The 72,089-nt window shown below is 34.6% G+C and overlaps 2 long non-coding RNA genes across 2 annotated transcripts; one reads left to right on the forward strand and one right to left on the reverse strand.

The window, feature by feature from the left end:
- Positions 1-19,819: 19,819 nt before the first annotated feature.
- LOC149150386 (uncharacterized) lies at positions 19,820-40,907 on the reverse strand. The gene is made up of 3 exons (XR_016262297.1): positions 40,708-40,907; positions 20,163-20,320; positions 19,820-20,042 (listed from the first exon to the last, which is right to left on the reverse strand). It is a non-coding gene; the product is annotated as an uncharacterized LOC149150386 (long non-coding RNA).
- Positions 30,088-30,830, forward strand: LOC149150387 (uncharacterized). Its single transcript, XR_016263645.1, has 3 exons — positions 30,088-30,292; positions 30,510-30,632; positions 30,777-30,830. It is a non-coding gene; the product is annotated as an uncharacterized LOC149150387 (long non-coding RNA).
- Positions 40,908-72,089: the final 31,182 nt, after the last annotated feature.

The raw sequence follows: 72,089 nt of genomic DNA on the forward strand, positions 1-72,089 counted from the left end.
AGACATTGCATTGTTGTGTGATTTGCTTGTTCATGAGGTGAAGAGGGCTTCTAAACTGGGATGATGATGTTGGATTGGACAGTTGGGTTGTAATCCTCTCTTACATTACTATTAATAAAGTTCTTTGAGTTTTCCTCCATATAATCGTGTATTTGTGAATCTTATTGTTTATGAATGAAATTGTATGGTCAATGTGTTTCTGATTCCGAATCGTTTATGATGTTTTAGATGGATATGCTTTGATGGTTTGCTGTTACTTTGACTCTACAGATATTCTTTGAAGCGAGACAAGTAGGAGAGGAGTGGCAAATGCTATCAAGGAAAGGAGAAATCAAGCTAGGATCAAAGTGGAAGATCCAGGTTGGTCCTCTTTTCTTCGCTTTAATCTATCAAATTTAAAGGAACTCTTGAAAAGCTTTCATTGTTTGTTTCTAAGATAGCTCCTGATCTTAGTGGGACTAGCAGTTCGAATCGACACTAGTTTTCCTTGAAACACAATCTCGATTCAGTTTTCTGATGTCGGGAATGGTTTAGGTGAGATCACAGTAGTGTGAGGCTAGATGTGGTTTAACCTATAGATTCTTTATGGATTGGTTTATCCCATCAGATCCCACATTCATGAACATGGGTGATTGGCTAAAAGAAAGATTTGGTTCAACCCAACCTATGCTCAAGTGGTACGTGGAATTCCCTGACTTGGTTGACTTTTGCATATGGTTAATAAGAGCTAAGGTCCTCTAGCCTTTATGAGTAAATTTACTTTTTACTATGTTGATTTAATGGTTTTTCTATCATTGTTAATTATCTGGTTATATGTTAGTTATAAGCATAGTTTTAAGACAGATTTAAGTATGGCTCTTATCACCTTTTAATTGATGAATGACTGTTTAATGAGTGTGTTGTAGCTTTTTTATCACCTAGAACACGAGTTCATCAGAAGATATAGAAGCCTCCTAGAGACAACCTCTAGGTTGATTGGAGACCAGTGCCTAGGGAATCTTATAGAGAGGAGTGCTTTTGAACATTATATGAGGGATTATTGCTGCACTACATAGTGTCATGTAATTGGAAAAATATAATTCAGGGGGCTTGGTTCAATATTCCTTCACCAAGGTAAACTCAAGAAAATACATGGATATAAATACACAAGGGGTAAATTAGGCTAATCTCAAAGAGAAACGTATGTTCCTGGTGGCGGACACACAACAATAAGCATCCTTATATTGGAGTTGTAGTAAAAATGAAGAGGATAAAAGAAAGGATGGAATTTGATCCATAGGGTTGGATATAATACAAAATCCTCAGAATCAATGTTCTGGCAGAAGTATGGAAGACTAAATAGGTGAAAAAGTAGAAAGAGTGGAGCACTAATTAAGGTCCCAAGCTCTATACATCATGAATGCATGTGTCACCAAATAACATTAAGTAAATCTGTGCACATTACAGGTACATAAGTAAATATGTAGTTAACACAGGTACTGTTACTAATTAGCAACAAATATATGACCATGAATAAGAGTGAAACCGACAGCTTCACTACATAATTTCATAAGAGGGAAAACATACATGAAGTGAGATATATAGAGGGGGAACATAATTTGCATTTCTCTGATTGGAATCACCAAAGAGTTTCATTAATCCTTCAAAATGAGTCCAATTCATCAGTCCATTTACATTCAACAATGTATCACTTAAGTCCCTCATGAACAGGAAAACAAAACCAAAATGGAACCCTAGAATTTGGACCTCTCAAGTGCTAAATTTCGGAACCTCTATTAAGTGCTTCTTCCCTCTATTTATAAGGAGAGGGGAAGGTTTGTAAAATAGTTACAAAAATATCTTACCCTGAGCTCCAACTGTTTTATTTACTAGATGTCTTGGTGTGCGAAGGCCTACTTCCTAAATCATTACAAAGGATTTGATTCCTTATTTAAAATACAAAAATTACAGAAATAAAGACAAAAGGAAAACTAAATAATGGTGAGGAAAATATCTCCCTGCCACTTCTTATGATGGCCTCTAGTCAGGCCATGTCTCTGCCATAAGGTGCCTCCTCCGTTACTTGGTTGGCTCCCTTGTCGCTTTCCACCTTAACCATTCAAAATTCCCAGTTTCTAGAGCTGAGGGTGATTAACTGTGGTGGTCGTGGTTGTGTCATGGAATCATAGATGCTGACTCATCCATCACATAACTTCTCTATATTACATTATCGGAGCCTGATATGCCCAGTAACATTGCCATAATTCATTATCAGAGTTTTGCCTCATTGGAACTTTTACTCTTTAAAATGTTACAAAAGAGCGAGTTACGATATCCTTTGGCTCCTTTTGTTTAGCCCCCTTTCTGAATTTCTCATCATATGACTGAGGGTTGTGACCATGTGCTTAGCCTTAAGGTGTTAGGGCCTTTTGTTTCTATCCTAGGGCTATCCTTTATTTGTCAAATGCTTTGCACCCTTGGCTCTATAAATTCCTCTTGACCATGCACCAGCTCGATATTGGAGCCCCTCTCATCATCAATTTCCAATCAAGGACATAGCAGGGGAGTTGCGACATGCTCATCCTCTGATCATCGATATGTGATTATCACATCATCATCTGCCACATGGCACCTCATGAGTGGTGACACGTGTCACCCTGATTTTCCCCATAGGTCCCCTCAAAACACCATAACTAACTGCCATCTTTCCTCTCGTACTGTCCCATAATGCTGACATTAGATGCCATGTGTCCTTATCGGAGCCAATCCTATGCTATCACGTGTCCTTATCAGATTCAATCTTATGCTGCCACAGGTCATTATCAAAGACAATATTGTGTTGCCACATGTAGCTTATCGGGACCAACCAGATGCTGCCACACGTCCTGCTAGAGGAGAGAGAAAAGGGCTCATCCACCCTTGGTTTTGCAGGGAAATCCTTTGTAAATTCATTTTTGAGTCCCCTGGTGATTTTACACTATCGGCACATTTTAAAGGTTCACGCATTCAAGAGTTGTGACCCTTTGATTGCCTATGTGCCAATCTATTTGATGTTGTGATGTGTTGACCGCCAATCTCTAATACTACTGGCTCTATTTGTGATCACCGATATCAAACCTCACTAATTTGCTTCTCCTCTATTATCCGGACCTCTGATGTTGCGACCGCTGATATATCATACTTTTGATATACAATACATCGATCTTCTTGCAGTTCTGATGTGCGATCGTCGATATGACAGACTATTGGGACCTCCGATTTCTGATCTCTGATATCACTAGATCTCTAATAAGTGATCTCTAGTACCAGACCTCTGATATTCCCTCTTTCCTAAGGTTTGAATCCATGAAACTTTAGAAGGCTATATTGTTTGATCTAGGAGTCTGTTTTTGGACTTCCACATACCGTTGGGAAGATTGTTCAAATAACTTTCCAATGGAGAGGGTCTAATTTAGACTTTGAATCCTTTTGAGCCTTGGAAGATGCCTGCAAAAATCTCTATTATTTTTCACTCTTTTGACAGCTGAAAACACATTTTGCAGTAGGTGACAACATTGGCTTCAACTGGGGTTAGTGCCTTGTTAGCAAGGTGCTGAGAACCTGTAGACCAGTAGCCTTCACCATTGGGAATGGAGTCAAAAATATAATGAATCTATACAAACTAGAAACCTCCATGGAACTTTATTTTTTGGGAGTCCTTTCTTCACAATATTGAAATGCGGAAATAGGAACTCTAACACTAGAAATTAAATGCTCAGCTAGTGAGATTATTTATATACAACTCCTACTTATGGATAAGGCTCAATTCACCCAAGTGAGGTTAACCTTCCAATGGTACCAAGTTAGCATTTGGGTGCTGGACCTGATGCCTCCATGCTATTGCGATTTAAAGACATGCACCATGTAAAATATTCAAACAATAATTTTGATATTTGCCCCCAACTTGATTGTTGATGCTCAACTCTTTTAATCTCCTCCACGAACCTTCTAATGAGGTTTTGTTCTTGAAAATCAGTGACTAAAATAGGCATGCACTCCATAAGAAAATTCCATGTAGTCATCTATTGGATCATGGAACTGATGATAAAAATTTATAGTTGTATCCCTTTCTTGGACAGTTTCCAGGGAGGAATCTTTCTGCAACACGCAACCACAAACATTGCTTGGCTCCTCAACTTTTGGCTCCTCTTGAAGGAGCTATTGTTGGTAGTCTTCTCCCCACTTGTTTGTAAGTACCCTTTGATTATATACAACAGTCTCATCCTCCTCCAAATCATCTAAATCATAGATTGGAGAATCTTTATTAACTTGAATACTAGTTTCTTGGACTGGTTCACCATTAGAAGGATGTGAGTCACAAAATGGAGCCTCTTTGTTAACCTCCTAGTGGGCCTCCTCTTTTGTGAAATTTTCCATGACTGAGACTATTTTGGTTATGCATCGCTCGACTCCCCATTGGAGTCATACACATCTTAAGAAGGAGAATCATAAAATTTGGTAGAATAAGATATTTGAGGGTTTGTTTGTAGCTCGATGATGTCTCCTTATTCTCTTTCTTGATCACTAGGTGATGCTTCTTGATGCAAGTATATATTTTCTTGGATTTGAGCTCCACAAACATCTTCAGCATGATCATTAACTTCATAAATATTTTCGACATTAAAATATGCACAACAATCCTCAAACAAAGCATCTGATGGATATTATCTTTTGTAATAATTATTAAATGCTAAGTGAAATCTCTTTAAGGAAGATGTGTTTCCATGAGGTAGAATTTTGTACCAAACTCTAAAATATTTTTCTAAAGAATACATGAACAATTTCATTTTCACATCTTCAAAAAAAATGCCATGTTGTTCCATGCATTCATGAAAATCCTTGAGGTGGTGGTCTAACTTTCTATCTGTGTTTCCACTGAATGTAGGCAAATAGGTATACCATTCATGAAATGAAGGGACATGATTGCGATAACCAACAATAGAAGAGAAATCCAGTGGGGAAAATTTTTTGGCCAAGGATGCAGGAACAACCATTTTAAAAACCCATTTAGGTGAGTGATATCAAGTTCAGATGTAGGGAAAATTTTCTGCTATTTAGCATCAGAGAAAGTATGAGGCCTCTTGAAAGAAAGGATGATCAAATAAAGATATAGATAGTGGAGTCGTCAGGATGCTTATAATAATATTGAAATAATGGAGTCGCCAAGGTGAGAGATTTTCAACCCACACTTCCCTTGCTCACCTAATAGAGGGAATGTAAAAAATTGTTGTACCAAGGGGAAAATATTCTGATTCATTCCATGGAAATGACGCCAAAAATATGTTGTATATTTTTCTATCACCTGGAACATGAGTGCTTTAGAAGATATAGAAGCCTCCTAGAGACAACCTCTGGGTTGATTGGAGACTAGTGCCTAGGGCATCTTATAGAGAGGAGTGGTTTTGAACATTATCTGAGAGATTATTTCTGCATTCCATATTGTCACATAATTGGAAAAAGATAATTCATGGGGCTTCGTTCAATAGTCCTTCATCAAGGTAAACTTAAGAAAATACATGGATCTAAATACACAAGGGGTAAATCGGGCTAATCTTAAAGAGAAATGTCTATTTCTGGTCGCTGATACACAATAATAGGTAGCCTTATATTGGCATTGTACTAAAAATGAAGAGGATGAAAGAAAGGAGGGAATTTGATGCATAGGGATGGATATAATATAGAATCCTAAGCAAAAATGTTTCGACATAAGTATAGAATATTGAAGAGGTGAAAATGCAGAAATAATGGAGCGCTGATTAAGGTCCAAAGCTCTATACATCATGAATACATATGTCACCAAATAACATTAAGTAAATATGTGCACATTACAGGTACATAAATAAATCTGTAGTTAACATAGGTACTGTTACTACTTAGCAAAAAATATACAACCATTAATAAGAGTGAAACAAGCATCTTTACTACACAAATTCAAAAGAGGGAAAACATACATGAAGTGAGATATACAAAGGGGGAAACATACTGCACATTGATCTAATTAGAATCACCAAAAAATTTCATTAACCCTTCAAATTGAGTCCAATTCACTAGTCCATTTACATTCAGCAATGTATCGCTCAAGTCCTTCATGAACAGACAAATAGAACCAAAGTGGAACCACTGAATTTGGACCTCTAAAGTGTAGAATTTTAGAACCTTTATTAAATGTTTCTTCCCTCTATTTATAAGGAGAGGGGAAGATTTGTAAAACAGTTACAAAAATATTTTAGCTTGAGCTCTAGTTGCCTAATCGACTAGTTGTCTCGGCGTGCAAAGGCTTGTTGCACAAATCATTACAAAGCATTTTATTCCTTCGTTAAAATACAAAAATTACATAAATAAAGACAAAAGGAAAACTGAATGATGGTGAGGAAAGTATCTCCCTGCCACTTCCTATGATGGCCTCTAGTCAGGCCATGTCTCTGCCACAAGATGCCTCTTTCATTACTCAATTGACTCCCTTATTTATTTTCACTTGAACCGTTCAAACTTCCCACTCCTGGGGCGATTAACTATGGTTGCCATGGTGGTGTCATGGAATCACAACTTCCGACTCATCCATCACATAACTTCTCTATATTACACTATCAGAGCTTGATATGTGTAGTAACATTGCCATAATTCATTATCAGAGTTTTTCCTCAATGGAACTTTTACTCTTTAAAACATTACAAAATAGTGAGTCTCGATATCCTTTGGCCCCTTTCATTTAGACCCCTTTCTTCATTTCTCCTCATATGACCAGGGGTTGTGACTAGGTGCTTAGCCTTAAGGCGTTAGGGCCTTTTGTTCATGTCCGAGGGCTATCCTTCCTTTGTAAAATTCTTTGCACCCTTGGCTCTATAACTTCCTCTTGACCATGCGCTAGCCCGATATTAGAGCCCATCTCATTGGCGGTTTCCAATCAGGGACATAACATGTGAGTTGCGACATGCTCATCCTCTGATCGCCAATCTGTGATTATGACATGATCATCTGCCACATGACACCTCATGAGTGGTAACACATGTCACCCTGATTTTCCCCATAGGCCCCCTCAAAATGCCATAATTGACTGCCATGTGTCCTGCTATACCATCACATCATGTTGATGTAACATGCCACATGTCCTTATCAGAGCCAATCATGTGCCGTCACGTGTCCTTATTGGAGCCAATCCTGTGTTGCCAGCATCCTTATCGGATCCAATCCTGTGCCACCACACGTCATTATCAGAGCCATTCATGTGCTGCCACATGTAGCTTATCAGGACCAACCAGATGTTGCCACGCATCCTGTCGGAGGAGAGAGAAATGGGCTCGTTCGCCCTTGGTTTTGCAGGGAAATCCTTTGTAAACTCATTTTTGAGTCCCCTGACGATTTTACACTATCGACAAATTTTAAAGATTCACACGTTCAAGAGTTATGATCCTCTGATTCCCGATGTGCCAATTTTCATGATGTTGTGATGTGTCGACTGAAGATCTCTGATACTGCCTGCTCCATTTACGATTGCTAATATTGGACCCCACTGATCTACTTGTCCTCTGTTATCCAGACCTCTGATACTGTGACTGCCAATATATCAGACTTATGATATGTGATACATCGATGTACTTCCAGTTCTGATGTGGGATCGTCAATTTTTGAGATGCCTGATTGCTGGGACCTCTTATTTCTGATCTTCAATATCACTAGATCTCTGATAAGTGATCTTCGATATCAGACCTCCAATATTCCCTCTTTCCTAAGGCTTGAATCCATGAAACTTCAAAAGGCTGCATCTTTTGATCCAGGAGTATGTTTTTGGATTTCCAAATACCATTGGAAAGCTTGTTTAGAGCGATTTCCATTAGAGAGGGTTAGATTTAGACTTTGAGTCCTTTTGAGGCTTGGAATATGCCCGAAACATCTCTTCTCTTTTGCACTCTTTTGACAGTTGAAAACACATTTTATAGAAGGTGACAATAGATTGCATGACCTAATTGGTATCATGGAATATATTATGAGAGGGCATTAGTCCTTCTTGTTAAACCTCAGATAAGTTTCATATCTCTGTGTTGAGATATGCATTCATGACATATAGGTTGCATGTCCATCATGTGTTTTATGGAATGACTATCATGGTTAGACCGGGTAAGGTCAAGTCCTTGAGTAAGTTTTGTGCTAGAGGCTTTGTCTCTAGGTTATTTATCATTTTTGAAAGTTTCATTAAGTTCTAGGTAGAGGTCTAGATCCTAGCCCTGAAAAAGTGGCTTAGATTTGACATTCATTGGCACAAAACTGCCTGAAAGAGACTGTAATCGCTGGGAAGAAAGCCTATGGGAGTGATTGGAGCGTTACAGTCACTTGGAGGCCTTGTCATGGGAGCGATTTGGGGTCTAGTTCATTGAAAGATAAAGTTATCTAAGGGGTTAGACATTTGGTATGGTTGGTTAATTTATGGGGGTCCTGTAGCACCCGAGGGAAGTCAGTAAGGTCTTGTTATGTCGACTCCATTTTCTTAAGTTCATTTAAGAGGTTGAGTCATGCCATAGTATCCCCTTAGATCATGTTTACCCTGGACAAGCTGATGAAAGTGGGTAGATATGAGAGGAGGCGTGTTACAGAGTGGTATTATAGGCAGGTTCAAAGACTTGGACTTGATGGGTTAGATGCACGTGGTTATACATGCATTTTCATACATGAGGTCATGGTATGCAGTTGATATTGTCATGCATGATGTTGATATATTGATTTGATTATGACTATGTATATATTGGAACGATACATGCTAATGTGGATTTATTTTGCAGGTGAAATAAGCCTCCCCTGAAGGTCATCGAGGTATGATTTTAGTTATGGTATCTATTTGGTTTACCTAAAATGGTATACTTGTAGGAAGAAGAGAATAAAAGATGACGAGAAAAATGGTATACTACAATTCACGTGACTCTTCCTACAGATCAGTTGGGTAGGAAGGAGATGAGTACTCTCCTAATATAGCAGACGCATTAAGGCATTTGAGGGTAGAGATTAGAAGTTGCAGAGAAGACAATGACAGGTTGGTTGATGCATAGGAAAGACTTGTGAGGGCTTAGGAAAAGTAGGCAGAGATCAATACAGTCATCCTTCAGAGCTTTTTAGGCTTGTAGAGACAGGGATAGTTGAGGATTAGTCAAGAGAAGGAAAATAATAATAATGCAGCCTATGGTAGTAGGTCTTAGTCAGGATACAAGTTGGATACAGAGGACATAGTCAGAGGTGACAGATCATTGGACACACCTAATAAGAGGACTAGTATGTATGGGTATCATTCTAGTTCCTCATCTAAGAGACATATTTATCATCACCATCATCATCCTTATAGGAGGAGTGAGTAATTTCCTAAGGAGTTCAAGAAAGTCAAGCCACCTACATTTGATGGAGAGACGAAGAAGTTAGAAGATGCAGAGGCATGGTTGCTTGGGTGAAGAAATTCTTTAGATTGCACAACTAATTAGAGAACATGAAAGCCAAAATAGCCACCTTCAGTCTTAAAGGGGAAGTGAGTATTTGGTGGGAATATGTGAAGAATGTCAAGGGAATTCAAGAAGAAGTGTTTATTTGGGATGAGTTCAAGAGACTCTTCATGAAGAAGTACCTTTATGAAAGATATCATGATGACATATCTAAGGAGTTTTATGAGCTATAGATGGGTTCTATGATGGATGATGAGTACACTAGCAGGTTTCTAGATCTGTTGAGGTATGTGCCTTACCTCAAGGATGAGAAAGTGAAGATGAAAAGTTTCATCAATGGGTTTCTAACAACATATAGAGATTGGATTGAGTTTGATGAGCCACGATTGTTGGGGGAAGCCATAAGGAAACTGAAGCATTATTATGAGCAGTCAAAGCATAAAGTTGATCCTAAGCATGAATTAAAGGGGAATGATAAAGTTAAATGGAAATGGCCACCAAAGTGGGGAAGACCTAAGGATGTAGGTGAGAAAGAGAACGCTTTTCCTTATAAGAAGTTTAATGTAGTTGAGAAGGGACATGGGTCACATTCTAGACAGGAGCAGAATAGAGGTGATGGTAGATGACCATTGTAGTGTTGGATATGTGGCAAAGATCATCGCAAGAAGGATTTTCCATTGTACTAGCATGGTAGGCCTTAGATATATAGTGCTCAAGCGGCACATATAGTTGGGGATGTTGGTCATATTATTCCTCAAATTTATGCATTGTGGATAACAAGAAGATAGATCACCGGGCATCCATTATTGAGATGGAAGGTAAGATTTGCGGTCAAGAAATTTCTATTTTTATTGACCCTAGATATAATTATAGTTATGTTAATCTTGACCTGGTGAATAAGTATGGATTGAGAAAAGAAGTGCATGAAGAGTCTTCGTTGGCTACAGGTACTAAGAAGAGAGTTCATCACTAGGTAAGAGCTTGTGCATTTGAGCTAAATGGTATGCCTACTTGATCAACACATCTGAATGTGCTTCCATTGGGATCATATAATATGCTTTTGGTATGGATTGGTTGTACCTCCATAGAACCAAAGTGGATTGCTATGGTAAGGCTATTGAGTGCATATATGATAATGGAGAAAAGAGAATCTTGTAGGGAAAGAAGAAGCCTACATTAGTGAGGATGATTACAACTATGCAAGCTAAGCGCAGTCACAGAAAGGGGTGTGTACTATTTGTAGTCCATATTTCCAGTGACAAGGGTAAGGATGTTGAGGTAAATTGTATTGCAACAGTTTCAGGATGTGTTCCCAATAGGGATTTCAGAGTTTCCTCCTCACGGGGAAGTGGAATTTTCTATTGAGTTGGTACCAGGGGCAACACCAGCATCAAAGACACCATACAGGATGAGCACTCTAGAGTTAGTGGAATTGAAATTGTAGCTAAAGGAAACACTTGTTAAGGAATACATTAGGCTAATTGTATCACCTTGGGGTGCACTAGTGTTGTTTGTAAATAAGAAGGATGGTACTCTTAGATTGTGCATTGATTACAGGCATCTGAATAAGGTGACCATTAAGAACATGTGTCCATTGCCAAAAATTGGTCACTTGTTTGGCCAGTTGAAGGGAGCAGTGGTGTTCTCAAAGATTGACTTGAGATCAAGATACCATCAGTTATGCATTACAGAAGAGGACATCTACAAGACTACTTTTCGGACCAAGTATGGACATTATAAGTTTGTTGTAGTTCCTTTTGGTCTAACTAATTATCCAACTACTTTCATGTGCTTAATGAATAGTGTGTTGCATGCTTATCTAGACAAGTTTGTGATTGTATTCATTGATGATATATTGATATATTATAAAAATCAAGAAGAGCATGCCAAACACTTAGTGACAATGTTGAGATTGCTAAGAGAACATCAATTGTATGCCAAGCTTAGTAAATGATGTTTCTTTCATACAAAGGTACATTGATTGGGACATGTTGTTTCCAAGGAAGGCATAACAGTGGAGTTGGAAATAATAAGGGCTATCATGGAGTGGGAAGCTCCTAAGATTGTGTATGAGGTTATATCATTCATGGGGCTATCAGGTTACTATAGAAGTTTCATTAGGAAATTATCATGGATTTCATATCCTATTACATCATTGTGGAGGAAAGGAAAGAAATTTGAATGAATAGAAGAATGTGCAACAAGTTTTGAGCAGTTGAAGCAATTTTTGACAAATGCTCCAGTGTTAAAGATTGCATATCCAGATAAAGAATTCGTGGTGTGCACAGATGCTTGCAAGAGAGGACTTGGTGGATTCTAGATGTAGGAGGGACATGTGGTGTGCTATGAGTCATGGAAACTAAATGAGGATAAGTAGAACTGTGTGATGCATGACCTTGAGTTGGCATCGATAATTCATGCATTGAAGTTGTGGAGACACTATCTTCTCAGCGGGAGGTTTGTATTGATGAGTGATCACAACATGCTAAGGTACTTGTTTGACCAACTGAATCAGAATGCCAGGAAAGCTAGATGGTTGACTACCATTAGTGATTTTTACATCGAGACCAGATACATTAAAGGGAAGGAGAATACATTTTCAGATGCTCTCAGTAGGAGAGTGCAGGTAAATCACATAGCAATTGTGAGATCTTATGGGACAAATTTATAGGATTAGATCCTATAGGCAGGACAATAGGATGATAAGTATTAGCAACTTAGACACAGGTTATAGGAGGGTACAAGTGATTAGGATGTGGAATATCTTCTCACAACAGATGACTTGGTGACATTTAGGGACATGATCTATGTGTTAGATGAGACCAAGCTCAAGAAGCTTATCTTGAGGGAGTTTCATGTCAAGCCATATTCAGGCCAACTAGGATATTAGAAGACATTTAAAATTGTGAAGAAGTTCTACTATTGGCTGAATATGAATAAGGAAGTGGCAGAGTTTGTTTCTAGATTCTTGGACAATCAGTAGGTGAAAGCTGAGTGTAAGCACGCAGCTGGTCTGTTACAGCCTATTTTGATTCTAGAGTGGAAATGGGAGGTCATTTCCATGGATTTCATTACAATTTTGTTGAGGACATTAAAGCAGCATGATTCCATCATGGTTTTGCTTGATAGGTTGAGCAAGATATCTCATTTCATTCTAGTGAAGTTTACTTATTTAGGTAGTGAGGTGGCACAGGTCTTCATCAGGGAGAAAATGAGGTTGCATGGTGTTCCAAAGAAGATTGTGTCGGACAAAGATGCCAAGTTCACTTCCAAGTTTTGGAAGGTGTTACTTGCAGGTTTGGGTACAAAGTTGGCCTTCAATACAACTTATCATCCACAGACAGATGGATAGAAAGAGAGGGTCAATATGATACTGAATTATATGCTTAGGATGTATGTCATGCATCAACAATATAAGTGGGAGGAGTATCTTCCAATGGTTGAGTTTTCTTAGAACAATGGCTATCAATACTCATTGAGGATGAGTCTGTTTGAGGTACTCTATGGGCAACGTTGTAATACTTCGATAAGCTGGAGTTATCTAGTGAATAGGGTACTTATTAGACTATACCTGGAACAAGAAATGTAGGTTATAAAGAAGAATATAAGGGCAACACAAGATAGGAAAAAAAATTATGCATACTAGCACAGGGAATTTAAGGAGTTTTAGATTGGCGAGCATGTGTATTTGCGCATCAACCCTAAGAAGAGCTCCTTGAGGATTAGGTCATGTGCCAAGTTGGAACCTCGATATTGTGGGCCTTTCAAGATATTTGAGAGGATTAGACCCATGGCCTACAGACTTGCACTACCTCTGACAGTGAAATTCTATGATTTTTTCCATGTTTCATTACTTAAAAGATATGTAAAGGATGTTGATCATGTTATTGATTGGTTTGTATTGAAAGTGGAACTGGAATGATAATTCCATCCAAAACTTCAATGCATATTGTAGCCAAAACAACTCATGCTCCAGATCATATCAATCGAGCAAGTTAAAGTGTAGCGGAAGCACTTTGGGCCCGATGAAGCTACATGGGATATGGCTAATTAGATGTGGGATATGTATCCTTCACTGTTTATCAGTTGAGGTAAAGAAGCTTTGGTATATCATAAATTTATCATAAATCCATCAACGACTTAACTTTAACAATTGCATTATTGATTCATTAACCATCCAGTATGAAGTAAAGAAAAGATAAATCACAACACATAAGAAACACACATAGAACACTAGGATTTTAGGTGGATACCCAATGTGGGAGAAAAACATCATTGTCATTGTCTTTGTCTTCTTATTTTATTATAAAGAAAAGCTTCATTAAATCTTGTACTAGTGCAAATACTTACCAGTTTGTAGGCACCCACCTTCAGGAGGGTACAACCTCCACTCATTCTCCAGCACTCACTGGAAGGGAGCTACAACCCCCTGATATCATTTATCAGCCCCTACCAAAAGGGACCACCTACCCCCTAAACAAATTTACTATCTACCACTGGAAGGAAGCTCTGAATCACTCAATGAAGGATCCAACCCTTAGCACCTCTCATGGAACATGTTTCACAATATTTTAAACTAGATCCACCTGACTTAAAACATCAAAACCTATAGGCCACCTTTGATCATATTTTCACACTGGGCCCACATTAACAATAAGCCCAAACCAAATTGAATACTGAATCTGAAAGACAATCACTAAACCAACTGAATCACGGTAACATCATCTCAATTAATACCGAATTAATCACTGTAACTAGATTGGATCAATGCACATTGTAACTAGATTAGATCAATGCACAACCAAACCATAGCAGACATAAACCATCCAGATCAAGACATCATAGACATACAACAACAAATATAACAAAACTCATCAATTGTCATCATCAAGCAACACTATTAACCCTAACCATATATAAATCATAATATATACACAATTGTTATTCATTGGACCCGTGTATATATACCCTTATAATGTGTAACTCCCTCGTACAGATCTCAACATACCGAAAAACAATTCTTTGAATATATAGTGACTCAACAAAAATAGATCCACGTATGTACGCAACTATATAAAAGCAAACAAACGTAAATATCTTGAATTTCTGAAACATATCTTCTCTAAAAACACAACTTACGTTCCACAAACTTCACTATCAAAACTACAAATTTCTGAAAACTCATTCATATCAAGCATATATATCAACATATCTTCATATCTTTCATATTTTAGTCTTCTCCTTACTTCCTGGTGCACACTTATTCTAGATCATATCACACATAAATAATTCATTACTTCCACACCCAACACCTTGTTCTCCATCTTCTTATATAGTTTTTTCCTTAGCTAATACCTCAGGTAAATCCTTTGGTAATGTCATTAGTATTATATGACAAGATCAAATAAATGTTTTTGCCCCAATTACTATGCAAAAATACCATGGTAATGACCTCTGGTATCCATATTTCGATGGTTCAAATTATGCATGCAACTTTTACTCACGAAACCTGTGTATGTACGTGACCCTTCTTCACAAGATCTGCGTATACTTTCTCAAATTTCACTTATCTCATCCATCTGTAACCGAACTATGATTTCTTCATCCATATCTTATGTACCATCTGTACTAATATTCCTGTTATCTACTTTAGTTCCACAATCATCATATTATCACTATGTTGACATCAAGTACATATTTTTCAAGGAGGTTGTTATCAAGGAAAACAAATTAGCCATAATGCCAACATCTTTGTCATTAGAATAACATTCACTATCTTCATGTGTATAAAATGTCCTTTTTAGTGAAATTCCTTTTAACATTCTTACTAGAAATGTTCTTTCCTTTTGAAAAATTGTCCTTATCTAGACATTTAGCAGCATAGTGTCCCACCCTTCCACAAGAAAAAACATTTAAATTGGAGCATACCTTTGAATTTTCTGGTTCCCATTTGCAACTTCCTAACTAATTTGTCCTCTTATTCATATGAGATCTAACTTGTGTCATCAGGTTCTTTCTGTTGTTTTCCTTTTCTTGTAGGTTTGAAGGAAACTTCTTTGATTTCTGATTAGTCCCCTTTTATTCTCATTTCATAGGTTGTCAAAATCCCATGGAGCCTTTCTAGAGATAGCTTATTCAAATCCTGTGTTTCCTCATTTACTAAAACTTTGAAATTGAAACTAGATGTTAATGATATTAATATATTCTCAACAATCATTGAGTAATAAATCTTATCACAAAGACACTTCATAGTACTTAATACCTCATCTAACTCGAGGAATTTTTTTTTAATACTTCCATCTTCATGCGTTTTAAGAGACTCATATTGAGTTCTACATGACTGTAACTTAACACCTTTTACCTTTGTATCACCTTCACAATTGTTTACCAATTTGTCTCACATTTATTTTGCGGTGTTGAGGAAGATTACCTTCATGAATTATGATTCTGCAAATCCTCCTAGAATAGCATTAGCTTCTTTGGCATTGCTTTCATATTGTTTCTTGCTTTCATCATCTAATGGAATGGATCTAGGGTATTGATACACCCTTTCAACAATTTCCCAAACATCAAATCCAAGATATTGCAAGTAAGGCCTCATTCCAGTCTTCCAAAATATGAAATTTATTCCATTGAACAAATGTGGCTTTGATGAAAAAATTCATCGTTCCCGCTCATTTCTACTAGATATTTCTTCCAGAAATCAAGCTATTTCTTGAAGGATTTGGCTTTGATACCAATTGTTAGAAATATTTAGAGGGGGTGGGTGAATGATTATTTCATGAAATTAATATTTTTTCTTTTATTTTAAAATCTTAATGAGAAATTGAGCTAAGTAATGCAAAGAATATAAATCATCTATGGAACAACAAACACATCATCACATGAGACACTTGATTTTTAGGTGGAAAACCCAACTGGGAAAAACCACCATTGTTATTGTCTTCTTCGTCTTCTATTATTATTAAACAAAATTATTTACATTTTTGCACTGGTGCAAACTTTTTCTAGTGCACAAGCTCCTACCTATTGAAGGATGCTAGCTTCACTACTTCTCTAGCTGCTATTGGAAGGAATTTACCACTCCCTTTGACCTCTTGTGATCTACGTTTCAAAATATTTTACACTGGGACCACCTACAAAAATCACTAATATGCCAATTTTCAAAATGTTTCAAACTAGACCTGCAATGCTCAATATATATCAATGACCAAACTATTAATTAAGTATCTAGTGCAAAGCAATAAAACTACAAAAGGTATCAATTAATAAGTTCATCACAACAAGCCTCTGACCCTTGCAACTTAGTGCATCAGAATGCAAAACATCATCAAGGCAAGTACTAAAGAACCATAAACATATTGAGCCCAAGTAAATAGAACCTCTGTCCAAATTATTGTACAAACTCTTTTACAACAACAATAGATATAAAATGTTAACAAGCATAGATCATTCAACGAAAGAACATATGTCACTATGATCCTTCAAGCATACAAAATCATTAATCAACCAACTCCTGCAAGATGAACATCATTAAGATTTTTCACTCAATACTCTATAAAAATATAGATGATCTCTACATAAACAGTGTTGGTCTCTCCATACACAATACTTAGTTAATCATTGATGATATCTACAAAAAAATGATGTTGATCTTTGAATACACAATACTCAGTCAAACAATGTTGACTTCTACATAAACAATGTTAATCTCTGTATACAATACTCTGTGAAAAAATCTGCATCTAGTTTCTTTGGAAGACCAATAGTGGCCTTACACTTATCCTAGTCGTTCAATATTGTATGTATAACCCTACTTTATATTAGACCAACCATTCAACCATTCACAAAACTCTTATGTAAATCATGTAATTTGTAGACCTTTTTTGCAACAGAAACAAATTGAATTACAAGGTCAACAATTTTATATTGTTTTCTATAATTTCGTCTATGAAAACCATTCACTTTGTCATCCAAATTCAAACTTTAGTGCATAAACTTAGAACTACTAGTGTGCACATTTAGATATAGGGATCTACTTCTGCAAAAGATACAAACAAATGATTTCTTTGACTAGGAAAACTTTTTTCCAAAGCCCTATTCACTGCAGCCCACAACTTCTGAAGTAATTACACATGAATCCTTAGTTATAGAGGAAGATAATAAATCAAGTGAGTTTTTTTTTTGGGCAGAATACAAGGGCATGAAACTATATAGAAACCATTCGGGTATAGATTCAAATCACTGTAAGCTCCTCTAAACTCAACTGAGTGTGCATATGTAAGTCCCTACAAACACATGAACTTTGTGCATGTTTATGCAATACTGTCTCAAAAACTTAGTATTCATTGTAAAGACTAAGCACATAAAGCATACACATTATGATCCATAAAATAATGCGTCTTCTAATTACAAACTTAGAAATATAATTGTCAATGCGCTCATTCAATAAAGGACCTAGATCTATGTGTATATCATGTATAAAGAACCTTCAACGAACACATACACATGATTGATGCATACATCCTTGCTTGGAGTCTTCAACAATAACAAAATTGACTTGGATGGCTTGACTAGAAAACTTGTGCATTGGTGCACACCTATTCTAGAACAAACCACAAAATGACTCATCAAATGTACACACTAGATGATCGAACTCCTTGCCCTTTTATAACATATTTTACTCAATATTTCCATGGGAAAACTTAGGGATTTGTTGATGGTAATATTTGACGAGATCAAATAGATGTTATATAACCTTCTGCACATGAATACCATGGGAAATTCCATGGTTCTACTGGAGGTTTTTTTGTTTTTCTTCCCTTACAAACAGTAACACCCTCTTTGTTTGGGAAGTGCATTATAACGTAGGTCTCTCCTTTGTGGGGTGCGTTATAACAAATTATTCTTGCTTAAGAACTTGCATTACTGCCCATAAATTCACTTATGAGAATATCCAAACCCCATCCATCCTTCTTCAACTTCCCCATAGCTTTTTCAACCTCATGCAACTCTTCTACAATCATTAAGACATCATCTAGCTAGCTAGACACTTCTGCAGCCTCCTAAAGATGACATGTTGACATCATTTCCAACTAAGCCGCCAACAAGAGAAAGGGACAATTTCAACTATTTTGGAGTAGTTTCTTGTAATTCGACACCATTTCAAAATACATACCATGCATTTACTCTATGAAATGATAGCCAACAACCTGCGTACTTCCCTCCCAACACATCAATTTTCCACATTTATCCATATAATACGAACTATATAATAATAACTCAAACAATGGACATGTAAGATCTTGAGAGGTTAATAATGGGTGTAAACCCTATGTATTCACATGAATTACCAAGTATTTTTCTATGTCAATTTCCAAATTTTCAGGCCAATATGTACTAATTTATTTAATACAATAACTCATAGTGTCATTTGAGAGATACTGAACCGATGAAATATAAGAATAATTTATTGCGTCAGGTATAAGTCCTAAAATATTAATCTATTAAGTATGAGAGTAATCTATTGCACTCCACATACATCCACAAGATAATTGTCTATGAGTACAAACATGCATAAATTATATATTAAAATATACTTATTTATCAATCATAATATTTAGATAATTAAAATATTAATCGCAAATCTAAATATTTATCGTAAATCTAAATATTTCAAACGCAAATGCAATTAATTAGACGGAAGACCAAATATTTTAGAGAGTGATTTGTAGAGATACAGTCATGATTTGTAAAGATACAACTAGCATTTGCACCTAATGTTGCAAAGGAAACGCCGTAAGGCATAGTGTGTGGAAGAATATTGAAATGTGAACAGGCTTTTGTGGGCTTTTTTGAAAGCAAGGGTCGATGATTTCGAGTTTAAATTTGAGGAAGCCATGCCAAAAACCGTTGAAATGGAATGCAAGTAGCCATAAATATGCATTGAACTTGTTTAGAGACATTTGCTTGTAGCTAGTAAAAGATTGTGGAGTCAAAGGTGAAGATGAATGAATGAATCCATGTGAATAACAACCAGGTATCCATATTGATTTGGACAGGGTTATTTAAGAAATCGTTATTCAAACGGGAAATCAAATTAATATGAAGATATATTGAAAACATGTATTATATTCATTAAAATCAATTGATTTTGTCAACAAAATATGTTAAAACCCATTGACAATGAATTGGTTGTGAGGACATAAACAATCAAAATGGTATTGATCTTGAAACATCCCTTTTTAAGTTTGAAATGGAAAACACAAATAGTTGTGAGGACATAAACCATCAAGATGGTATTTGATGTTGAAACATCCTTTTTTAAGTGTGAAATGGAAAATACAAATAGTGTATTGTAGCATCTTTTTTTAAGTTTGAAATGGAAAACACAAATAGTTGTGAGGACACAAACCATCAAAACGGTATTTGATCTTGAAACATCCTTTTTTAAGTTTGAAATGGAAAATACAAACAGTGAATTGTAACAGAAGAGGTTCGAGAAGGAATATAATATTCTAAAGAACATTGTGCTTGTCATTCCATATTTGAAGTCGTATGAAAACATGTTGGAGGCATCGAAGACCTGAAGAAGCAGTAATGGACCTGCAAAATGTATATTTTGTTAGAATTAGTAATATGTAAATCAGCTGCGGAAATTTATTAGCAATACTTTGCAGGTGAGGTGTGTTAAAATGAATCTGGAATGAATGGAAATGAAGTTACCTTTGCTATGGGGATTTATATATTGTTAGTGGAAGATGCATGGTGAATAACGGCATATTGAACACCATTGGAGGTTAATGCGTAGTTGGAGATGCATATCTTTTGCTAGGCATTCTACCTGTAGTTGCCTAGGTATGCTATTTTTGAGTCCATGTGTCCTGTTGCAAAAGAAAGAAAATGTTAGAATGAGATGTATAGATAATATAAAGACATTCTAATATTTGCTTAATTATTAATATTGATTAAAGTTGGTTGTTGTTGAAAGATATGAAAAGTATCCTATGAAATAGAATGAGGTAAATAAATGGAGGAAACCTTTTGGTGATGTTAAAGTATGGGTTGGAGCAGATTATCTGGAGGTGGCATTGAACGGAGAGTTTCTTCTGCGAGCAATGTTTTTGTTGTCTTTCATTTTACTGTAACGATCGAAACTGAATGCGGGGCTGATCCGGAGATCTTGTAGAGAAGGCACTCTTGAAATAGCTGTGAATGTGAGACCTTGACGTTCTGTTTTTCCAATGTCAATTGTTGCTTTTGGAAGTGTCATACCTTGAGATTTATGTATGGTTAAAGCCCGAGCCATCTTCAGTGTAATTTGTGCACGTCCATTTCTTTTTACTGTTGGAATAGGCAAGTGAGTGGGGTTTCTCTCATCCCAAGGAGGCCCAATGTATTTGGGAAAATCTACGACAACAAATGTTGGAATTTGTGGTGGTACAGTTGATTCTTTGTAAAATATGGTCACAATTTCTCGGAGGGAACCATTAACAAGTCTGGCTGAAACCCAAAGGTTTGAAGTCAACATAACTTTTTCGCCATTGCATAGTAATACAATTCGCTCAAGTTGCTCGTCTTCTGAGGAAATGCTGGAATATGTGTTGTCATCTTTAGCAATGGATCTTGCAATAGGAGTGTTTAGAGATTTCATCATTTGCTTATTATGGACCATTGTTTGAGCATTTGTTGGAAATAGATGCATGGAATCATGGAATGAACATATTTCTTCTTCCGATAAAAAGGAATCTGTGCGCGACATGAGTATGTTGTAGTCGTCGATTGTTGGATTTGCATCTCGAATGTTCTGGAGAATGTTCCTGAAAGTAACTTGTGCGATGTTGTCGCCTTGTTGACGAAATATTGTGTCTAATGTGATGACTGTGTTGAAGGTGTTCCACAGTGCGCTTCCGTGGCTCGTCCCTGCATATAGAGGTATGTCTTTGACGGGTGGTAGCTGACCGAGATCACCAACCAATATAATGGAACAGCCACCGAAAGGAGTGTTTCTTTGGCCGGGAAATGCCTCTCGAAGACGTTCATCAATATGGCTGAGAAGCTTTGGCCCAATGAAGCTCATTTCATCGATTAGTATGTATCTTATATGCTTGAGTTCTTCTTGGAATTTTGCAAGAGCATTACCTTGTAAGGGCATAAGATCCTTTATAGGAAGGTGCAGAGCGGAATGGATTGTCGCCACTTGTATGTTGAAGGTAGCAACCCCTGTAGGGGCGAGAAGCATGATCGGTGAAGGTTCTGGGCTTGCAAGGCTTGTGAGCATATCTTTGATGCAATTAATAAGGAGGGATTTTCCTGTACCAGCAGTGCCTTGTATTATCATTCTGAGAGCGGGTAAATAATCCTTCCTAGCAAAATGATTACAAATAATATTTAGTGATTTTCTTTGCATTGGAGATAATGTAGTAAGGGTCGCCAGGATATGTTGATGTGTTTGAAGAATGCGGTGGATGGAGCGGCTATTCTCAATGAATTGTATGGCATTATTTTGTAGATCTAATGGGATAGTGGTATGATTCCAGTTATGGGTGTCATCAAAGCCACGAAGACCAAGCATGTCAAGGTCATTTATGAAAATCTCATTTGTAGGGTGTAATTGGGAAAGTAATTCCCATTCATTTATTTCCATGGTGTCTGGAGGATTGGTTTCATGAATAGTTGAGGTATCATTTATGATAGATTCAATATCAGATAGTGTGCGGTGTTGATGCCAAGGTTTGTAGAATGGACGAAATGTTTGCCAATTTGTGATGAATTCTGCAGCAGAATCTCCTATATCTTGTACGATATGGCGAAAAGGTTTGTATAGCATAAGTTCAACCCTGCAAAAGTCAGCGTAGCAAGGTTCTGTTGTGGATGGTATGGAGGAGTAACATGGTATGACCCGAACAATTGCTTTTGTAGGTCGTTGTTTCCATTTGTTTGTTTTGCGACGAGGATCATATGACCAAGATCTTGCCAATTCTATTAGTGATGTGGATTCTAGGGTAGAAGGGCGCTGGATATATGTATCTATGATGTGTGGGGATGTAGTGGAGGGGGTGTTCGTTTGTGGAAGGCACGCAAGAATTTTTTGGTTTACATTTAAAGAAATGAATGGTCGACTACATAATGTTAATGGTAATTTTTGCAGCATATGGCAGGTTTCTTGTGCTCCAATGTCACGATCAACAAGGGTTTGTGCAAGAAATTTTTGAAATGCAGATGTTGCTGGGTCAGAAATGGGTGAAGCCAGGACAATTCTGCATAGCATGTGGTGGAAGCTTTCAGATTTTTTTCTGCTTTGGATGCATATTTGGCGATATATTTTTGTACTGCGTGTATGGAGAGTACTGGTTGGCAGTCAACATTTGCACGCCAAATAGATAGGATGGTAGGGTTATGGCTATTGAGTCGATCGTCGTTGCGAGCAGGGGTGTATGTTTTCTGGCCATTAGAATCAATGAATAAGGCTAATTTTGGATGTAATTCCCATGGTGCTTTATAACGACATTGGAGTGAGGATCCATTTTTCTTAGGCATGTGCTTTCTGAGAATTTTGTGTGACGTTCAACACAATTGATGAGTTGTTCATAGTCACTGAAAGGATTGGTTCTAAAGATTTGCGGTGTGGACAATAGACAAGGGTCTTCGAGATTTGTGCAAGCAATTGGCTGGTTTGAAGTCGAAGGAGGACGAGGGTTCCAAGCAGAAATATATTTGTCGAAGAATTGCCTTGTAATATCCACTGCTTCTGTGTCTTCCCAGTTGAGATTTTCGATATCAAGTGCATTTTCTATCCAAAGGAAACCATGGATGTGCGCAGATCCCCTATGTTGCCATTCATACCTATCAAGTATGCATTTTTGTAAGATAATTTTGCAATAGGTGAGGAATGTTGTTTCGAGTTTTTGGAAAAAAAATGTGGTAGAATGCGTACCTGTACTAGTAATCTTTTGTATTCAAGTGTTTCTCTAAGATAATCTCATGAAATGCTGTGAATATATGGTGCATATATAGTGATGTTAAATGTGGGTTAGAGATAATGTTATCATTTCTCCACTTTTATTGTTTTGCAATATCAGAAGGAAGACATCCGGGCATGATTGCATGAAGATCAGGCCATTTTGTATCAGCTGCACTTAATGTGAAGAAGAACGTCGGGCAACTGAGTTGAGATATCATGTCCATTAGTTCATTTTTAGCTTTGTGCCAAAATGATCTTGTTCCACGTAAAGAGCTACTGAATCGCATGACTTGCTCTGCCAATTGCTCATCTGGAAATTGTTCTAATCGGATGTTCAGATCTTGAATAGATATTGGGAAGTTATCTGTGATGTTCTTTTTCAAAAAAATCGATGTTGTTGCTTGACTACGATGTCACATCATGAGATTATATATGTAATAAGGAAAGCATGGGTGCTTTCCAAATCTATTATCATAGTAACGTATGAGATGAAGTGCATATTCATGTAATTGCACTGCTTTCATTCTTGGCTGATTTGGCATTGCAGCTCCTGTCGGGAAAAGGGTGTGGAAAGCCATAAAGAGTAGACCTTCTGTGTTGTATTCATTGACTGGCGATAAACCAATTGTTGGCCACTCAATTGTAGTATCAGATTGGTGGTTGTAAGCATGTAAATAATGGCAGATTTCTTGGATTTCTGTATTTGTATTAGGTATGATGGGTACGAATGATGATGTTTGGTTTACAGATGGGTCTGCGGAATCTTTGGTGAGCTCATGTGGTGGTTCAAGTGAAAGGTGGACAATGGTTTCTATAGTATTGGAATGGTGAAGGGAGGAGGAGACATCAGTGGGGATTGCTGGTAAGGATGCCAGTGCATTGGTATCAATATGAACATTCTTATAGTATGGGTCATTTTCCAATTTGTATTCTAATGCAGCGAGAACGCGATGTCTACTGACAATGAAATCATAAGCCTTATGGTCATTACTATGACGTGTGACAATTAGGACGTCCAAGTGTTCAACGCGTCGTGGCAACATGTTTTTGATTTTTGTAATGTCTTGAGGAAAAAAAATTGTGTGGCCACTGTATTTATATTGGCCACCACGTGCATGTGTTACTTGCAGTATAGGGTTAACCCTAGCAATGAGCATTTCTTCTATTTGCGAAAGAGATGTAAGGATAACTGGTTGAGGACCAGGGTCCATGTTGTTTGATAATGAGAAGTGATGACCCTTTGTTTCAGAGATGCATCTAGAGCAGCAATACATGTGGTTGGAATTGCGGATATGTATTCCAGGATATGATTCAAGACAAATAGAGCATAGGCATTTAGGTGGAAGTTTATCAATCTTTGCATGGAAATCTCGATGTGCTTGATTAGTATAAACATTGTTGAAAGCATGTGCGAAGGAGGGGTTAGGGCAACGAGGCATGGATGTATTTGTTTGAGAGGTTTGCTGAGAAGATAAAGAGTTTGATAATTGCAAGGGAGGATTGTTTTCCGGGTGGGCCATTTCAGACGAGGAATGTTGGTTTTCCTTATGTTTTTTGTGTTTTTGACATTCTCTGATGTCTTTGTTTGCGTGATAAAGCTCACGGTGACGTGCATTTATTCGTTCTTTATTTGTTGCATAGTATCTTCGAGCACATTCATTATTAGAAGAAGAAGCCATTCGCAAAATTTATGGTACCTATAAGCAAGAGAGGGGAAAAGAAGAATGTTATTTGGAGACAACAACCATGTTATTGTATGAAAGCGAAAGAAGGGTAAAAAATTCAAGCGAAAGTGAAAGAAGGGAAAAAAATCTAAGTTTTGAATAGTTTTATGTGAATTTTTTTATTTGAATAATCTGTTTGAAAGAACATAGTAGTATTTTTTCTTTATACATGTAGATAGTTTCATGTGTAACGTAGCAAGTCACGTCATTTTTTAAAAGAAGATGATAAAAGAAAAAAAGAATGTGAATTTGTCTACTCACATAATGCTAGATACAATGGAGGACGAATACTTATTTCAATGCCATATAAGAAAATTTGATAAGAAGGCATGCAACAGTATATCTTGTAAAGTTGTATTTATAAAATTGGACAATAGGAATTGTCAAAAAGCAAGGAATACATTTTGCAATATTTATCTACAATGTCGAGATGTTCTGAATTTCTCGAAGGATGTTGTTGCATTCTGTCATGAAATGCAACTTTTCTTCTTTTATGATAACGCATTTCAATCGTGGCACTTCTTTAAAAGTTTTTGTCTTCACTGATAGTGTGAAGATATGATCTGTCCATAGAGCTTTAGAGACAATTTCCTTGATCAGTTCTGGATCTGAAGACAATAAATAGAAGTCTTTGGCATTATTTCCAAGAATTGTGGATCCTGCATCTTCGAAAGCAACAGTTGAAGCTAATTCACCAGTGTGATCTTGTATGTCGATTTTCAATAAGTATCTGTAATCACAGTCACTTACTTCAGCGTTGCATTTTGGGCATAACCACATCCCTGTGTTTTGTGGAATAAGTTTTTTCATGCATTTTTTCCCACCAACGATCAACGGGCAAGAAATGTAGTAAAAACTATCCATATTGTGCCCTTTAATTAAAAAAATGTTGGTTTCTCTAAGGAATCCATACTGTAAATGTCAGCAATTGTTATTTTTTTTGTTGATGGCCAAAAGGAGATCTTGTTGTCAAAGATGTAGAAGCTGCAGTCGAACCTTCTTTTTTAAACCACGACTTTAGCGTATGGGCCTCTTCAATGTCAAGATCTACAAGAACAATGGATCTCGTTGTAGTTTCGATATATTTTCCATTAAACTCTCCAACACGCGTAGATTTGATTGCAATGATGGGGTTATTTCCTGTAGCACATAGGGAGGAGATTTCCTGTGACACGACATTAAAATTATCTCCCCAAAACATTGCATCTATGTTATACCCTGACATGTCTTGAAGTTGTACTGTTTGTTTATTAACTTCAGAGCCATCTTTTCTATGTATAGTGCATACACTGGAAATGGCTGTGACAACACCAAGAATATCAACAATGGAGTTGACGTTTGTTGTTCTGATATCATTAATTGATTTTATATTGAATCGTACTGTTGGATTATGTTTTTCTTCGTTGGCAACATGTTCTATGGTAGATGTTGCATTCAAAAAAAAATTCCAATCATTGTTCAAGTGGTTGTATTGCTTATTAGCCATTTTTACATTCCCTTTAGAGACAATGTAGACATTTTCATTTTGGATTTTGTCAAAAAAATAATCTGCGACATTATTGAAACATGTAATATGTATTTCTCCACCCTCTGTATCGAACAGGTCAAAACCAAACACTTTACCGGGTCCGTATTGATTCTGAAACTGTCGAAGAGTTGTTTTCCTTTGGACGTATCCTTTTATGCACCAATTTGAGTGGTAAGGGTTTAACGATTTGATGGGAATTTGAACTGGTAGAATAGATGGAGTTGGAGTAGTTGGAAGAGGGAAGTGTCTTTTTGATAAAGGATTTGGGTCCGATGAGGATGGAGTGTTTTCATCAGATGTGATCAGGATACTCATAGTTTTTGGATTGCCAATTAAGGGTGCAGATGAAGTAGATATTTCAAAGTCCATTAGCTTTATAGACCTACACGACAATGAGAGTCATAGGAATAACTGTTAGAAGCGGTTGTGTTATAAATAAAAAATGTTAAATTTGAAATAAGAAATTTATAACAAACTTACGTTGATGGACCGATAGCTGAGGTAGCCCAACTTTTAACATTTATAACAGAACCCTTCTGTAGCAAGCCTGTTGCTACGAGATCATTGAAATCTTTTGGAAGCATGATGTGTTTCTTATGTGTTCCGTCTGAAATTGCAGTATGATATGATGGAGTTGAATTTTGAATTGATTGTATTGGTTCAAGTTCAACAATTTGTAGGTATGGTTGAATATGAGTTGATCCAGATAACATCGAGGAAATTGCATTCTGAGTAAGGTTTGTTGCCATTTTCTGGTACAAAACAAAACACAAAATGTTGTTTTCTTCGTGTAAGATGTTTAATATTCATTATATTCCTACAGCATTACTTGAAAATATATGAATTAAAGGGAAAAGGGCAAGAAGCATGTTCAATTTTTTTCTAAATGAGTGGATATCTAAGCTTGGAAACATAATGAAGAAAGATATTTATAACAACAACTTTTATACGCTCATTTTTTTGAAACATAGTTTCACCAAGCGAAGAGGAAGAAGGAGAGGGAGAAACAGACGAAGTAGAAGGTTGGAGGGTAACTCTAGTATCATCTGGTTGCTGATTTGATTGCTCAAGAATCATGGTGTTTTGAACGACAGAGGTCAAGAAAAGCCATACCGGTAGGCCAATTGCAAGCCCTGGAAGGGACAATGTAGCCATATGAGGTGCACCAACATCTCCCCTAGAGGAAAAGGGAGTAGGATTCCCCCAAGGGGAAATCCTTGATTGGTGGAGTCCATTTTTTCTACGTGAGACCAATGAGGGAACAGTGATGTTATTCCGATTTAAATAAATTTTACGACGCTTTGACACAACTTGCTTTTTGAATTTTTAAGAGTCGAGAAAAAGCTAAAGATGACTCTAGTCGCCTTCGATTTGGGTAACTCTAGTATCATCTGGTTGCTGATTTGATTGCTCAAGAATCACGGTGATTTGAACGAGAGAGGTCGAGAAAAGCCATATTGGCGGGCCAACTGCAAGCCCTGGAAGGGATAATGTAGCCATATGAGGTGCACCAACATCTCCCCTAGAGGAAAAGGGAGTAGGATTCCCCCAAGGGGAAATCCTTGATTGGTGGACTCCATTTTCTCACCCTAAGACAAACGAGGGAACAACGATGTTATTCTGATTGAAATAAATTTTATGACGCTTTGACACAATTTGCTTTTTCAATTTTTAAGAGTCGAGAAAAAGCTAAAGATGACTCTAGTCGCCTTCGATTTTTAATGAGCCTGAAGTGACAAGTGCTCAGATGGAAATTTTATTTTAAGGAGTTTGAAAAGGAACGAAAGTGACTACTCTGGATATCTAGACAGGGGGATTACCAAACCAATCGCAAAATTGTAGAATACTTTTTATGGTACGGTAGTCAATCTTCCCGAATGCTGTGTTCAGTGCATTGCGATCGATAGGGTGGCAGACACGGCTTCCTAAGGATAAAGGGTATAGCCTACTGTGGTCTCCCAATATATACTCGACGGTACGTGGGAGCACAAGTCCATACTGGAACTTGTCGTTTCAAAGAGGAGGAATCACCCAACGTACAATGAAAGCGATAGTTACCAGGCTTTATGACGCCGGAACACGTCTCTAGCCTAGACTTCTAAATGTTGTGCGTTAGGTTCCAAAGCGTTTTTATGATTATTGAAATTTATTTTACAGTTGATCTTTCTTAAGAAGTTAGCCTTTAAGGTTGATCGCGTGATGTACATATACAATTCCTAAATATGCAATCTAAGATGATAAACAATTGTTTACTTTCTTTTTGCAGTGAAAATCCTAGCTACTAAGGAAAGAGAAGTGAAATTGTTTCAACATAGAGTAGAGAGCACACACTAAGTCATAAATCAATTTCCGCATGCATTCTAAATGCAAATGCACATGCATGTATTTGTTTTCCGCTTTCTTAATGTGTGGATGACAAAAAAAATGCCAAGTGGAATATAATATCAATATAGGGATATGACTATTCCAGAATTCTGATAGACATGAGCAAAGCTATTAAAGTTGGTATCTAAGATTTCTAGAGTCTGTTCACTAGAAACAAGACAGTCACGATGGCACCACTTTGCATTAGTTTAACACAAAGGAATAAAGTTTAAATTATCAAGAAAGCATATATATAACTGAATCAATTCAATTGGGAAATAATTTTGAATCAAATTTATAAGACTCTGTATCTGCTCTGTGGCTAATGTACAATTGATGGCAGAGGATTTTCTATCATGGTCCATGGATGAAATAGAAATTAAACAAAAACTCAGAAAGGAGATTAAGGTTGTTACCGGAGATGAAGTAATACAGAAACGTCCAGAAATGTCCTTGAAAGCTGAACCTGAAAAAGACGAGGGTTATGATCCTTGATCTCAAACATAGACTTATCACATTGAACCTTAACAAGACTAAGGTTACAATCTTCAATACCAAAAATAGATTATGACAGTGAACCCTAACAAGACTAAGGTTATGATCTTCAATACCAAACATAGACTTATCATTGTAAACATTAACAAGACTAAGGTTATGATCTTCAGTACTTCTAAGAACAACCATACTTCCATTCCATATCTACAGGGGATGAAGTAGAGAATCGAGATCGCTACAGCACATACCTATGTGGGGTTCCAATTCACTGGCAAGGAAGAGGCCTCAAAAAGATACAAGCCTTGACCTAAGTGATAGAAACTCAAGGGACAGAAAAGTTAAAAGTAAAGGGGCCAAGTCTTGTTCAAGACAAGCATTCCATGAAAATGGTATATGGATTCCTTGAAACCCTACTAAATGCCAATGAAGATGAACATGGTGATCATAAATTCACAATAGAACAAATATATGCAAAAACAATACATTCTTTCATAAAGGCTTACAGGTACCTACATTAACAATGGGCAAGAGAAATTTTGATGCAGTAGTAGACACAAGCAGAGATGAGCATCATCTCTAATCTCTGTTGGGAAGAGGTATTCAGAAAACCACCTCTAAAACCAAGAAAGATGATAAGATCCCTACAAGAGTGACTGAGCTTGGGAGTTTAGTGAAGCTGAAGAATGTTCCCTTATGGGCAATTTTTCTGGCAGTCATTCCTGGATCATTGCTTGCATCCATGATTTTTGTAGACCACAATGCTGCTTCCATTTTGATACAAGTAATCCTTCTGGCATCCCCAATTTACTTTTTAGTTTCATCGAGCAGAGGTTACTATTATTGCTTTTAACTTTCTAGAATTTATTAGGGTGCCATTTATTGTCATCTCTTTCTCTACTCTCAGTCCATATTGACTGGAATACAGGACAGGGTCACTATTAGACTGAATCAGACCCAAGTTTAGCCTAAATGAAATCAATAATTCCCTTTCGCTGCAGAATAAAGTTGGCCCCAATGCAAGAAGGACCATGTCAAGAAACTGGGATATATCAATTATAGCCATCCTTGTATTTATGTGTGGCATATTTGGGTTGCCTTTCTGCTACGGTCTTTTCTTTCAGGTAAAAGTGTGTTGAACATATCAGAGATGAAACCTGCTTCTACTGCAATCAACAACTTGACAGTCAAAATTATTGGTAGACTTCAATTATTTCAAATATAATTCAAGTATCTCAAATATTCCTCTTGTCATGTACACTTAACAGAGCCTGAAGCATGTCCAAGCTCTTACACATGAGAAACATTCGGATCTGGAGAGCGAGGAGTCCCAGAATGATATTAGAGTCCAGCGCATTTCAGGCCTGATTGCTTCCTTGTTGTCAGGCCTTCCACTTACTCCAGGATTAAGTTGGGTCACTGCAAAAATTCCTCTTGTTGTGGTTGTTGGCTTATTCATAGAGGTAAGTTGAGATCATGACCTAAAAACCTGTTTGCAGAGTTCCATTTAAATCATTTTCACTAACTACAGGAAATTGCAATACCATGTTGGCTCATCTACAGAACTTGGACAACTACAGAATTTGCTCTCACTGTAAGTTCCTTGGAGTGATCCCTAAATTACAATTTATTAATACCCTCACAATTATTCTGAAAATAACTCTGTAAGTGGATAATATACAGGATACTGAATAACAACAGTTTATCAGAGGAGATGCCATGGCAGTTGACCAACTGCTTTAGCCTTACTACTCTGTAAGAATTTGCCTGAATTGGTGCTATTTTTTGTTCATTTCATCGTGAAATTACAGAGGAAATAATCCTCGTATATCAACTCGTAGTTATTCATACTGGAAACGATCAATTTGTTTTACAGAAACCTCTGCCACAACAATTTGTCTGGGATATCATTTGGTATATGTCTAGAATGATATAAATCATCGTTGGAATTCAGTCAATATCTGGTGTTTTGAAAAAAATGTGTTTATAATAATCTTCTAAGACGTAACAGAGATATATACTGGTTTGGAATACAGTTTTGCGGCATCTCCTTAGGTCAACGTTGTTGGGCAGTGGGTAAAGAACGGGTTATACAAACATAGCTGGTTCATCAACAATGGATGAAATGGAATAAGAAAATTCAGTGACACAGAAGTTCTTGGTTGGTTCACGATCAAAGAAGGATATGGGTTACAAAAATTTGATGCCATAAAATTTCCTTTGCACTTTGACAATGGCAGAAATCTCCTTTCCATTTATGTGCAAATTCATGTTACCGGATATATATATATATATATATATTAAAAAACATTATTGCATCAAAATGCCTTCAAATCTAGAGTACAATGATGTTCTTATTATTTGGGGGATTTGGGTTTCTTCCGGGGAAATTAGAGGAGTAGAAAGTAAAAAAAACTACACATTTTGGTTAATCAGTACAAAACATAAGAAGAAACCATATATGCCAGTAGATTTGTAGACTATTAAGAGTTAAAGGAAATTTTCACTCAAATGGGGAGAGAAAAATATCAAAGTCACATTGAAGATGACCTTCTACATCGGCTAGAATGGGAAGGCACAGAAGTATCAAAGTCACATTCTCTACATGGGTCAGCCTTGTATCCATCCTATGCATGAAAATATGTTGATTCCTCAACATTCCTTTAATATTCTCCAACTAAGCAAAAACATTGTATCTCTCCACTTGTTTATCATTCATCATCATACCAAGCTGGGTCTTTATCTTCTAGTGTAATGAAATTGAGTTGGGGTCTTTGTCTTCGAGTGTAGTGAAATTGAGTTGAGGTATTTGTTTCTCCATCCACTAATATGGCTATGATCAGGAGCCCAACAAGAAATCTCCTCCATTATCTTAGAGTCAGAATAAGATTGCCTCTCATCATCCACCATGGTTTCCAAATTTCTAATTTCTCAAGGGACAACAATGGAATAAGTTTTGACTGAGTCCTGGACAAATGTCTAGGCCTTGCCTTGACCCTGTGAGTTGCTTCCGCTGCCACCCCTCCTACTGGGTTTCAAATTACATATTATAGATCTGATCAAACAGAACATGTACCTACAACAAGAAACAAAATAGGCTCTAAGTTCAACATCATGTAGACCTGTTAGGAAATAATGTTCAGTTTTCTTCTTGATATTGTCAAGTCTGTACATTTTATCTGATGGGAATGATTTTTGCCTCAGTTTTTTTGGAAATCCAGGTCTCTGTGGTTATTGGATTGGATGACTTTGTGGGATATCTGCCAGACAACCAAAAGGTGAAAACAGAACTAGATATTACAAATCAGATTCCATAGATTTGTATTAAATATCCTTTAGATTATATTGATAGTGTTATCTATTGATTGTGTAAATGGACAACTTCTGTGTGAAGAACAGCTATTGTTTGCATCTCATTGGGTTCAGTGATATTAGTGTGTGTAATCACCATCACTCTCTACCTTACAAATCAACATAAACCATTCACTAAATGGTCATCAAGCAAAACGGGTCAAGGTGTTATGCCTCATTTCAAATTTGTTATTTCTCAGAGTAAAGCTATCATCTTACCATCAATATTTATGCCTCTTGTTAAAAGATTCTTGCATGTCCTAACCAGGTTCTCCAAGGTTTGTAATATTGCACATAGATATGGCCCTATACATGTATGATGATATAATGAGAATGACCGAAAATTTGAATGAGAAATTCGTAATTGGCAATGGTGCTACAAGCACAGCTTACAGATGTGATCTTAAGAACTGTAAGTCAGTTGCTATTAAAAGACTATACACACACTATCCACAAAGCTTGCAGGAATTCGAAACTGAGTTAGAGACTTTTGGAAGTATCAAATATCGATCTGTCCTCCAACAATACCACGGGAACAATTCCTGTAGAGCTGGGGCATATTATAAATTTAGACAGATTGTGAGTTTTAGTTATTCTAATGTCTTGGTTAAGGCTTCTAAGGTTCCCTTTTAGAACTATATCTAAAAAACATAATAGCTGCAAGGGTAGTCCTTACATTTCTATTGCCCTGTGATGTGATGTGAATTTTTAGGGACATTTCTAACAATAATATATCTGGACCTATCCCGAGATCTATTGGGAGCGCTCTTATTTAACAAAGGAGAACTTTCAAACAAATGGCAATCCTGGTGTTGAGACAATGCCTAGTCAACCCAATGGCAAACTGATTAGGTTCTGATGGATGTGCAGCAATAACAAGCGGATAGACATTGCCACTGCACATATAAATCAACACGAATTTCTCAACAACAATATAAAATAAACAATAGGACCAGCTGGGATCCCTGCTATTTAGATGAGGATAATTTACCAACATTGATTTACACAGCAGATCTTAGAATGATGACAATTTAAAATAAAACTGTTTCTCAACATCCTCACAACTTTCTGAGAATAAACCATGATAGCATGAACCTGAAAAAGACGAGGGTTATGATCCTTGATCTCAAACATAGACTTATCACATTGAACCTTAACAAGACTAAGGTTACAATATTCAATACCAAAAACAGATTATGACAGTGAACCCTAACAAGACTAAGGTTATAATCTTCAATACCAAACATAGACTTATCATTCTAAACATTAACAAGACTAAGGTTATGATCTTCAGTACTTCTAAGAACAATCATACTTCCATTTCATATCTACAAGGGATGAAGTAGAGAATCGAGATCGCTTCAGCATATACCTATGTGGGGTTCCAATTCACTGGCAAGGAAGAGGCCTCAAAAAGATACAAGCCTTGACCTAAGTGATAAAAACTCAAGGGACAGAAAAGCTAAAAGTAAAGGGGCCAAGTCTTGCTTAAGACAAGCATCCCGTGAAAATGGTATATGGATTCCTTGAACCCCTACTAAATGCCAATGAAGATGAACATGGTGATTATAAATTCACAATAGAACAAATATATGCAAAAACAATACATTCTTTCATAAAGGCTTATAGGTACCTACATTAACAATGGGCAAGAGAAATTTTGATGGAGTAGTAGACACAAGCAGAGATGAGCATCATCTCTAATCTCTGTTGGGAAGAGTTATTCAGAAAACCACCTCTAAAACCAAGAAAGATGATAAGATCCCTATAAGGGTGGCCAATCACATTATTTGCAAGACCATAGGTAAATTGATGGCAGTAAGAACACAGTGTTATGAGATCACTCCTCATAAAACATTTGAAGTCACGATGGCACCACTTTGCATTAGTTTAACACAAAGGAATAAAGTTTAAATTATCAAGAAAGCATATATATAACTGAATCAATTCAATTGGGAAATAATTTTGAATCAAATTTATAAGACTCTGTATCTGCTCTGTGGCTAATGTACAATGGATGGCAGAGGATTTTCTATCATGGTCCATGGATGAAATAGAAATTAAGCAAAAACTCAGAAAGGAGATTAAGGTTGTTATCGGAGATGAAGCAATACAGAAATGTCCAGAAATGTCCTTGAAAGCTAAACCTGAAAAAGACGAGGGTTATGATCCTCGATCTCAAACATAGACTTATCACATTGAACCTTAACAAGACTAAGGTTACAATCTTCAATACCAAAAATGGATTATGACAATGAACCCTAACAAGACTAAGGTTATGATCTTCAATACCAAACATAGAATTATCATTGTAAACATTAACAAGACTAAGGTTATGATATTCAGTACTTCTAAGAACAACCATACTTCCATTCCATATCTACAGGGGATGAAGTAGAGAATCGAGATCGCTACAGCACATACCTATGTGGGGTTCCAATTCATTGGCAAGGAAGAGGCCTCAAAAAGATATAAGCCTTGACCTAAGTGATAGAAACTCAAGGGATAGAAAAGTTAAAAGTAAAGGGGCCAAGTCTTGTTCAAGACAAGCATCCCGTGAAAATGGTATATGGATTCCTTGAAACCCTACTAAATGCCAATGAAGATGAACATAGTGATCATAAATTCACAATAGAACAAATATATGCAAAAACAATACATTATTTCATAAAGGCTTGCAGGTACCTACATTTACAATGGGAAAGAGAAATTTTGATGCAGTAGTAGACACAAGCAGAGATGAGCATCATCTCTAATCTCTGTTGGGAAGAGGTATTCAGAAAGCCACTTCTAAAACCAAGGAAGATGATAAGATCCCTATAAGAGTGACTGAGCTTGGGAGTTTAGTGAAGCTGAAGAATGTTCCCTTATGGGCATGTGAACCTGAAAAAGACGAGGGTTATGATCCTCGATCTCAAACATAGACTTATCACATTGAACCTTAACAAGACTAAGGTTACAATATTCAATACCAAAAATAGATTATGACAGTGAACCCTAACAAGACTAAGGTTATGATCTTCAATACCAAACATAGACTTATCATTCTAAACATTAACAAGACCAAGGTTATGATCTTCAGTACTTCTAAGAACAATCATACTTCCATTTCATATCTACAGGTGATCTTCAGTACTTCTAAGAACAATCATACTTCCATTTCATATCTACAGGGGATGAAGTAGAGAATCGAGATCGCTACAGCATATACCTATGTGGGGTTCCAATTCACTGGCAAGGAAGAGGCCTCAAAAAGATACAAGCCTTGACCTAAGTGATAGAAACTCAAGGGACAAAAAAGTTAAAAGTAAAGGGGCCAAGTCTTGCTCAAGACAAGCATTCCGTGAAAATGGTATATGGATTCCATGGCTCATGTTTTTAATATGTTTAGCCTACCGCCTTATACTTGGAAGTTGGTACCGAATGTATAGTGTTGAATAACTAATTGTTTTAGCTCCATGTTGTACACTTTAGAATTAATGCATGCATTTTACTTGCTTAGTTTCTATCTGACCATTTATCATTTGTTATAAACTATAATGCAATCATGTGACCAAGATGCTTACTTTTTGGAGGGGAATAATCAATAGACATTGTGCAAAGACCCTTTCAAAAGATGAAATACTCCCCAACTATGTATATATAATTGTTATCCGTTCATATTTACTTGTTATGTTTATTTTATTTGTAGCTCACTCCCATGTTTAGCAAGGGGAAACTTGCAGGAAAAATGGTTTCCAATAGAGGCTACTTCTTTCTTCTTTCTGTAACTATCTCCATCCTTGTTGTAGAAGCCATCACTCCATTTGAATAGATTCATAGAATGGGTGGCTATAACTTCTTCCTTAACGTCCAATTTAAGCTCAAATTACTAAACAAATGTTGTCAACAGGCTTTCTAGTCCATTCCACATATTATGATCTATTTGTAGGTGTAAAGCTATGTCCGTTGCAAGATAATTGTTAATCAGCTAAGAACCACTTTGTAGGAGATGTATTTGTTTAAGACCTGAAATTATTATTATCATATACCCTATGACATATCTATTAAGAAAAAGATGAAGTAAAGAGACGTCATTGCAATAGTATTCCTTCCTTCAGAAACATCAACATGAAAACATGCAACTCCTTTTTGTCCAAGCCTTGGAGAAGTACATCACTAACAATATATTTTGATCTATTCTTGAAGCTTAGTCCAGAATTTCCTATGAGTTAACTATATTCTCTGACAAGTATCTTCCCATCCTAAAGCCAGTTTGGTATTTACTTATAGTAGCATCTTGCATTTTAGACTTGGCCCATAATTCATAGGTATTAGGGACACTGAGTTGCATCATAGGCCTCTAGTTAGAAACAACTCCCATGTCTTCTGCTTTAAGAATGAACTTGGAATCCCTTTAAAATAAACTTTCTTGATTTAATTTGTTATTTAAAATAATCTGTGAACTTCTATTATCATACTGTTCTCTTGTTTTACAGAAAACACTATGATGTGGGGGCTGCACAGATGATGTTTGGGAACAAACCCCTTGACAAAGATGGAGATGGAAAAAGACTAGGAAGAATAATATTTGATAGTGGTAGCTCCTACACATACTTCACAAATCAAGCTTATAATGCTTTCCTTTCAGCTGTAAGTATCACAAATTACCCTTCCCTTGTACTATAAGGAATTTGTCTGTTTCTAATAATGCAATGCTGACAGGTTAAAGAAAACCTAGCTAGGAATCAGTTGGAGCAAGATTCATCAGACTCATTCCTACCACTCTGTTGGCGAGGGAAAAATAGGTTGAAGACATAAATTCTCTACAGACATAAATTCTAATTTAACATTGTAAAAGTTCAAATGAAATAAGCCTGATCCTTCAATCTGAGTCTATCACAATTTCATTGGTAAAAAACCAGGTTGCAAGATTTCATTGCCTCTATGGGTGAATGGCTCATCCAACAATATTCTGTTCACTGTGCTAGTTAATGATTGAAAGAAGATTTAGAAAACAGTAATTAAGTAAAGGGATATTTAACCGAGCAAATGAAAGATATGTGGTCAAGCTTTTAACTCTTTTACATGGCTTTCGAGAGTTGCCAATTGAAACTCCATAACATTACTACCTGTATGGTTACGTTTGGCTATGCTACAGTATGTTTAATATAATGTTTACCATTTTCAGTTCAAAGAAAAAGCCAAGGAGCTTGACAATCCTATCCTACTATTTTTCCAAGAAATTTGAAGCATAAATCTTTCAAATATACTCAAGAATTAATATCTTCAAAGTTATTAACAAATCTTGAAATTATTTCCAAAAGGAAACTTACAAATTAATCTAAAGGAGCTTTGTTTTGTCCTAGGAACTGAAAGTAGACCATAACTATTCACCTTATGCATTGCAAAAGAAAAGCGTGATAGAAAGCATAAGAGCAACTAAACAAACCACTACAATTTGTCAGTAATTTTAATTCTTTGACCAGGGTTGCCAAATTTGAGTGAGAATGTTAAAGAACATAGGTAATAAAAAGGCACCATAATACATGTCAACCACAAAAGCCTTAATTTGAAACAAACACAAGGACTGCATCTCATATTGAGCATGATTACAGTTTGTGGAGCCCTTCATCCTATTCTTTTCTGAGTTTGGCTGCTTAGAGGTGTGACAACAGTAAGCCAAGCATAATGTCTTCCCAAATGATATACTTGTCCATGATGTTCCTCTACGATAAATGAGTACATTTTGTCATCGAAAATCACTACCATTGATGAAACGTCCTCACTTGTATTGGAATTTGGAATCACTGGTGGAGCATTGAGTTGAATAGCTTTGTGCTATAACTAATGTAATAGTAATTATGGTTTTTCCCCGACGATCTTCATGCATATACATAGTTCTTCCAGCTAGCAGCTTCAACACTATCATCTTCATCATCTTCGTCACTGTTGGAATTATTCTGGATTTTGCAAAACCCATCTCCAGACATATAATCTTTACAACTGCTTCCATCTTTTAGCTAGTTTAACCATTTTTGTCTATGGGACACCTCTCCTATATTTGCATATTTTTCCAACAACAACACCCGACTTTTCTTGTCTTTTATGTAGTTCCATGCTCTTCTGACTCCCCTGCTTCCTTAAGTCTATCCTAGATAACTGTACTTGCCTTAAAAGATTTCTCTCTACTTCAGATAAGCTTTCCTATTCCCACACTTTCCCTCGTACAACGAGAAGCCCCATGCAGGCTCCAAATCTCTTAAGAAGGCAATATACACAATTTAGAGTTCGCTTAAAACAGGGAACCATCTTTTCAAGGTACTTGGAAAGACAAAAGGCCAACGTTATGGCATGCAAAGAAAGATGGGTTCCAGTTACTTGTTTCCTTACACCTCAAGTCAATAAGTCTTTCATCTTGGAAGGTTTCTTGCTTGCAAGGTATTGCACAGACAACAAATGTTTTAATTTAATAGTTGTATGAAAAGTGGTCTACATATTAAAATGAAAGTCCCTTCAAATAGTCGTGAGGAAATCTAGCAGAAGTGTGGATAAGATTTATTTCCAAATACTAATCAGCCAAACTGTGGGACAATATTACGAAGAAACAAGCAAACAGAAAGAATGTCGAGGATGAAAAGATGCAAAATAATTAAAATTGAAAATCAGATGAACAGTGATGTTTCAACTCCATTTACGCTTCGAACTTAGTACAGAGGAAATGTTTTATTATACAGACAAGCTAAGCAACAGATTTCATGACTAAACAGTGTAAATTGCTTCTGCAGTTTTCTGATATCCTAGATTTTTTTACAACCAGGTCTGCTCTGTAAACCATAGAAGTCTTTCATTTCTGGCTTTTACTACAGGTACTGTTTTATTTTTATTAGCAAAATAAAGTGTATCTATCAGAATTCAGATATTCGCGATAACATCTTAGATTTGGCATTTCCCTCAAACAAACATTGGGCGAGAATGGAACTTGAGGCATGCAGTTAACAATCTGAACAAGTGTGCTGCTTGAGTAAATGCTCAGTTCCTGATATGTCAGGAAACACACTATGTTACCAGAAACGGGATGCAAGAAACGGAAAGAGAAACAGATACCGGCCCTAGAGGATTTGGGGGATGAGAAACATGTACCCTGTCCCCATATGAATATTAGACATATAAAATAGATTAGTAATGTACTAAGAACAAGAATTTTAACAAGAATTCTAGTTGAATTTGTTATTACTGCAATTAAGCACTTGAACTCTGTAAACCCAATTCAAATTCCATGTGACCAAGGTTTTACGACCTGTTTGGTAATGAGACATACATCTTAGACTACTATCAGGATTGGAATATACCTGCTAATGCCAAGGTCTGTGGTTGTAGTCCTTAAACATGCCTCAGGTATCTTCCTTAGATTTCAAAAATTCTTAAAATGCGGTTGCCCAACCTGTAGTCCTACCCAGCTACAGTCTTCCCCTATTCTGGCAAAACCTTTAGAACATTATCTATTACTAGCCATGAGGGGAGAACCTGGTTGGTGAAAACCGGGCGTTGTTAGATCCCCACCCGGGTTTGACATTGCAAGCAGCGTCCCCACTGCGGTATGAACAAAGCATCTCAAGAAAACATTGTCAATTAGTATTTCCATCCAACAATAAGGACACCTGAATTGAACATGCCTGAACCTCAGCGGCTATACCTTAGTTCAGGGTAACTATCACAAGAAATCCACCCTTAACTGTAGCTGAAATTCACATAAAATCCAATGCAGATCGGGTAAAAAACATTATGCACACACATTCGCATATATTAAATCCAGTTACCTAACATAAATCAGAAACCATAACAGAAAGAAGGGCAAGAAACACTGACCGCTAAGAGTTTTCCAACCAGAAGACCTCTGAGCAGAAATCCCATGTGTGAAGCAGACGAGTACAAATATTGATATAACAGCACAAGGCTACGCAGCCCTCATGCAGGGAAGAAAGACACGAAACCAGGGAAGAAAGACACGTTTCGTCGGTTCAGTCATTGCGAAGAGTCTCATCGCCAGGAGGCCTGGCCTTTCATGCCCCATTGCCTCCTAGCCTTTCATGCCTCATAGCCAGTCTTACAACCGGTGGGAAAAAAAACATTTTTCCATGAAAAAAGAGATTAAACCAACGGCTAAAAACACCCCAATCGTCTAACACAAAATCAATGGCTCAAGATCACACACGTCATGTCTTTCTTAGAGGGAACTCCTTACGACATAATAATACTAAACAGGTGAAAATTCGCAATATTCAACATCAATTAAAAAAAATCAGAAATTTCAATTGTAAAAAATAAAAAAAATAATAATTAAATTTATGAAAAATATTATGAAAATTTTATAATAATTTTTTTTATTTTAATAAAATTCAAAACTTTTTGAGCAAAACCAAAATATAACGTATAGGTATAAAAATATTAAGGAACTGCACACAACAGAGTCAATGAGTTTGTGCACATGCCTCTATATTTTAAAGGATATTGGAGGTGAGATCTCTCGTTGGAATACCTCAAAGTGCACATCAGTTAACCAAGCTGCTACATTCATGTAACACACAAAATTTACCTTTAGCTTTGATTCTGCGAGTTGCCAAGCTTTCTCATGTACAGATCAATGTGTCGAGGGCTGATCTATAGATTAAATTAAAAAATTCTCTAGCTTATTATTGTATGAGAGATGGAGTAATTTTTAACATTTTTATTTAGTCAAATTACATATGAGTAAAATAAAAATAAAATTTAATAAATGATTCTGTGAGTTGCCAAGCTTTCTCGTGTACAGATCAATGTTTCAAGGGCTGATCTATAAATTAAATTAAAAAATTCTCTAGCTTATTATATGAGAGATGGAGTAATTTTTAACATTTTTATTTAGTCAAATTACATATAAGTAAAATAAAAATAAAATTTAATAAATAAATTGAAATTAAATGAAGTTAAAAATTTAATAATTATAATTATTAATAAAACATTTTGATTATTACATCAAATATAATAAAATAATAAAACAAGAAATAATAATATAAGAATAAAATAGAATAAAAAATAAAATTATTTAATTAAAATAAATAGTCAATTTACGGTTATGTAAATATTTTGATTCATGGTTTCATAAATTATGGTTCTTTCCCATGTTATTTTTCTGCAATATAGCCTACTTAAAGACATAATATCCTAATGAATTTTCCACACAAAAATAACCAATTGACAATTTGTTATGCCAAATTTGAATCTTTTTGTGCAAGATCTATATGTAGAAACATAAAATTCACATAGTGATTTAGGGATTTGGACATTGACTTGTCAATGTCCCATGTGTCTATTATTGGTAAGTCTTACCTTACCAAACACCACACAAAGTCATAGAAAATTTTGATAAAACTTTTTCAATATAATTTCTTAATTTAAAAAATAAAATAAAAAAGAGTTATTTTCTTTGTGTTTTATTTATTTTTTAATTATATTTTAAATTTTTTGTGAATGGTTTGTGTAAATAAAGGGAATTTCTCAAATTCAAAATACCTCTATTTTTGTATCATAGTGTCTAATAGGAAAAGTTAAAAAAAAAAAATTAGGTAATTTTGTTTCAATGATTTTGTTTATGTATCTATAGTCTTTATGCCTGGAAAAAAAGACTTTACTTTTGTATAATTATTGTTGTCCTCTAGCGTGAGAGTGTTTTATAGGCAAAGTTTTTAAGAAAATCCAGGAAAAATTTGATAAAACATTTTTTTAATTATAATTTCTTAATTTAAAATAAAAATAAAACCAAGAGTTATTTTCTCTTTATCCTATTTTAATGATTTTAATTCATGTATATATAGTCTTTATGTCTAAAAAATTAGGCTTTATCTTATATCATAGTGTATTATAAAATTAGGCTTTATCTTGTATCATAGTGTATTATAGGCAAAGCTTTTTAAATTTTTTAGGGAATCTGTTTCAATGATTTTGATTTATGTACCTATATTCCTTTTGTCTAAAAATTTAAGCTTTACTTTTGTATAATTATTGTTTTTTTCCACCAACAAGAGAGTGTTTTATAGGCAACCAAGTATCAATTTATTATGCAAAATTTGAGATTTGAATCATTTTGTGTGAGAGCTATATATAGACATAAAAGATTCATGAAGTGATTCATAGATTATAACCTTGAGTTGTCAATCTCACAAGAGACTATTATTGGTAAATGGAACCATTCCCTTGCAAAACACCAAATTAAGCTTTATTTTTGTATCCTATTGTCTTATAGGCAAAGTTTTTATAAAAATTTATGGTAATTCTTTTCATTATATTTTTTTAAATTTAAAAATAAAAATAAAAACAAGAGCGATTTTGTGTTTATTTTTATTTTTCTTTTTAAATTTCATTTTAAATATTCTGTAAATGGTTTGTGTAAATAAAAGAAAATTTTGAGATCAAAAGAAACTCTATTTATTGTTGTCCTCCCAAATTAGATTGTTTTTAAGAAAGTTTATTAACTTCTTCCATTAAAGATTTTGTGAATGGTCTTTATTTCTCAAAAGTTAGGTTTTATTTTTGTATGTTTTATAGGCAAAGTTTTCAAAAAAAAAATTAAACAATTCCATTTTAATGATTTTGATTAATGTATTTATAGTCCTTATGTGTGAAAATTTATGTTTTATTTTGTATAATTATCTATTATGTAAACTAAGGTAGATTCATCTCTGGATCTATCAAGCATCAGTACAGATCAAATATCTAGAGTTAGAAATCTTTCCTCAAAAATTTCCATTAGAGATTTGATCCCTCTCAAAGCTTGATAAATCCAAAGTTAATATAAATCTACACTATATATTAGTATTAGTATTTACCCTATTTTATGAATACTCGTACATTATCTCTAAATATATATATGACCCCATTTATTTGTTTAAGTCAATTTCCATGAGTAGTTTGAGTTTTCAGAAAGAAGAAACTGGGCCAGCTCATTGATCGCTTGGGAGAATATGAAGGGATTGGGGAGGAGAAATATGGAGTTAGAATCCAAAGGCGCCCCTCGCAGTATCGCTTGTCTGATCTCGATATCCGCCCTTGGCCTAAGTAAGTTTAATCCCTTCATTATTTTTGTTTTTATGTTCTTACTAATCAAGAATGGGGACTTACAAACTTGATATTTTGACACGAGGAAGGGAGGCAGATCCATTGTTTAATTGATTTTTATTGACTTTGGAACACGAGCCCTTATAAAAATCAGAGTTAGAAACTTACTTGATTTGTAACTCGTCTGTGCACTTCACGTTTTGGGTTGTCCAATTCGCCAAAATTGATCATCATGAATATGGTTAGAAATTTGATATTGGCAGAAGCCTGCAATAATCACGGTCAAATCATCAACATAATACTGAAGCAATTTGATAAAAAGGACCAGTACCAGTAGCAACCTTACCCTTCATCACTTCCATTCCGTGTGTTTTTATTTTGCGTTATAGATATTTGAATGTAAGGTCCCTCATACGCTTTGAATGTAAGGTCCTTGATATGCTTACGATGGACTATGGGTATTGGGTATTGCGTAATTCTCCTCCAACCTTACACTTAAATATTTCCACTCATTTGTTTATTGTTTTTTTTTTAACTTTGTAATTGTTTTAGGATTTTTTTTAACTAAAGAAATAATGCATGGAGCAACTTTGAGGGATATATAGTTTTGTTTAAGATTAGACCATATAAACTGTGGAGACCACATCCTTAAGACTATTTTCCTCCAACCTTGTTCTCAAATATTTCCACTCAAACCATTCTATATGTTTTTCATTTTTGTATATAAATATTGGAATATGAGGTTCTTGATAGGATTATGTGGACTAGGGGTATTGAATAACTCTCCTTGTCTCATTTAAAATATCTTCTCATGAATTTTTCTGTATATAAATATTGGAATCAAATATTTCCACTCAAACCATTCCATATGTTTTTCATTTTTCTGTATATAAATATTGGAATATGAGGTCCTTGATAAGCTTATGTGGACTAGGGGTATTGAATAACTCTCCTGGTCTCATTTAAAATATCCTCTCATGAATTTTTATGTATATAAATATTGGAATCAAATATTTCCACTCAAACCATTCCATATGTTTTTCATTTTTCTGTATATAAATATTGGAATATGAGGTCCTTGATAGGCTTATGTGGACTAGGGGTATGGAATAACTCTCCTTGTCTCCTTTAAAATATCTTCTCATGAATTTCTCTGTATATAAATATTGGAATCAAATATTTCCACTCAAACCATTCCATATGTTTTTCATTTTTCTGTATATAAATATTGGAATATGAGGTCCTTGATAGGATTATGTGGACTAGGGGTATTGAATAACTCTCCTTGTCTCATTTAAAATATATTCTCATGTGGTGATGAGAGGGGACTCTAAAATAAGACGTCTTTTGCTAAGTTCCACCAAACTTGTCATACGTTTGAAAGGAAATCTGATATGGAGTAATATGATGAACAATGAACAATGGCTTTATTGTAATTTCGTCCCCCACCCCAAAAAAAATAGTAGGTTGCATGGCAGCTAGTCTCTGCCTGGAGCGAGAAGGCATTTTGTACAATAAACTTGCTTGGTTTTGAGATAAAGAAGGAAAAACATTATAAATTTTTTCAAAAATATTACGAGGTTCTTTATAGACGAATCATGGCAGAATTCTAACGAGTGGAGACTTGCATGAATGGTGTTCCTAAATGCTTCGGCATGTCAAAAGCTGAAAATATATTGCCAGATCATGAATGCAAGAGAGGTGTTGAGCTTTGGGTTTGAAGAACTGAATGTACTTGCTGGAGAAGTTTACTTCTTGATTAGACACTGACCTTTGCTTATTGGCTGGATTTTTGGAAGAAAGTTGCGCAATCTCAGTCAATAGCTGCTCTCTTGCGGTTCTAAACAGTTTCTCTCTGTTTACAGGGTTCAGATTTCATATGATGTCATCACTTACATGTCACATTTAAATTGGACAAGAAAATCAATATCCAGATATTGAATTCAGTTGCATATTGTCGATCCAATGTGAAGTTTACAGGATATTGAATTCAGACGCAGATTGTCGATCCAATGTGAAGTCTTGAACAAGAACCTCATCATGCAAAAGATATCAGAGAAGGCATAAAAGCAGAAACAAAAGCAGGCATAAAAGCAGAAACAAAATCTAGACATTCAGTAGCGTTCAACACCATCCAACTAGTACAGTAAAAGAGATCACTCGCAATCTAAGATGGCGCACGGAGCCTGGGACTGGTTTTTTCCTTCTTTCTTCCAAGCCCCGTAAATACCAGTCCATACAAAGACAATACCACCCACCATAAGACAAGTGTTACTATGGGGCTAGTCCAGTCACTCGTCAGGGCGCTGCAACCGGCTATGGGGCTAGTTCAGACACTCACTCACGAGGGTGGTGCCACTAACGAACAGAGCCGAAAGGCATACCCCGGATTCAAAGTAAGACTTAAAACCTTCGCATAACACTACTAATATAACAAGAAATCAAGCTTATGTGATTAACTACAAAATGGCACCGTTCATTAGCCTGACCAATAATATACCAAGAAAAATTGAATCCCGAGACAACAACAATATTTTGTATGGTCATTACTGAAGTGAAATATGCACTCACTGTCCATTGTAATTCTCATTTGGCCTCCCATAAAATCTTTTGATGAGGAGCTGAAGCAATAGAAACTAGATAAATTTGAAAAATGAAAAATTATGCCCATGGGCATGTGGCCTAGTGCCAAGTTGCGGTGTGACCTAACTTGCATTAACGCTGAGACCTAACTTGCATTAACGCTGAGACCTGGGTGAAAATCTAACATTGAGATCTGGGTCAAAACCCCTGGGTGGGTGCGATGATACCAAGTGAAAGTCCTAGGTTATTTTGACGGGATAGAAATGCCTCTTATGTGACATCGTAGCTGAAAGGTCAGCTGTAAGTTATTATAGGCAGCATCCCTCCCCCCAAAATATGATTGGTATTTCATATTTAATCTCCTTTAGTAGAATATGAGTAGCATTTTATCCAGAACACGAGAATATATTATATTTCATTGTCTTTTCGATATGTGATAAGCATAGGACATTGTGACAACAAAATTTGACTTCTTTCTTAAAATATGATACTCAAGGTTGTTGTTAGATTTAATAGACATATTTGTTATGTCTTTCTCTAAAAAAATGGGATACAAGTCTGGAAAGACCTTCGAGCAACTGAAGACTGTAGAGGTGCTATCTTCCATAGAAAATTCAGTTCGGTACTTACAGTATGTTGTTCAAAATGTTAGCAGTTGCACTTGGTGCCTCTCGTCCAAAAAGATCACATCCACATTTATTCTGGTGGCCATAATTAGGTTGATAGGCTTTTCCTATGCATCAACAATTGTCAACACTTTTACCCTCCTCTGTTCAATCAAGTGAGACACTTTCAACCGTTGATTTGCAGTGTCATTGCTTTTTCCAAATATCGATTGAGTTTCCTTCTTGGCATGGCAAGATATTTTTACTGCTTTTTCCATCTTTCCTAGCTTTTGGCAAGCACTGGCCTACTGTGATTCCGCTTCTTGGGCTTGTAAAAGCAGCGGTGCGATTGATTTATTGGGAGATCAATTCGCACAGAGCAGGGAAGGGACTCGTCACAATCAAGAAGGCCATCCTCTGGAAGTTGTTGCAGGGATATTAACCATGGAACACTCTGACGAATCAACTTCCAGTACTGCAACCTCTGCAATTACTACTCCATCGTCTTTAGATCATTGTATTTTAATCAACATCGCGCCCGATCTATTGGAGAGCATATTTCTGAGAGTGTCGTCGCAGCAATATCCCCAGATCCGGAGGACGTGCAGGGAACTGAAAGGGTCTCTTGACGAAAGCATGTTCCTTGGTCGGTATATCGAAGAGCAGGTTGTGGAACGCGGAGAAATCATGGTTCTGGTGAAGTTGGGGTGGAGGAGCCGTGTAGCGCGTTACAGGAACAGATGCAGTGGTCGGGTATCGTGGGAGTTGGGCTGCAAACTTGGCTCCTACTACTATTGATGCTATAATATCAAAAAATTCAAGTTCAGAGAAAATCGATGTTACAATACCAGAAAATTCAAGTCGACAGAAAATGGAGCGGAAAGTTCCACACTGGTTAGCTACCATGACAGACTGTTTTGCCCATGGATTGAATGCTCGACATGGCACTGGTGGTTTGACGTTGGCTTCATGCGTAATTTTCTGCGAAACAGGGCACCTGAATTCGAGAACAATACCGAATTAGAGAGCGATACTGAATTAGAGAGCAAAGGCAAACACCCTCGATGTGGCACGGGTGATCGACTCTGCAATGTGTGTTCAGGGTAAGTTTGTCTGCAGTTTTCTTTTGAATTTGCTTAGTTTATGTTTCTAAGTGGGCTTAATTTAAGTTTATGGTTTTTTTTCAATGTATAATGTTTTTACTTTTAAATTAATAATGTAAGTTTATGTGACAGTAGACACAAATAGCGCGACTCAGGGCGCGTATGCATAGAGAACTGAAGCGGCTGCAAATTGATCCTCCTCCCGGAATCTGCACATGGCCTTCCAATGATAATCTCCTCACTCGTCTTGAAGCGCGTAATTTTCTTTTCATGGATTTATCTTGATTTTAAGTGCATCTAAAGCTAGGGCCTGAATGCAACAAGCTTTGTGATTTCCAACAGAGATTGAAGGGTCTGAGGGGATTGTTTATGCTAAAGGGATTTTCAAGCTCGAGATCCAAGAACCCGAAAGGTTATTTGAATTAATTCCTTTTTAGTAGTTGTAACAGTTTCGATTCTGGAATGATAATCTCCTCACTCGCCTTGAAGAGCGTAAGTTTTTTTCCTGGATTTATTTTGATTTTAAGTGCGTCTAAAGCTAGGGTCTGAATGCAACAAGCTTTGTGATTTCCAACAGAGATTGAAGGGCCCGAGGGGACTATTTATGCTAAAGGGATTTTCAAGCTCGAGATCCAAGAACCCGAAAGGTTATTTGAATTAATTCCTTTTTAGTAGTTGTAACAGTTTCGATTCTGGAACAGTTTGAGTTCCAATTTAGGTTTTTCAGTCTATTGAGTATGATTTTATTTTCTAGATTTTAAGTTGTTTTTAATATTATTTTTCCAATTGCAGATATCCTTTCGAGCCTCCAAATTTGTGACCCCAACTTATCATCCCAATATTGACAACGGAGGGTGTATTTGCCTCGATATCTTGAATTTGCCGCCCAAAGTATGTGCAATTAGCTCCCAATTCTGAGTAGGAAATAATTTATTGTTGCTAAGAATGTCTTTTTCTCGTGTTGTAACAAAATTTTTATTAATAGTGAGAGGGGAACAAAAGAGTGGTAATTGTTCACCGCTAGTTAAAAACCAGCTCAACAGACAAAAATACGATGAAGCTTTCATGACCTTGCTATGGCTAATGGTTCAATGAACGGCTCTGAAGTACTTAGATTTTTTTTTCCTCTTTTTAGCCCCCATTAAACTCTGATTTCGATTTTAGCTTAAATGTTGTCGCATGCAAGGTGCAGTTATTCCACCAGAGTCACCTAGGACTAGTTTTGGCATTAACAATTATGCATTTGGTTGAGATTCTGGATAAGAATCACAACATTCACAAGCATTTATATACAAAAAATAGGCCACTAAATCATGACACCACTAGCACAAGAAGGAAAATTAAAGAGCCACATTAGACAAAACAGTTGTCCAAAATCTTGAAAATGTCAGGCGAGTCTTCGTTTGCATTCCATTCCATTTCATGGCATTGTTCAGATTATTCAGTCTCACCTTATTTAATTCTTAAAATTTGTTGAAATGCTCTTCATATTACAAAGCCAAAGGTTGTGAACGTGTTGACTTTATCCGTTTTTTTTAACTTGAGGTAATTTTACCCTAAAAGAGAGATGTAAATTCTTATAATTATTACATTCCATGATTTTGGTGGTTCCAAGGTTTAAGCCACGCCCATATTTATAAGAGCATTTTAGTAGCCCATATTTAAACTCGGGGTCCTCTTATACTGCCTAATAATTCATTTGAACCAACATCTCTTCTAGAGAAATTCAACAATTATAATTTAATAATCATATCGGCCTCTATTTGTACCTTTTGGAACAATTGCTAGTTTTATAATTTTATCATCTTGTAAATATCTCAGTCCAAAAAGACCACATCCACATTTATTCTAGCCGCGATAATTCTATAATTTTATTTGTTTAAAAAATGAAACAATTAATATATGAGAAATTTATTAAAAAATGAAACCATTAATATATGAGGAAATAAGTTATAATTGAAAAAAAATGAATAAACATTTGAGGAGGCATGAAGGCCTTGCATGCAAGGCACGTGCCCCTCTAGCTCGAGTTTACCCAATACATTGAATTTTTCATTAACATAAAAGGCAAGGGCTAACCAGCCATATATTGTGTATTAAATGCTGGCCCATCTATGTATGTCAAGCAAGTCATGGGGGGTGCATACATATCCATGGAATGGGACTCCGGCGGCCACCTTGCGTTTCCAGTGACGAACGCGGGACCCTTGCCGTCCATCCAGCTACACTTCGTGCCTCATAATAAGCCGATATGACTTCGTGCCTCATAATAAGCCGATATGACACTGAAAAGAAATGGTACTTCATGGTACATCTACACTTGATTGATACAACTACCGCATTCCTCCCGCGTGTAATTTTAAAATTTGGGCATTTCTCCTCCCGCCTGTAATTTTTTGAATTTTTAAAAATTTCAAGAACTTGCTCTGGGCTTCTTCCTCCCGCGTCGAACTTTTGAATTTTTTTAAATTTGTGAATTCTTTGGCCCCCGGGTAGCATAGTTATCTCAATGGTTAGGAGGGAGATTTCACGAGATAGAGATGGTCTTTCTATTCAACAGGTATGAGAACTTTTCATTTATGCAATTCCTCCATATTTTCATAAAACGGTGGTGCTAGTAATTCGCTTTGGATGTTATTAACGCCCCATGTAGTAATATAGGCTCTTTATGAATATGCAACTAATATCTGAATCAAGAGATTTATCCCACAGGGAGTATGGTATTTCATATTGGATATTTCAGGCTCAAAACGAATAGCTGCGTCATGGTTTGCTTCCTCTTCCGTCGAAGGATGAAATTTGTTGGGAGAGTCGTTTCATTAAAGAAGAAAATTTTCTTATCAATATCGCATTATTAGATTTCAAACTCTTTTTTCGTGATGATTTCATAAGAATACATACTTCATTGATTTGCTGTTCTTGCGAGGCGCAATGATTTAAGCGTTAGCACTTAAATAGTTAAAGAGTTGAAGATTTTCTGGATTGGTTGTGAGACTGAGGCGTTGGGAGTATATCATTCGTATGGACCGATGCGCTGTGATTCCAATATGTGTTGCAAGGTTTAGTTTTCTTAAACTGATACACGTTTATGTGTTGTGAAGGTGCTCAAGAAGAGACGATTGGGAAGGAGTTGATCTGCTCATGTTGTGTTTGTGTTTAGACTGATACATGAATGTGTTTGGAGCAAGGGCCAACTTTTTTGGATGATCCAAGGAGCCAAAACGTCCGTTTAATAGGAAATTTTCTGCTTATCAAATTTGAAACTTTTTAGAGAGCCCAATCGGCTTTTATATTTTGAAGTGCTAGATTTTGTAATTTCGTAACAATGTTGGGTAATGGTTCTGTGCTATATTTCATGATATGAATAAATCTCACTATATTTTATGAGATTTTCATTTTGATCCGGGTAAAGTTATTTTAATGGAATAAATTTTTGGTTATTTATTTGGTTATTAATTTTATTTTTTTTCCATTTTAATTTGTAATTAATATTTGTGACAAGTAATTTTCACTTTTTTCAAATTATATTATCAAACATGTGTTTAGATATAAATTTAAAATACATGAAAATATGTTTTCCATCATCATCCTATGGGAGAATTAGTTACGAATGTGGGTAGTTGTAGTAAAATATATTTACACAGGAAAATATGTTTTCCATCATCAACCTTTGTCCAGAATAAGTAAGGAAAGTGTATAGTTATAAATTTAATTTATTTTATTCAAAATAAATTTTTAAAATATAATTACAAATAGTGTTATATAAAAACGCTTATAATTTATTGATTTTGTTATTTTAATGTATATAGTTTAAACAATTTAATAATGATTTAATTTAATAATAATTTTGTTATTTTAATGTATATAGTTTAACTGGCTTAATAATCAAGAATATTTATTTTTTAAAATTATACATTAAATATGCATGTTTTTTTAAATTTTAATATTCAAATATTTATATAAAAATAAAAAATTATAATAATTTTATTACATTAAAAATGAAATAGTGATAATAATAATAATTTATTATTATTTAAATATAATTTGATCTATTTTAAAATAATATAATGATAATAATTTATTATTACTTAAATATGATTTAATCTATTTTAAAATAGTAATAATAATAATAATTTTTTATTATTTAAATATGATTTAGTCTATTTTAATTTGTTATATCATTTTAAGTTATTTTAATTATTTTTCAAATTTTCATAATTTGAAAACTAAGGTGGAATAAAAATTATAATATTTATTTAATATATAATTATATATTTTATGAATATTAATAGTTTGTTGTATTTAACTCAAATATGTATTATTTATTATTTAAATATTTGAATATGTATTATTTATTATTTAAATATTTGAATTTGTTATTGGTGTGTTATTGAAAAAAATAATATAATAAATAAATAATATTTTATAAATTAAAAAGTAATAGAATATGATATTAAAATATTTATTGTATTAAGATGAAGATTTCAAATTTAATTTTTTTAAACTAAAATAGTTAAATATTTTTGTATATAAAAATTGAAATAGAAATAATATATTTATATTTAATTTAAAATATTTATCTAATTTTGACTTATCAATTTTAATAATTTTATACCTTAAAATTTGTAATTTATTTAATTAATATATAAAATATTGGGCATTACTTCATAAGTTCTAAAATATAAATGGTAAGAAATTTTTAATTCAAATTATTTTAAAAGGAAAAAGAAAAACAATCCAAAAAGAATTTGATTTTAACATGTTTTCAATATATTATTTATTTATTGGGTAATACTTTTTCATTTAAATATAATGATTATTTTTCCCCTTAAATTCAAGAGGATTTTCAATCTTTATGCATATTTAAGAATTGTCTAAAATTTGAGTATGATTGCTAATATTCACAAAATGAAAATCATGAAAATTAAATTTAAAAGAATAATATAATACTTAGGTATATAACAACTAACAATATTTTGAGGAATTTCAAATATATTTTGGAATTCATAACACAAATTCAACTAGAATTATGGCATTTTGAATAGGATTATTAGAGTTTGGAAAGTTTATTATGGATATCAAAGAAGTTTTGAAAAAAGATATAGCATATTCAAACAAATTAAATTTCCAAATTAAAGGAAACATCTTATTCTACTGTTTTTAGGGAAGCAAATCATTTCCTTATTTAGAGCATGGCTATGACTTTGTATCTACTGTATAATAAAAGGTTAAACCACATGGACAACATTGACTTTCTAAAATAGCTTCAAAGTCTAGCCACAACCACTTTTGAATCAAGTGGGATGGTATAAGGAGGCATTATCTTGGTTAGACCATGGAGGGATAATGGAAGAGATCATTTTGCACACTAAAAGATAATATTAGAAATTATGGTGCCATAAGGAGTTAGAGATATATACATTCTTAAAATAAGAACAAATTTTCATGAGCTTAATTCTCAAAACCTTTGAGTAAATCCAATTTTGAAAATATTTGTCATGCTTTCAACCTTTTTAACTTTTTAATTATGCAAAACTAAGTTGATGTTGAAATTTTTTTCTTGATGTATTTAAAGCATAGATAAAAACTTGTAAATAATTTCAAGTAATATTTTACTTACATTAAATCTAAAGTTCAAAACAATTGTTGCACTTTCAATTTCTTGACCTTTTTATTCAACAACACTATGACTATCTTGAAACACTTTTGCTTAAAGTTTTTGAAGTATAGAAACAAACTTCTAAAGAATTTCAAGTAAAAATTTATCTTCTTAAAGTTCCATAAAACATTTTTGGTCTCAATGCATATTAATCATACTTGCCATCATATATATTAGATTCATCTTAACTTGGATCTTTCAAAGAGTGTGAAGAATATAACTTTTTAATCTAGAATCATTTAATTTTATGTTGCTTATTAAGAAATTTGACTAGTCTTTGTACTAGATAGATCAAGGTCTTGGTTAAATAGATTTAGGGTAATCTTTAATTATATTAAATGTTGTTACATATATTTTTAAAATAACGGGAAATCCTATCAGAATGCAGTTGTCAAACCAACAATGGGGACAACCATCACTGGCTACTATCCACAAATGCAAGTTGACTCATTATTGTTGTTCAAGGAAAACCATGCCACCTGTATTAGCCTATTGGTGGTCCGTAAGGTGGCATGGTTTCACTCCTTTCAGATGCCTCTCAGTCTTGGGCATATGTGTTTTCTTTTTCTTTTTTCCTTTCGGTTTCAAGAGTTATTTGAAACTTGTGGTCGTTGGGCACCATGTGGCTTTTTTTATAGTTAAGGGTGTCGGGATGTAAGGTTTATGTGGCAGGGTTCTCCACGTCTAAATTACTTTGGAATTCTTCTTGTTTTGATGGTTTTTGTTATGAGTGTTGGTGATGATGTTGTGGGATGGTGTTTTAAGTCTGGGGGAGACTATTTTTTGTGTTGTTTTTTGTTTCTTTATAGGTAGAGGAAGATTTAGTAGCTTCCACAGGTGCACTCCCTCTATTGCTACCATGCTTCCCACGTAGCTTATGCATTGTCTCCGGGGGGAGGTAGTAGTCTGCAGGGGTATCAGAGGGTGAGGCTCTTCGCTCAATATTTTTCTACTACATATATGTAGTGCCACCAGAAGCAAGAAGAGAAATACGTAAGTTGGACATTGAAACTGGGTTGGAGAGGAAATCCTATTTTGATTCTGAAATCATGGACGAAGTGTCTACTTAGATTTCATACCCTAAACAGACTAGGGGAAGACATCAGTATTTGAACTCAGTGGCTTTACAAATGCATGTGAAAACTCTGCTGGGGCACAATGTCTTCACCACCTTGGAAGAAATTAAGAGAATGTTGAGGAACAAATGGTTCACCATGGATAAATTGGATGCAACGCTCGCCCATGTGGATGGACACTTCTATAGTGAATCTGATAATGATGAACCTCCAAGATCAAGTGTTAGAGCTCTAGCTACTATCTCATCTTTAGATTCTGGTGACTCGTTCTGTCTGTCATTTCTTTTAGTTTTTTTGTTATGTATATCTAGTTTTTTTTTTGGATAGCCAAATAATATATCTTTTAGTATTCTCTATTTTTATTTGGATTTAGTTATAATTTTGAGTTTTAGGGCCATGGATTATGTTAGGAAATAATTTTGTTGGTTTCTGGAATCCATGTGTTATAGTTGCTACAACAACGTAATTATGATTTTTTTATAATACAAAGTATTAGCTTACAAAAAAAAATCTATATGGATCTACTCAAAAGTATATACAATGGGCACCCATTGGATACATAATTTAACTATACATCCAAATAGTTCCAACACTTGAAATTTAAGTAAATGTATAAGAAAATAAGACAAAAATACCACACACAAAAAATTATTTGTCTTCCTTTAAAAACACATAACTCTTGTTTTATAATATTTACTATTACTTTATTATATTCTTTAGGAAGTCCATTTTATACCTCAAAGTTAATAAAATAGGCAGCTCAATATGGAAGATACCTCGATAGAGATCAATGGATATTTGGATACTACATCGATGGGGATGTCGATGAAACACTGGACTAAGTTGGATCAAAGGGTGAAGAGCACAATGTAGTTATGTCTCCCAAATTAAGTATCACTAATTTTTTCAGGAGAAGATACAATGAAAGAATTGTGGAATAAGTTAGGGGCTTTGCATTAGTTTGTGTTCCTATTGAATAAATTTTTCTCAGAAAATACATTTTATTCCGTGAGAATGAAGGATGAAGATTTAATGATAGACCATTTGAACATCTTCAATATTGTAATAAGACAACTATTATCTATTGATATTAATATTTTAAATAAAAATAAGTGTATAGATTTGTTGTGTTCTTTGCTAGACTAGTTGGATATTTTAGTTGTTGTCATAGGTAGTAATGCAACTATTTTAAACTTTGATGAAATAGTCTCATCCTTCATATTTGAAAAGGTGAAATGGAAAAACATAGAAAGTCAGAATGCACATGCCTTATATAGAAGAGGACACTCCAAGGATATGAATAAAAATAATTCCTTATGTAGGAGATCGAAATCTAGAGGAAGACCTATATCTATTGGAAAATTTGTAGATGTGGGTTGGAGATGTGGAAAAGAGGGCATTACAAGAAACATTATAGATCAAAAATTGTTTAGAAAGGGAAGGGCACTGATGATACTCCTATAAAGGTAAAAACCTCTTTAGATCAAGTAGAGGATGTGTACTTGGATTCTTAAACCACGCCTGTAAATCATAAGACATGGCTAGTCAACTTAGGTGCATCTTTCCATGTGACTATTCATAGGGAGTGATTTTGGGGCAATAAAAAGTATGATGGCAGTGATGTTTTCCTAGGATATTACTCAACAACCAAAATCATAAGGCGAAGAAAAGTCAAGTTGAATCTCATGTATGGAAGGATTAGAACACTCCTTAGTATTTTTCACAACCCATAATTAATCAAGAATTTGATTTATGTAAGAAAGATGAATGATGTAGGTGTAAAAATGGGGTTTGAAAAGGAAACCTATAGGATGGTTCGAGGAAAAATGTTGTGGGTGAGGAAAGTTTAGATTGGAACTCTATATGAGATGCTAGGAAACGTTATTAGTGATTGGTGCAATAGTTTCATTGATCCTGACAATGAGTTTGTAGAAGGAAAAACTAGGAAATATCATAGAGAAAGGCCCTTGAGTACTCAATGGTAAAGGTATGGTTAAAGATATGCCTAAATGCTCTCTGCATTTTTATTTATGTTAACAACACTATATAGGATGTTGAATCATGTAAGATTATAATGTGGTGCTATGAGGGAAAAATAATATTATATTTGGTATAAAATGACATGTTTGGACCTATTTCAGTTCCATCATTGAGTAAATCTATATATTATATCTCACTTATAGATGATTTTTTTAGAAATACAGGGATTCATTTCATTAGGAAGAAATATAAACTATTTGACAAATTTAAAGAGTTTGAGGCTTTTGTGTATAATCAGGCAAAGAAGATAACAGAGTTGTTGAGGAATGATACTTGAAGATTATTTTGAAGGATTAATTTGAGGAATTATATAATAAGTGCAATATACAAAAGAAGAAAGCTACTCCATACGCACCTCAACAAAATGGAGTTGTAGAAAGGATGAATAGGACATTGATCGAAAAAATGAGCATTAGGAGAAGAATTTTGGGTAGAGGCAATGGATATTGCATGTTATCTAGTAAGCTGATCACTTTCACCAACATTGGATGACAAAAATCCATGTGATATATGAATTGGAAAGAAACCAGCCCTTAAACAACACAAGGTATTTGGCTATGATGCTTATGTATACATTCCAAAGAAAAATAGGAATAAGCTTAATAATAAAGGTGAGAAGTGTAGCTCTATTGGATATAAATATGGTTTGAAAGGTTATAACCTTTAGATCCTAAAAACTAATAATGTTGTGTATAGCTGAGATGTTACATTTAACACTAAGATTTTACCATGGAAATCCATAAACAAAAAAGAAAATACTTAAAGATTTTTCGATGTGTTATTTATATACAATGTTACTATGCAATATGTATATCAATAGATTTTAGATTTTTGTGGTGTGTATACTTCGCAACATCCATAAACCCCCAATCTATTAATCCTATGTTAAAATAAAATTGTAGTTCCTTAATTGTAATTGCAAAACAATGGGATGAAACACTATGCATTACAAAAATTCTAAAAGCCAAAACCGTGTGTTGAAAACCATTAAAACCGAATGCAAAAAATTACCCAAAAAAATTATTGGAAGTAGATAGGGAAGGTTATTTTACTCCCTGTGAGTCTCATACTGCATCCAATACATATGAGTTGTGTGTGGGATTATAACTTATAATATTAATATTAAAATCAATACACCTTATCCTACCCACCTCATAAAAATGAGCTTCTCCCCACTAAGTGCATGACCATGGTTAGGTACTTAATGTAGAAGAACAAAATAAACAAAATGCATGACAAGGGGCTTCTTAAAATCACTTTCGAATAAAAATTGATGGCTAACGCGAGGATGGCATCAAGACATCTAGTCTTGGTTTAATCAATGGGGATTGAGGAAACTGTCATCATACAAGATACAAGAGATATTAATAATATTATTACATCTAAATTTAAATAGAATGAAGAGTTACAAAAGGAGAAAAAATTAAAATATACTACAAAGAGGTGGTCAACTATAATCTAAAATATTAAAAGTGTCTTTTAGTACTCACCAACACAAAGAGGAAAATCAACACTAAGAGGAAAATCAACACTAATAAAATATGAAGTAACTCTAATGAGCTACATACAAAATTTTGGAAAACACCATGTGATCGAAGAACCTCTTATCTTTGTGACACTAAGAGTGTTGGAGGTGAAAGACATTTCCTCTTAAAATGCCCTACATACACCCATATTAGAAATCAATTTAAAATATCTATTATGCCACTGACCCTCTCAATATTTAAAATGTTATGGTAATCTAAGTAAGTTTTACCTTTTTTAAAATCAAATGCACCAATTTTAATTTTAATCAACAATAACTATCATTATTATCAATTTAATTATGAAATATATGTGAAAAGTTATGTGTCATAACATTAATTCAAAAATTATATAAATGGAAAATCATATTTGTATTAAAATTTAATGCTAAGAAATTATATTTTATATATACATATATATAACATAAATTATATATTTATCATCATTATCAATTTAATTATGAAAAATATGTGAAAAGTTATGTTCCATAACATTAATTCAAAAATTATATAAAGGGGAAATCATATTTGTATTAAAATTTAGTGCTAAAAAAAATTGTATTTCATTTTTTTTAATTTATAATATAAATTATATATTTTGAATGTAGAGAGAAATCAAAATAATAATAATAGTTTCTTCATAAAAAAGTTATATTTTTATTAAATTAAAAGATATTGCATTAAGAGTGGTGAGGCGTTTTATATTTTATTATAGGGTATATGTTGTACCATAAATTTTTATTGAAAATATTTTAAAATTAAATATAAATTAAATAAAAAATAAATAAATCACTACAGATGTAACAACATTATAGCCTGGATCATGCCCTAAATTTTCCTTTTCTTGGCTAAGAGCTTGTCTTCCTTGAATATAAGGAAACCTGTTACAAACCCAAGACCTAGAGGCATTTAGGAGTGAAACCATGCCCCCTTACCATACAAGTGACATGCTTTTCCTTGAATAACAATGATGAGCCAACTTACATTTGTGGATAACAGCCAATAATAGTTGTCCCCAATGTTGGTTTGACAATTGAGTTCTCATAGGTTTTCCCACTATTTTAAAAATGTATGTAACAATATTTAAAATAATTAAAGATTACCCTAAATCTATTTAACTAAGAATCTATTAAATATTGAGGCTAGAGAAATTTCTTAATAAGCAACATAAAATTAAATGATTCTCGATTAAAAATTTATATTCTTCACAATGTTTGACAGATCCAAGTTAAGATGAATCTAATATATATATGATGGAAAGTATGATTAAGACCAAAAATGGTTTATGGAACTTTAAGAAGGTAAATTTTTACTTGAAATTCTTTAGAATTTTGTTTCTATGCTTCAAAAACTTTAAGCAAAAGTGTTTCAAGATTGTTATAGTGTTGGTTGAATTAAAAGGTAAAAAAATTGAAAGTGCGGCAATTAGGTTTAAATTTAATCAAGTAAAATATTACTTGAAATTATTTACAATTTTGTATCTATTCTTGAAATACATCACGAAAATCATTTCAACATCACCTTAGTTTTGCATAATTAAAACCTTAAAAAGGTTAAAAGCATAACAAAAATTTTCAAATTTGGATTTACTCAAAGGTTTTGAGAATTAAGCTCATGAAAATTTGTTTTTAATTTTAACAATGTGAATATCTCTAACTCCTCATGGCACCATAATTTCTAATATTATTTTTAAACGTGCAAATGATCTCTTCCTTTACACCTCCATGGTCTAACCAAGATAATGCCTCCTTATACCATCCCACTTGATTTAAAAGTCGTGGCTAGACTTTGAGGCTATTTTAGAAAGCCTCTTGTTGTCCATGTGGTTTTACCTTTTAATAGTCATGCTCTCAATGAGGAAATTATTTGTTTCCATAAAGAGAGTAGAATAAAATGTTTCCTTTAATTTGGATTTTTTTTTTTTAAATCTACTATATCCTTTTTCAAAACTTCCTCGATATCTATAATAAACTTTCCAAACTCTAATAATCTTATTCCCCATGCCATAATTCTAGTTGAACTTGTGTTATGAATTCCAAAATAGATTTGAAATTCCTCAAAATATTGTTAGTTGTTATATACCTAAATATTATAAATGATCCTTTTTAATTTAATTTTCATGATTTTCATTTTGTGAATATTAACAATCATACTCAAATCTTAGAAAATTCTTAAATGTGTATAAAGATTGAATATTTTCCTCAATTTAAACGGAAAAAATAGGCATTATATTTTAATGAAAAAGTATTATCAAATAAATAAATAAATAATAATTTGAAAATGTATTAAAATCATATTGGTTAATTGTTTTTCCTTTCTCTTTTAAAATAATTTGAATTAAAATTTATATTTCAAAAATTCGATGAAGTAATGCCCAATATTTTATATTTTAAAATTAAATTACAATTTTAAAAGTATAAAATTATTAAAATTGGTATGTAAAAATTTGACAAATATTTTAAATGAAATATAATTATATTATTATTGTTATTGTTAGTTTTTTTAACTTATATATACAAAATATTTAACTATTTTAAATTAAAAGATTTAAAGTTGAAATCTTCATCTTAATACAATAAATATCTTAATATCATATTCCATTACTTTTTAATTTATATATCATTAATAAAAAATAATTTTTTTATTATATTTTTTAAACACCCCATAACAAACACAAATATTTAAAAAATAATAATTAAATAATAGATGTTTGAGTTAAAGATACAACAACATACTAATATTTATAAAATATATTACTATATATTAAATAAATATTATAAAAGTAAACTATGTAAATAACAATTGTTTTTATTTCACATTAGTTATTAGTTTTTAAATAGTGTGAAATTGAAAAATAATTAAAATAACTCCACATGATATAACAAATTAAAATATACTAAATCATATTTAAATGATAATAAAATATTATTATTATTATTATATAATTTTTTATTTTTAATGTAATAAAAATATTATTATCTTTTAATTTTTATGTACCTATTTAAATCTATATATATATATATATATATATATATATATATATATATATAATTAAACCGTTTAAATTATATACATTAAGATAACAAAATCAATAAGTTATAAACATTTTTATATATTAATTATATTTTATGATTTTATGTTGAATAATATGTTCAAATTACTACACATTTAAATTTATAACTTATAAAAATAATTATTTTTTTATTATTAATCTGTTTAAATTATATACATTAAAATAACAAAATCAACCGATTATAAATATTTTTATATATTAATTATATTTTACTATTTTATTTAAAATAACCTCATTGATTCCCGACCAAAAATAATGATGGAAAATATATTTTCATTTATAAATATATTTTACTATATTTTAAATTTATAACTAAACACATCCTTCACGAATTTTTGGCAGAAGATTTTGATAGAAAAATATTATTAAATAAATATTGAGATAAACTTTAATGATATGGTGTGAAAAAGCCAAAATATCCTGTCACAAATATTAACTTGATATTTAAATGGAAAAAGCGATTAATTCATTAATTCTTTGGAAAAGAGTAAGTAAAAAATCTATAAGGCAGAAAATCCACGGAAGCGGATGCAGTTTAACTGAAGCGAATAAACCATAAAAAATTTCGATTATTTCCATAGAACCATTACCACACGTTATCATGAAATTACAGAATTTGTGTCTAAGACGAAGCAGAGCACTTCAAAATCTAAAGACTATTAAGGCTCATGCTCTCTAAAAAAAAATCTCACCAGAAGATTTCTTATTAAACCTGACATTTTGGCTCCTTAGATCATCCAAAAAAATATTTCCTATTAACCCTGACATTTTAGCTCCTTAGATAATCCAAAAAAGATGGCCCTTGTTCAAACACATGACTGTATCAGTCTAAACACCAACCCAACATGAACATATCAACGCCTTTCCAATTTTCTCTTTTTTGAGCACCTGCACAACACATAAACGCGTATCAATTTAAGCAAACTAAACCCTGCAACACATATTGGAATTTGTAATTCATTAATTCATACAAATGCTATGCTTCCAATACCTCATTCGCACAACTAATCCAGAAAATCTTCAACTCTTTTACCCTTTAAGTGCTACCCACTTAAATCGCTGCGCCTCGCGAGCAACAAATAGACCAAATCAATGAAGTACGCTTTATTATGAAATCATCGTGAAAAAAAAGTTTGAAATCTAATAATGCAATATTGATAAGAAGATTTCCTACTTTAATGAAACGATTCTCTGAACAAATTTTGTTTTACGAATTTCATCCTTCGACAGAAGAGAAAGCAAACCAGAACGCAACTATTCATTTCGAGCCTGAAATATCATACTCCCTGCAGGATAAATCTCCTGATTCAGATATTAGTTGCCCAAGCATATTCATAAAGAGTCTATATTACGGTGGGGGCGTTAAATACCATCCAGAGCGAGTTACTAGCACCATCGTTTTATGTAAATAGGGAGGAATTGTATAAATTAAGAGTTCTCAAACCTGTTGAATAGAAGGACCATCTCCATCTTTTGAGATCTCCTGGCCACTAAGATAACTATGCTAACAGGGATGCCAAAGAAAACGCAGAGCAGGTTCACCAAATTTTTAAAAAATAAAAGATTAAACGCGGGAGGAAGAAGCCCAGAGCAAGTTCTTGATATTTTTAAAAATTCAAAAAATTACAGGCGGGAGGAGGAATGCCCAAATTTTAAAATTACACGCGGGAGGAATGCGGTAGTTGTATCAATCAAGTGTAGATGTACCATGACGTACATGACGTACCATTTCTTTTCAGTCTCATATCGGCTTCTTATGAGGCACGAAGTGTAGCTGGACGGACGGCAAGGGTCCCGCGTTTGTCACCGGAAACGCAAGGTGGTCGCCCGAGTCCCGTTCCATGGATATGTATGCGCCCCATGACTTGGTTGACATACATAGATGGGCCAGCATTTAATACACAATATATGGCTGGTTAGCCCTTGCCAACATAAAACACGTCTTTAACAATCTTACTTTGCTTAATAAGCAAAAATTATTAAAACCAATGATCCAGAATTCCACCCGCCAAGTTACATTGTCTGTTTTACCACCTGGCCAGCATGCCTTCAACCATTTTAAGGCGTATAATCTATGGCATCCTCAAAAAAAAATTGTAGCATCTGCAGATTAAGATTTTTGGAACATCTGGTTCTAGTGGATCCAATTGAAGTGCCCCTTATGGTTCCAGTTCCCATTCCATACGCAGAACCAATTGCCTTAGTTTCCCAAGCAAAAGTATCAGCAACAAAAGCCAGAGTAACAATAACAATTTTCAAGCTTCCACTAAACGGCAGCACCTGTGATGTTATGCCATCGGAGCTACCGAGTCAGAGATGTGATTATTTGAGCCCTGCGTGTACTCTGGGTTGCATTTCGTTGAATTTTTTCCTCTGCAAACAGAACAAAACACAAATATGACATAGTTAGACGACTATAGAAAGAGTAGCCAATATGTGGAATGCCAGGAGATGGTACTAGCAACAGAAGAAAAGGTAACAATAACAATTTTCAAGCTTCCACTAAACGACATCACCTGTGATGTTATTCCATCGGCACCTGTGATGTTATTCCATCGGAGCTACCGATCGTCGGAGATGTGCTTATTTGGGTCATGTGTACTCTGATTCTTACATGGTTTGCATTTCGTTATTATTTTCTCTACCAACAGAACCAAACACAAATATGACATAGTTAGACGACTACAGAAAGAGAAGCAAATCTGTGGAATGACAGGACATGGTACTAGCAACAAAGGCAAGGATAGCAATAACAATTTTCAAGCTTCCAATAAATGGCAACACCTCTGACGTTATGCCGTCGGAGCTACCGAGTTAGAGATGTGCTTATTTGGGTCCTGCATGTACTCTGCTTCTTACGTGGGTTGCATTTGGTTGAATTTTTTTCCTCGGCAAACAGAACAAAACACAAATATGATATAGTCACACGGCTACATAAAGAGAAGAAAATCCCTGGAATGACAGGAGATGGTGTTAATGTTGCTCCGCTCTGGAAAAAGGCAGATATTAGAAGAATAGACTGCAGAAAATAAAAGTGTCTTGGAATTGTTGTGATTACTTTGGCCCTGAAATTTTGTTGTTGTGTAACCAGGTGTGCTATGGTTGCAGGTGGGTTTCCTGCTTAATGCTTTGATAATCTACATGATAATTTACATGAAGCTCGCTAATTCATGAGAAATAATGTTCGTAAATTATTATATTTTCACTCTAAATATAGAAACAATTATTTTCTTGTTATTGCTGGAATGAGTAAAAATGAATGATACATGTTTAAGCTCAGTTTGTATTTTTTGCGCTGCCTGGCAGCTATTGAGAACATTGCGTGTCTTTACACATGTAAATATTGTGATAAATTGTGATAATTAGGTTACTATATAGCGTCGAATGAAGGACTGGGCACTCCCTCCCTCCCTCCTCCCTTTTTTCTTTAAAATTATTATATTTTCACTGTAAATATAAACTGAAATAATTATTTTCTTATTTTTGCTTGAATGAGTAGAAATAAATAAATTTATATGAAATTTACATGCATTTTTAAGCTTTATTTTTTTCAAATTAAAATTACAACAATGTAAAAGTAATAAAAACAAATATAATTAAGAATGTTTCTATGTAATATAGCCATTTCTTTAGAAATTAAATTTAAGAAACTTATATCTATTAAAACAATGATACCGAGTCTGATACTAATTGAAAGAAACCATAGCTGGAATGATATCTGTGTATTGAAACAGTAGGTATGTGAAAACTATGATGTTTTTGTAGTTATGATACAAACATAATCCATAGCAATTTGAACAGGACCATGTCAAACTCTGCCATAAAGTCTTGCCATCATGCTTGCTTGGGGCTCAACTTATTTTTTGTCTGGAAATAGCTCGTAGCCCTCTTATCGGCCTTGACCACGAACCTTGAGCCCAACAGATAATGTCTTCATGTCCTTAGGGAATGGACTATGCTTTACCATAAAAAGGAATCTATTTCTTTCTCTTGGACGGTGTAACGTAGTTTTGTGTCAATGAGCTCGCGACTTTAGAAGTCTCATTTTAGGAACAACCGAGATCGGAGTTAAATAATCCATTCACTCCTGCTACCTCTGTGTGTGTTGCTTATTCAACAAGATCAACTCGCGATTATTATTGATGGTAGTCTTCATATGTATTTGGCTTCTAAACTATAGATGCGGGGAAACTCTATCAAATGCTTGTGCCTATGCTATAATAGGTGGTTCCGGATAAACTGATAAAACAACTGGCACTTAATCTGTATTGTTGGGCTGCAACTGTCTCTGCATCTATGACCTTTGCCTCCATTGTTGGGTTTACTTAAACAAGTAAAGCTTCCATCAATTGGCTATCGATCCTAGAGGATGCAGGTGGATCAATAAGGTAAGATGGTACTAGAGCATAAGTTGTAACTAACTCAGATGCTGGAACAGGCTTTCCATTTCGATATGGATATGCAACTGAATCTACTCTATCTGCGGCTGGATATACTGTTGTTACCTCATTAACAATACCTCATATGTTAATGAAGCGAGATATACTGTTGTTAGCTCGTATGCTGATAAAGCAGGCTGTTGCAGTAGCGGTAGGAGGGGGCAACAGCAGTCTATACAGACGGTCAAGCGGTGGTGACAGTACATGCAGATAGCCATAGTTTTGTCTTGACGGGAAGTCAAATGGTGCCAGTGCATGAAAATAGCCATAGACAACCATGTGGTGTGGTTCGCACAATTACCAACTTGCCCTGCTATGAACGGCGGTCACCTAATTATTAACGCAACTCACATGTGTTACTTTGCCTCGCTAATTCGAATGGCATATTTAATGCCTTAACTAATGCTAGCTTTATTTTCACAATTCAAAATGCGAAGTAAATAAACTAATATAACATATGGTTCTGGCAGGGAAGATTAACGCCACCTACATTTGTTACTTTGCCTGGCTAATTCGAAGGGTATATTTAATGCCTTAATTAATGCTAGCTTTATTTTAACAATTCAAAATGCTAAGGAAATAAACTAATATAACACATGGTTAATTCGAAGGGTATATTTAATGCTTTAACTAATGCTAGTTTTATTTTAACAATTCAAAATGCTAAGGAAATAAACTAATTCGAAGGGTATATTTAATGCCTTAATTAATGCTAGCTTTATTTTAACAATTCAAAATGCTAAGGAAATAAACTAATATAACACATGGTTAATTCGAAGGGTATATTTAATGCTTTAACTAATGCTAGTTTTATTTTAACAATTCAAAATGCTAAGGAAATAAACTAATATAACATATGGTTCTCGTTTTTTTGTCTCGGGAAAAGGCCAAATAAGATGACGAAATAAATTTCCCTATGAAAATTATATCACAAGCTTAAAAAAATATTTAATGGTAACCAAATCAAAGTAATATTAATGGCATCATTTCAATTATTATGGCCTACGACAAGGACTAATAATACCACTTCCTTCTTATTCATACATATCTTTTTGACTAGATAATCACTGACGACATTTTGGTTTTTTATGCATCAATTTTCTCAACAATGATATAGGATATTCTATAGGAACAAGCAATAAGGATGTTATATTGATCCTTGCTATGTTTTTAATTTTCCCTTCATATTTTTAATGTTTAAGAAGAAGGGTAAATACCTGAAATAGATATTTGTTGAAAATGATAGACTACAATAAATAAGATGACGAATACAATATCAATACCATTACCATGTTTTATTAGATAGAATAAAATATTGAATATGAAACCATTGTTTCATAAAAGTGGTATCAATGAGGAAGAATAATGTACTCGGGAACTTAGTTTTCATTTGCAAATTTTAATTAGTAATCTTGATTTCTCTTATAATGGTAAAATAAAAAAATGTAATGGAAAAACATGTGAGCTTACACCATAGTTACCAAATTGACAAAAATCTTTTAAAAGTTTTTTTAGTCACATTTAATGATTTTTTTACCTATGTTTCAAAAAGTAGTTCTCCTATAATTATCCTTACTTTTTGTATTAAAACTAGAACTGTTTACTACCATAGCCTTAAAACCTCATCATATTTAACAATAACTTTAAAAGAAACTCTTAAATTAAAAAATGGTGCTACTAGTATGGGGTTAAAATTTCATCTTATTTGAAATCACAGTCTTAATAATCAGTATTATTGTAAAATTTCATCTTATTTGAAATCACGGTCTTAATAATCAATATTATTCTAGTCAAAATCTTAAAATAACTTTTTAATGAAAAAAGGGGTACTATAGTAGCACCCCTTTTGTTCGAGGTTAAAGTTACAACTTATTTAAACCCAAGGGCTTAAAATTCCATACCATTTGAACCAAAATATTTAATTCAACCCCAAATTGAAAAGTGGTGGTACATGTATAACCATTTTTTGTCACTAAAAAAATTGATATTATTAAAATAGATGACAATGGGAAAAAAGCTCAGATAGAAAAAAGAAAAAATAGAAAAACAATCCTAAAACAGTAGAGAACATTTATTGTTTTTTTTTTTATCTATTAGACTAACCTAAGTACCCACGGGGGATTTGAACCGGTGACCTATCACAAGGAGTGCCTTAACAGCACACCCATTCACCGTCAATCCAAAGCCCCGTGGGCTAGAGAACATTTATTGTTATTATTATTTTAAAATAGAATTAAAATGTAGGAATTTACAGGGTAAGTTCGTGAGATAGAACACCAAATGACAACACTCACAAACAGATCACAGATCAATACACCGGTATTGTTGACGTGGTTAAAACCCTCAAAGAGGGAAATAGTCCACGACCTGAGCCAACATGGCCACTTCAAGCAATTTATTAATAAAAGAATGAAAATTTACATAAGCTTCTCTCATGAACGGTTACTCTACAAATGACCCTCCATGCTCTTTAAATATAGATCATGGACCAATTGGGTGTTAAGCCATGGATCAAATGTCGGTAATACCGAGGAGAGAATGAACCGTTACATCACTACATATCGTGACTGTTGGATTGTAAGTTACAAAAGTACACAGTAAAGAAACACACTTTACCTAACTCTACACTAGACCAAGTTATACTTAACTATTTCCTATGTGTCGAAATATCCTAACATCCCCCCTTAAGAACAACTTGGGATAGGATTGAAGGATGTACAAATATGACACAATAGGAGAAGGAAGGAGGCATTAGAGCCTATCCCCCCTTAGTGACAACTTCTTGAACTCCAACCATAAATCGAAGTTTAGTAAACTTCGCCTCTCTGAGAACCTTTGTAAAGATGTCTGCAACTTGATCATCTATTGAACAATATTGCACTTCAAGAACATGGTCGTGAATGAGCTTTCTGATGAAGTGCATGTGTAGTTCAATGTGTTTTCTACGCTGATGTTGGACTAGATCTTTGCATAGTTGAATGGCACTTTGATTATCACAGGGCTTTCTTACTAGCTTCTACGACACCACAATACTCCGCTTCTACTGAAGAAAGAGAAATGGCACTTTGTTTCTTGCAAGCCCATGTAATAGGTCCTGAACCAAGAGTGAACACATAACCTGCAGTAGACTTTCGATCATCAGGGTCACCCGCCCAATCAGGATTAGTGAAACCAACCAATAGAGGAGATGCTTCTGCGCTGTAATGAATCCCAAACTGAACTGTACCTCGAACATAACAAAGTATTCTTTTAGCTACTTTCCAATGACTTTCATGTGGGTTTTCCATAAACCGAGCAATAAGGCCAACAACAAAGGAAAGGTCAGGATGAGTATGGGTCAAATACAAAAGTTTTCCTACAAGTTGATGGTATAAGGTAGCATCAACTTCAGGGGAAGTACAAGTGACTGAAAGTTTGGCTCCAGAATGAAAGGGAGAAGGGGCTGGCTTACAGTCTTCCATGTGAAAATGGTTTAGAAGATCACATGCATACTTGGACTAGGAAAGGGAAATACCTTCCTTGGATTGCAAGACTTGAAGATCAAGAAAATAATGCAAGTGTCCTAAGTCTATTATTTCAAACTTCTTTTTAAGGCTGGACTTCACATGGTTTATAAGGTTGGGATCACTACCAGTAAGGATAAGATCATCAACATAAAGAACAAGAATGATAAGGGACTTGACCACTTTCTTGGTGTAGACAGTATTGTCAGAATGACACCTAGAAAACCTAGTTTCTAAAAGAAAGCTATCCATTTTGGCATACCAAGCCCGAGGGGCTTGCTTGAGACCATAAAGGGATTTCTTAAGCCAACATACAAGGCTGGAGTCTGTTTGTATAAAGCTAGTAGGTTGTTCCATATAGATTTCTTCATGCAAGTCCCCACGCAAGAAGGCAGATTTAACATCCATCTGATCGACTTCCCATTTGAAAGAGGCAGCAAGGGAAAGAACAAGGCGGATAGAGTTCATTTTGGCAATAGGGGAGAAGGTTTCAGTATAGTCAATGCCTTCAATTTGTGAAAAATCCTTAGCAACAAGACGAGCTTCATGTTTATCAACTTTTCCATTTGGTCCATACTTGGTTCTGTAAACCCATTTGCATCTAACAAGTTTTCATCCCTTTGGAAGGGGAATAAGATCCCATGTATCATTTGCCAATAATGAACGATATTCTTCATTCATAGTTGCGTCCCAATCTAGATAGCTTGAAGCTTATGCAAAGGTGTCAGGATCATAATTAGCTAAAGCTTGAGCTAGTAAAGAAGAGGCTCTATCGAACTGAGAACGTGTACGTCGCTGATCTGTAGGATCACCGACAAAAGCACCTGCTGCATCCCGAGTAGCACAGACCCATTTTGGAGGCCGAGGAGCTAAAGGAGGATCCTGAGAAGGTGGGGGAGGATTGTCATCCTCACTGTCATCATCTGAAGAAGAAATGTTTTCAGAAGTATAAGGGATAGAGAGAGGTGGCACAGCCACTGAACTAGGCTCGTAGGCCGATATATTTTCAGCAAACTTGACATCTCTTCTAATGATAACATTTTTGGACTTAAGTGGAATAACTATGTATCCTTTGACATCTTCAAAATATCCAACAAAAATACATTTTTCACTCTTAGGTTCTAAAGCTTTATGTTTCTCATCTAGAATATGGGCCCATGCTTCACTTCAAAAAACACGAAAGTGACTTACATATGGTTTAATTGAGCTCCATGCTTCTTCTAGAGTGATATTTTTAAAACCTTAGTAGGAGTACAATTTATTATGTAATTTGCATAGTTAATTGCTTCTGCCCAAAAACTAAGACTAAGTCCTTTAGATTGAAGCATACAATTAGCCATTTCCTTTAAGGTGCAATTCTTCCTTTCAACTACACCATTTTGTTGTGGAGTATATGGAACAGAATGTTGCATTTGAATTCCATTCTCAATGCAAAAGTTGATGAATTTGTTGTTAACATATTCTCTGCCATTGTCATATCTTAGCTTAAGAATTTGATGTCCAGATGGTTTTTCAACAAAGGCCTTAAAGGCCAAGAACATTTTAAATACTTCACTCTTGAGTTTTAAGAAGTATACCCAAGTGCGTCTGGAGAAATCATCAATGAAAGTTAAGAAATACTTGTAGCTAGAGAACGGACCACATAAATCACTATGCACAAGCTATAAAGGGGTTGAGGTGTGCCAAGAAGCACATTTTTCAAAACTATCTTGATGATGTTTTCCGAGTACACATCCAGAACAAACACCATCTCTGCAAGATACCATTGGAAGACCTGTCACCACATTTTCTTTACATAGATTCTGAAGGGAGCAATAGTTTAAGTGACCAAATCGCTCATGCCAAAGTTTTCTCACTTCATCATTATGAGCAACAAATACCGAGGGAAGATTTGATGACCCAAAGTTGTTAAACTTATACAACCTTGTAGAATCATCAGCAATGCCAGTAGCTAAAATTTGTCTAGGATCTCTTAGGTCCTTAATTACAACATTGTGAGGTGAAAATTCAACGATTTTACCTTCACCTGAATGAGTTATCTGATATACAGATAGAAGGTTGCAGGATAATGTTGGAACACATAATATATCATTGAATTGACCATTGTCTATATGAATAGTTCCAGTCCCTACAACACTAAGAGATCTATCATCACCAACATATATATTTCTGGTGTTACAATCATTTAAAGAAGAAAACATGGCTTTGTTTTTGGCCATGTGATAAGAAGCTCCAGAATCAATGAGCCACTAATTAGAGTGAGAAGAAGAAGATACATTTAGTGCATATCCAGATCGAGATGCTTGACAACCACATGCAGAAAGTGCTATTCCATGAAGTTGAAATTGTTGAGTGCTCCAAATGGATGTTATGCTTCTTCATTGCTACTTCCAAGGCTTCCATCTTCTTAAAGCATTTGGATTCTAAGTGGCCATCTTGATTACAAAAGTGGCAATGTCTGTCAGTCTTCTTCCCTTTGTTTTTATTTGCCTTATCATTTTGTTGAAATGATTTTTCATTTTGAGACTGAAATGGCTTAGGACCATTCTTTTT

This window comes from Pinus tabuliformis, chromosome 9, assembly GCF_031772625.1.
Source record: "Pinus tabuliformis cultivar Carrire ecotype Pingquan chromosome 9, CPIR1, whole genome shotgun sequence".
NCBI lineage: Eukaryota > Viridiplantae > Streptophyta > Pinopsida > Pinales > Pinaceae > Pinus > Pinus tabuliformis.